Source organism: Oratosquilla oratoria, chromosome 41 (assembly GCF_046742065.1).
Source record: "Oratosquilla oratoria isolate Oo_2021 chromosome 41, ASM4674206v1, whole genome shotgun sequence".
Lineage (NCBI taxonomy): Eukaryota > Metazoa > Arthropoda > Malacostraca > Stomatopoda > Squillidae > Oratosquilla > Oratosquilla oratoria.
This window is the reverse complement of record NC_134817.1, coordinates 2405001-2465428: the sequence shown is the minus strand read 5'-3', so window position 1 is coordinate 2465428 and position 60428 is coordinate 2405001. Positions and strand designations below refer to the sequence as shown.

The following is a 60428-nucleotide window of genomic DNA, read 5'->3' as shown; positions in this document are numbered from 1 at the left end:
GAACTAAAACTACTACACTCCCATTAAACTCTCCAGCCTGTGGTCTTCTGAGAAACTTCTTACGTTGTAAATATAGATCTTCATTTTATCATGTTGTTTAATGTCCAAGACTTGGATCTGCTTGGACAGTGCTTACAATCGGTGGCACACTGCCCGTAAGCGGTTGGATCTTTAGGAGATCTTTAGGAGACGATGATCCAACAGGTTGTGCTGTTCATGGTTGCTATGACCTTTTTTCAGTAATCTCACCTCTGTACCAACTGGTTTCTGGTGATATATTTATCTGGTGTCACCTTATTCATTACATTCGGTGAAGCCCTATATCTACACTTCTACAGGGTGCCCAATGGTCCACGTCGTCATTATGACGATACCCCATATATCTATGAGGAATTTCCCTGTTTGCCATCAGGGACGTGCCAGTTAGCAGTGGGTCCTGCGACTGTGCGTGTGAGCTCCCCTTTGTCTGATCTTTCTTACAAAACCTGTTTGATATGGGTGACCCTGCAGATATTTTCTCTCTATTGTCATAGCTTTTGTAGTTATTAAGATTTTCAAGCCTATCAACCCCGTCAAGGTGTCAACTCTCTATTCATAGATAAACACTAACCGGCCGGACGGTACCGGTCGCAATCGGTCATTCCCGGACACTAACGGCCGAAAACTAGTAAGACCATCTGACAGGAATGTAAACAAATACAAAGATGTGTAGGGTATGTTGGTCAGATTTTCAAACGTGACGAAGTGAAATCTTTAGTTTGAATGGTCAGTACTGAAAAAATGACAGAAAGCGGTGAAATTGAAGGAACCGTGAATGTCAAAAGGTATGCGAGTAGTGGAATTATAGACTTGCAACTATGTTATATACCAATCCAGACTCTGACTATCATACGAGGCGAAGTTGGTGGCTACGTTTCAATAAAGCTAAACTGTGGAACCGAAATCATCTGCAGGGTTTTACCTGTGGCTAATTTATTTATTAAGGTTGGACATCAAATAATTTGTTTTGACTGTGTAGTCAGATATTCTAGATCTAATGAATGTACAAGAGAATTCATATCTAGTGATTTAGCTTTGAACATAACAGAAATTTCTTGTCTAGACACAATACATGTGAAAAGGATTTCTGTTAGTGTCACATTTGGTGGTGTTGATGATGTACTAGAGTACAAGAAAAATGTCTCAAACTTCTGTAATGACTTGAAAGGACTCCTTAGGTTGTATGGGATTAGTGATAATTGTGTAATTAGATGCAGAAAAAATCCACTGGCTCGTATGCTTGGGGTCGTTGAACTACATGCTGTATGTGATGAGATAACAAGGGCCTCAGTTGGAACAATCACTGAAGAAACAGAAGTTGTTGTTGAAAGGGTTTGTAGTGAAGATAAATTGAAAATGATGGTCAGAAGTAGTGTACCGCTTGGAGGTTTAGAAAAAATATTGTGTTATTTGAAGCAGCTGATTATGGATCCTTGGAAGAATGCAGAGATATTCCAAAGGAAAGGAATATGTTACCCAACAGGTACTATTGATTTTAAAGTTTGTGGTAAGCAATATAGCATTAGAAAATAAAGTATTAATTTTGTAAATTATAATACATGAATGTAATATATGTCTTACTTGGCAGAAATTGATAATAGGAAAGGTTGCTAGGTATTTTTTTGGAAGTGCACACCTGCACGATAGAGCAGAAAATTAAAGTGAAATTTAATATGCGATTTTCTTGGTGGAAATTAATAACAAAAAAGTTGCCAAAACGTATTTTCTAACAAACAAAGTCGCCCGCGGTTGAATGATACGCCATGTTTGTTTTGATAGGTGCCGAGGTCGAAGAAATGAAAAGATGATAAATTAATCTATTCTAACCTATCCTACCTAACCTAACAACCTAACCTAACCTACTTAACTAACCTATGTAACCTAACCAATATTTAGTAGTTCGGTACCTCAAATTCTAAAGATATCCAGGTTGTCGTCATGGATGCTGATGGCCTGATTATTATTATACCTCAGGCAATTAACAGACGACGGCAGAACCTCATGTTTTCTCATAGAGTCCAAGGAAGCTCTATTGTCTTTGTAACAGTGCTTATTAACGTCACCTGGAGTTAGAGAACATCCAGTCCACAATGTGAAAGCATCATCTGATAGTGACTGGACTGACATGGCATTTGTACCATATCCTAGCGGTTTCGTTTGTTAGTAAATTTGCTTGTAGCAAGGTTTTTTGTTTTTTATTTCTGCTAAGAAAATCACACATTACATTCAATTATTATAATTTACAAAATTAATATTTAATTTTATAATACTATATCACATAGGTGTGCACAACTAATATAATAACAAAGTTAATGTAAATTATAATACACCACTATAATATACATTTTTTGGTAAATTTTTAGCAGTGTACAGCTATGCAATATACATACATACATCATACATATACCAAAGGCTTTTTTCCCCTTTACACAGGGGTTAGCCAAAAAGAAAAAGGCATAGAAATCACTCCCACCCAATCCATCCCCTACACACTCCACTCCCCTCCACCCTCCTCCCTCCCTCCCATCTTGGCACCTCCTGGATAATGGGTCATCCCTGCATCCTGTCCACTGCCCTGGGTCAGAAGCAGTGTCGCAAGACACAGCACATCTACAGCAAGGCCTCTTCATTAATTCGGCAACCCCCCCCTCTCCGTCCCCTCATGAAGAAAAGGAGATGGGGAGTAATCCCTTCGGCCTGCATCAAATTATTTCTCATACATACTTCCTCACCCCCCATCCCCCACCCACTCCCCCTCATGCATCACAACATCATCCATACACAACCCTTCTCCATTCACCTCTATCTTCTGTCCTCTCCTGTTCTTCCTCAACAGACATTCCTCTCTTTCATAATATGTGATTTTCTTGGCAGAAATCATAACAAAAAGTTGCTAAAACCAATTTATTAATGAGCGAAGTCATGGCGGTTGAATTATACGCCATGTTTGTTTTGATAGATGCTGAGGTCAAAGAAATGAAAGGATAAATTTGTTTATTCTAACCTAACTTAACCCATATTTAATTCGGTACCTCAAATTCTAAAGATCATCTAGGTTGTTGTCATCAAGGATGCTGACAGCCTGATTATTATCGTACCTGGGGCAATTAACAGACCACGGCAGACACCGTGTTCTCTTAAAAAATCCAGGGAAACCCTATTGTCTTTGTAACAGTGCTTATTAATGTCACCTGGAGTTGGAGAACACCTGGTCCACAACACGAAAGTCATCGTCTAATTGACAGTGACTGGACTGGACAGACAACAACATGGCACCTGGACTGTATCCTAGCGGCTTTGTTTGTTAGTAGATTTTGTTGTAGCAAGGTTTTGTTATTAATTTCTGCCAAGAATATTGCATATTACATTCATGTATTATAATTTACAAAATTAACATTTAATTTTCTAATACTGTATCGCATAGGTGCACACACCTAAGGTAATAACCATTTTTCTTTGTGGAAATCAATAAAAAAAATTGCTAAAAGCAAATACACTACTGAACGAAGCTGTGACCATAGGATCTGGAATACACCCTCAGTACTTCCATCAGTATCTCACATGGTACATATTTTTAAAACAGTGCTACAGAAATGAGGTTCATGTGTTTCTTAAAGCTATGCAACTCATGTATACCCCACAGTCCAATTGGATACAATACCAAAATTGGCTGTGAAAGCTTGCTTCTCTTCTACAACCTTCTTTGTTTCCTCATCCCACCACTCACTACCCTTCCTTCTATTTCTTCCCGTCCTTCTTGTTCCACACACCATCTTTGCACACTTTGTGACTCCCTCCTTGAACCATCCCCATTCCTCCACTCCTAGTTCTACTCTATCCTTCACTCCCTCCCACTCCTCTCTCAGCTTCTTTTTGTACTCCCTCTCCTTTTCCTTCTCATTTAAGCAGTTCACTCTAAGCAACCTCCCAACCTTTTGTCCTTTTCCTTTTTCTCCATCTATCCTCCACTCTCAATGTACCTTCCACCAAAAAATGATCTGATATTCCCCAACTCTCACCCCCTTAGAACATGTACATCCTTAACTCTTCCTATTATACTCCTATCTACCACTACATAGTTCATTAATGCTCTATCTACCACCCTTCCACCCACCATCCTCTCCCATGTGTACTTATGGTTGACTTTCTTCTGAAACACTGTATTTGCTATCATCAACTCTCTAGACACATCTCCACCTTCAACTCTCCACTACGATTCTTTCCTGGAACTCCACATTTCCCAACCACTCCGTCAATTGGTTAATTTCCTACCCTAGCATTAAGGTCTCCCAATACTACTACATTGACATTCCTCCCTAATCCCTCTATGCACTCATTTAGTTCTATCCAAAAAGCTTCTCTTCTACACTCTTCTCACTACCAGGCCCATATGCACTTACAAAAACCCACATCTCCTTTCCCAGTTTCACCTTCATCCAGATTAACCTTGAAGAAACCTCCTTCCACTCCACTACATGTTTACCTATCTCTTCACTTACTAGTATAGCCACCCCTTCTCTCCCTCACCCTCTCTTCACTCCTGAGAACCTCCCACTTACACTCCCAAACTTACACTCACCCCTCCCTTTCAATTCAATTTCACTCAAAGCCAACCCATCCATCTTTCTTCTCACAAACATACTACCTATCTCTTCCCTTTTACTCTCATCTGTTCCACATCCACACACATGAAAAGACCCAAACCTTAGGGTGCTGGTTGGAAAACTCATAGACCCTCTTATGCCTTTACTTTTTTTTAGGAATGTCTCCTTTGGGGCTACAGGGAGAAGGATGCCTGGTCCCAATCCCCGTCCCGTTTTTCTTGCCTCTTACAATCCAAGTGGGAATACTTGGTGGCAGCATTCTATCCCCCACCACAGGGTAGGCGAAACAAGGAAATGACTATTCAGAGAAATGGTACATAACAGCAACAAGGGGTTGGGGGACAGCATAACGGAGGGACAGTAGCAGTATAATAAAAGTTTCATCATTTCTCTGTGAGCAGAGTCCTCCTCTATCATGGACAAAATGATGTGTGGCTCTGGTCCATAGGGGTGCCCCATGTAGACCCTAAAGTATCAACTGCATTGTACTTTGCCATAACAACATGTAGCCAATACCCCAGACTTTGTGAAAAGAAATGACAAACCTTGTATTTTCCATGGTGACAGTGTCCTCTAACTTCTTTATAACAATTTAGGTGTTCTCCTAGTTGGCCCTCCTGGATGTGGAAAAACTTCCATAGTTCGACAATTGTGTGCTGAAGAAGAGATATGTTTGGTTGCTGCATCAGGGGTTGACATTGTGGGTCCCCATCATGGTGAAACAGAATCCAATTTTCGGAAGGTATGTTTTTTATAGCCCGTACAAAAAATCTCGGGTAATACCCAAGCTATTAGTATAAAGTTAAATGCCAGACCCAGTCAAGATTTCCCTAAGGATTTTAAAAGAAACTAAAAGTTAGATTTGTAATCTATTAACCGTATTATTGTAATTATTGTTACATTAGTTTTATATCAGTTGTATGTAAAATGATGGAAACTATTCTTAGGGATAAGATTGTAGATTTCCTTGAAGCTATTTATCTATCTGTATATATTTATACACGAGAGTTCTTTCCCCCTTATAAGGGAGGTAGCCATGTCAGAGGCATGTACCTATTTCCACACATTTCACTCCCTTACACCACTCCCTCCACTCCTCCCATTTTAGCTCCTCATGGATGATGGGTCATCCCTGCACTGCAATGCAGCAAGACGCAATACATACACAGCAAGGCCGCTTCACTTAATCGGTGACTCCCTCTCCATCCTCTCATGCAGAAAAAGAGATGAAAGGGAGAAATCCCTTCAGCCTGTTGTGCTAATATCCACTTATAATTTAGTGGTAGATTGAGAGAAGCAAGTAAATGCCTTGAGGGATAAGAAGTGTCATGAAACATAGACATCTGGGAATATATGCAAAGAGATTATATGAAGGGATGATTGTGCCAATGACGCTGTATAGGGTGGAGACTTGGAATTTAAGAGAGGAAGAGGGATGAAGTTTAAATTTGAGAAGTGTGGTAAAGGTTACAAAATTGGATAGAGTGAGAAACGAGAAGGTGAGGAAGAGAGTGGGGATGGAAAAGGCGATGGCAGATAAGGCTGATGAAAGAGTATTGGGATGATTTGGACAGATGGAAAGGTTGAGTGAAGAAAGGTTAGTAAAAAAAAGGTGTGGCAGGCAGAGGTGGATGGAATGAACTTGAGGGGACAACCGAAGATGAGATGGATGGGATGAAAGGGACTTTGAGTAAGAGGGAAATGTCTGTTGAGCAAAGAAGGGAGAAGGCAGATGATAGGGATGAGTGGAAAATAGCTGCATATAGATGACATTTTGATGCAACGAAGGGAAAGGGTGAGGGATGGTGGGGAGTAGGTAAGGGTTGTGTGTGGATGATATTTTGATGTAGCCCAGAGGGATTTCTCCCCATCTTCCCTATTTTCCACATGAAGGGATGGAGAAAGGGAGTCACCAATTAAATGAAGCAGTCTTGCTGTGGATGTACTGTGTCTTGCTGCATTGCTTCTGACCCTGGGCAGTGGCCAGGAGACAGGGATGACCTTTCATCCATGAAGAGCTAAGATGAGAGGGAGGAAAGTGTGGTGGATGGGAGAGGAATAGGTGGGAGAGGGTGCATGCCTTTTGACTTTGCTACCTCTCATATAAGGGGTAAAAACCCTTGGCATATAGATAGATAATAAGACTGAATACTGTCTTCCAGTTTGGGGTCCTATGGGGTCCTGGAGCTTTGTCACATTCATTGATCCCAAAAGATTGAGCACTTCCCTCAGTTCTACATTTATATCTTTCAAACCTGAATTCTTGCTCCCCTTACTTATAAAAAAAAGAAAGAAAAAAAAAATCACCCTAGTTGAGGCCTCTTCAAAGACCTCACCATTCACTATTAGCTTGGTGATTTCTTCCATGTCTCAATTTACTGTTGATTAACCTGTGTGTGTACATTTCTATATCAGATGATGTGTAAATTTTAACGTGAATTATTATGGTTACACACAGATTGGTAATCAAGCTCAAAGCCTTAGCAGAGAAGGACCATGTATCTTGTTTTTGGATGAACTGGATTCACTCTGTTCAAAGAAGACTGCTGATTCGCAGGTGCATGAGCTTCAGCTAACAGCACAGGTAAGTTTTCATGTTGATTTGAGGACCATGTAATCTATTCATTCTCTCACTCTTTTTCTCACTCTCCCTCTTGTCTCATCTCCATCCATAACATTATCTAACCTTCTTTTAAAACAACCAACTGTTTCAGCCAGCAACGGGCAATACGTGTATGTGACGTATTCATGAATGTTCCATACATACAGCCCTGGTAATGAGAAAATAGAAGAGGAGAGGAGATTTTTAGGATTGATTTAGATGACCATACAGAAACCACCCTACTTATGAACATTGATAGATACAAACAGAAAGAGCCGCAAATTCAAATTGTGATTTAGGATGAAAACAATGTACTGACTTTGTATCATAATTATGTTGGCATATACTGTACAGTACAAACAGAAAGGGTTGCAAATTCAAATTGTACTTTATGAAGAAACCCAAGATTAAAATATTATTATTACAATTTATTCAGGTTGTATTTTAGTGCTGGATGACAGAAGTGCCTGTATAGTTCCGCTTTACAAGAGAAAAAGGGACAAGTGTGAGTGTAATAGTTTCAGAAGGATCAGTTTGTCGAGTGTAGTTGGGAAGGCTTATGGGAGAGTTTTGATTTAGAGGATTAGGAGAGAAAGAGAGGGAGTAATTGGTAAGGAACATTGTGGTAGGGGTTGTGTGGATCAGATTTTTGTGGTAAGGCATATATGTGAAAAAGCTTTACAAGTTTTTTGTGCCTTTTGGATTTGGAAAAGGCTTATGACAGGGTATACATGAAGGCATTTTGGGAGGTATTGCAAATATATGGGATAGGAAAAAAGCTGTTAAGAGCAATCCAGAGATTTTACAATAGTAAAACCTGTGCAGTGGGGGGATGGAGAGGGGGGGGTCGCCGATTTAATGAAGCGGCCTTGCTGTGGATGTGCTGTGTCTTGCGACACTGCTTCTGACCCAGGGCAGTGGACAAGGTGCAGGGATGACCCGTCATCCAGGAGGTGCTCAGATATGAGGGAGGGTGGAGGGGTGTGGAGTGTATTCAGGGATGGAATGGGTGGAAATGATTTTATGCCTTTCCCTTTTTGGCTACCTCCCTTGTAAGGGGGAAAAAGCCTTGGTATGTAAAACCTGTGCTAGAATGGGAAATGGAGAGAGTGAGTGGTTTGAAGTAAATGTGGGACTTTGCAAAGGATGTGTTATGTCGCCTTGGCTGTTCAATTTATAAGGGATGGGGTGGTGCAAGAGGTAAAAGCAAGGGTAATGGGTTGGGGAGTGGAGATGGTTAAAGGAAATGGAGAAAAGTGGATGATAAACCAGTTGTTGTTTGCTGATGACACAGTGCTTGTAGCAGGATCTGAGTAGAGGTTAAGGAAGTTAGTGACAGAGTTTGGGAAGGTGTGCTAAAGAAAGAAGTTGAAGATAAATGTGGGTAAAAGTAAGGAAAAATAAGGAAAGATGAAGTGAAAGCAGTTGTTAAGATGATGAGAGCAGGTAAGGCACCTGGGTTGGATGGATGTCATGCATAATGTCTGAAAAAAGGAGGTACAGTGATGGTGGATTGGCTGGTGAGGTTATTTAATGTTTGTTTAAGAGAGGATAGAGTGCTGGAAGACTGGAGGAGTGCCTGTATAGTTCCACTTTACAAGGGAAAAGGGGACAAGTGTGAGTGTAGTAGTTTCAGAGGGATTAGCTTGTTTAGTGTAGTTGGGAGGGTCTTGATTGAGAGGATTAGGAGAGGAAAAGTGTGGGTTTAGGGCAGGTAGGGGTTGTGTAGATCAGATTTTTGTGGTAAAACAGATATGTGAGAAAGCTATAGGAAAAGGTAAGGATGTTTTTTTGGCTTTTACTAATCTGGAAAAGGCTTATGACAGGGTAGACAGGAAGGCACTGTGGGAGGTATTGCAGATATATGGGATAGGAGGAATGCTGTTAAGAGCAGTCAAGAGTTTTTATGAGAGTAGTAGAGCTTGTGTTAGGATTAGAAGTGAAGAGAGTGAGTAGTTCTAGGTAAAGGTGGGACTTTGTCAAGGATGTGTTATGTCACCCTGGCTGTTCAAGTTATACATGGCTGGGGTGGTACAAGAGGTAAATGTAAGGATAGTGGGTCAGGGATTGGAGATGGTTAAAGAAAATAGTTTCTCTTGCAATGCCACACCACCTCCTGACCTTGGATGCACTCCAGTCCACATCTTGGGAGCTTTCAGAGTTCCCTATCCTGTTCTTCAGGGTCTTGAAGCATCTCATTTCTATGGCCTCCATATGACTTCTCAGTTTCTGAATGCATAAGTTGGCACAACAATAGCTTCATACACTCCTTTCCTTTTATTTCTTTACTCTGTTTTTGGAGTACTTCATATGTTCTCCTTCACTCAATAGCCAGTCTCTTTTTCCATGTTTCTACTTTCAAGTATATGAACTCCCATGCAGCAGTATCTCATCTATGTACCCTCCACAATATGTGAAGTATAAAAGTGACTGGTTTCTGATTTTTGTAGAAGCCATGTAGCTAACTGATTTGCTGTTTGTGAATATTCATAGATGGAAATATGATCATTGTTGTGGGGAATATTCAAGCTTTATTACTTTATATCTTTGACTAATTTGTTGTGATTTTTATAACAATGACAGGTTCTTCTGGTACTTGATGAATGCAGCAACTGCCCAAACCTATTTGTAATTGGTGCAACAAACCGGCCTTATGACTTGGATACAGGTGTACGAAGATCTGGTCGCTTTGAAATAGAAGTAAGTTTTAAGGATTGAAGGAATGTGTGATTATGTTAGCTGTGACAAATTAAATCAATCAAACAAGACATTTTTATAATGATGTGTCATTTCACATTTTGTTGTATTGTCTCTGACCTGAGTAGTGTGGTGGGGGGGAAAGGGATGACCTTTCTTAACACGGAGTTAAGATAGAAGGGACTATGAATAGGTTTTTTAGATGGGTGTAGAGTGGGCAAATGGTTTCATTTGGCTAACCCCTTATAAGGGGGAAAGGACCTTGAGGTATATGTATGTAATTTCACAATGCTTATCTTTCACTCACAGGATATACTATATATATATACATATACACTGCTATCTTCCATTACTAGGGTATTGACTACATATTATCATGCAGTAGTAATTGCATAGTAGTACGAGTATGTAGCTAATCCATTAGGGACTGTTTTGGGGTGCCCCCTACATATTAGAACCATACATCATTTGTCTATGTTAGAGTAAAACCTTCTATTCCCTCCCATCCACCTAGTTCCACATACCATCTTTTGCATACCTCGTTACTTCCTCCTTGAAACATACCCATTCCTGTCCCACTCCCACCTCAATCCTTCACCACCCCCCACACTTCTCTCAGCCTCTCCTGGTACTTCTACTTCTTTTACCTTCTCATTTAAAAAGTTCACTCAAAGCACCTCTTTATCTTCTGCCCTTTTCCTCTTTCTCCATCTATCCTCCACTCTCAATTTACCTTCCACCAAAAAAATTATCTGATATTCCCCCCACTGTCTCCCCTAAGAACATGAACAGTCACTCTTCCTATCTTCCTTTTGGGTACCACTACATAGTTCATTAATGCCTTATCAACCACCCTTCATCCCTTTCCCATGTGTACTATACTTGACTTTCTTCTTAAGCTATCATCAATTCTCTCTAAACAAACCTCCACCATTATCTCTTCTCTATGATTTTCACCTGGCACTTTAAGCATCCCTACCGCTCCATCTATTGGTTCATCCTGTACTCTAGCATTGAGATCTTCCAGTACTACTACACTGACATTTCTCCAAAGACTCTCTAAGCACTCATTTAAATCTGTCCAAGAAGCCTCCCTTTCCTCTACACACTCTTCTCACTACAAGGCCCATATGCATTTACAAATATCCAAATTTCCCATCCCAGTTTCACCTTTATCCACATTAACCTTGAAAATACTTCCTTCTACTCTGCCACACAGTTTCCTATCTCTTCTTGTATTAGCAGAGCTATCCTTTACCTCCCTTGTCCCCTCCTCGCTTCTGACACCTTCCCCACGACACTCCCAAACTCAAAATCTGTGATCCTAATTCCTTTTTCACCCAAGACCCGAGTCCACCCGCGGGAGGGGGTAAGGATCAGAAGAAATCCCTTTCAGGCTTCGCCATTGTAATTATTTGAAGCATGAAAGTGATCTTTCCTAATTTTGGGAATCAGGTAGATTTCAAGTTCCAAGACTTTTGTAGTCTCAGTGGTCAAGGGGTTAAAGACACCATCCAGTTGTCTCACTGGTGGCCAAGCAGCAGGTTTGAATCCTGTGCGCAACTGTTATAAGAATTATCTGATTGATGTCGCTGTCCACAAGTGAATTTCTCACATACTGTAGTTACAATGGCGAATCATGAAAGGGATTTGTTCCGATCCTTACCCCCTCCCACGGGTGGACTTGGGTCTTGGGTGAAAAAGGAATTAGGATCGCAGAGAGTGATCTTTCCTTATTTTGGGAATCAGGTAGATTTCAAGTTGCGAGACTTTTGAAGTGTCAGTGGTCTAAGGGTTAAAGACACCACCTAGTTGTCTCACTGGCAGCTGAGCAGCAGGTTCGAGTCCTGCATGTGACTGTCATAAAAATTATATATATATACTGTATATATAATGGATTTTTTTTTTTCTTCAGATATTGCTAAATGTTCCTACTGCAACAGAGCGTGCAAGCATTCTTAGTGTTCATTGTCAAGATCTGCTGAGAAAGGATCACCCTGGCTTAGCAAAGATTGCTGAAAGTACTCCAGGATTTGTAGGTGCTGACCTGGAAGCTCTTGTTCAGAACTGTAAAGATTCATTTCAGAAGCAGTATGGAAAGGTAAGTTATTTTTTTGTGTATTTACCTAACATAAGAGAGGAAGAGAGAAGGAGTTTGAATGTGTTTGAGATGAGGTGTCTGAGAAGTATGATGGGGGTTACTAGGCTGGATAGAGTGAGAAATGAGGAGGTGAGGAGGAGAACAGGGGTGGTAAGGGAGTTGGGAGATAGGGTGGATGAAAGAATATTGGGATGGTTTGGACACATGGAAAGAATGAGTGAAGAAAGACTAGTAAAAGAGGTATGGAAGGCAGATGTAGAGGGAGTGAACATGAGGGGACGTCCTAGGATGAGATGGCTGGATGGGGTGAAAGGGGCTTTGGGGAAGAGGGGAATGTCTGTTGAGGAAGGAAGGGAGAAGACAGGGGTGAATGGAGAATGGTTGTACATGGATAATGATGTGATGCATGAGGTGGAATGGGGGGGGATGGGGGGTGAGGTAGCATGTGTGAGAAAAATTTGATGCAGCCTGAAGGGATTTCTTCCTGTCTTCTCCTTTTCTGCATGAGGGGACGGAGAGGGTTGGTCAGTCGCCGATTTAATGAAGCGGCCTTGCTGTGGATGTGCTGTGTCTTGTGACACTGCTTCTGACGCAGGGCAGTGGACAAGTTGCAGGGATGACCCGTCATCCAGGAGATGCCAAGATAAGAGGTAGGGTAGAGGGCAGAGGGGAGTGGAGTGTATTTAGGGATGGAATGGGTGGGAATGGTTTTTATGCCATTTTCTTTTGGGCTACCTCCCTTGTAAGGGGGAAAAAACCCTTGTTATATGTATGTATGTATTTACCTAATTGTAGCATACAAGAAAGGAGCAACACTTGTTGGGTCCCATCTCCTATTCTCTAATATTTGATCATATCTAGCCACAAACTCATGTACAGTTCCAACTTTCCAATTAACATATTTAGATTTGAATTCGTGTATTGTTTGAGCTTGGGCTATATCACTTCATAAGCTATTCCAAGTATTTATTCATCAATGTGGAAAACTGTATTTTTTCACATCCTTTGGACACATGTTCTTTCTTGATTTGGTCCCATGACCTCTTAAAGCCCTGCTATCTTTAACCAGGAGATCTTTTCTGTCAATGGAATCTATCCCTTTTAGTGACCTGAATACTGCTATAATATTACTACTACTCAAACATCTGCAACAACCTACCTGCAAGATCAAGAGAATACAAAAGCTAGCACTCAAACTAGTTTGCAGCCTGGCAGATAAACCATATGAGGAAAAACTAAAAGCACTGGTTCTACCGACTTGAAAGATTGAAGAGATTGAAAGATTGAAGAGAAAGAGGTGATATGATTACAGTATTCAGGTCACTAAAGGGGATAGATTGTATTGACAGAAGAGATCTTTTGATTGAAGATTAGAGGGCTTTAAGAGATCCTGAGAACAAATTAAGAAAAACTGTGTGTCTAAAGTATGTGAAGAAATACATTTTTCCATATGTATGGATTAATACTTGAAATAGCTTAGAAGGTGATATAGCCCAAACTAAAATAATATATGAATTCAAATCTGATTATGATGATTGGAAATCAAGGATATAGATTAAGTTTAAACAGTAATTTGAGGCTAGGTATGACAAAGTAGAAAGTAGGAGATGGGAGCCAACAAGTGTTACTCCTTTTCCTGTATACTAAAATTAAGTAAATACATTCATATGGATGATGTTGTGATGCGTGAGGTGGAATGGGTGGGGGGATGGGGGGTGAGGTAGTATGTGTGAGCAAAATTTGACGCAGCCCGAAGGGATTTCTCCCCGTCTTCTCCTTTTATGCATGAGGGGACGGAGAGGGGGGGTCGCCGATTTAATGAAGCGGCCTTGCTTTGGATATGCTGTGACTTGCGACACTGCCTCAAACCCAGGGCAGTGGACAAGGTGCAGGGATGACCCGTCATCCAGGAGGTGCTAAGATAAGAGGGAGGGTGGAGGGGAGTGGAGTGTATTTAGGGATGGAATGGGCGGGAATGATTTTATGCATTTTTCTTTTTGGCTACCTCCCTTAAAAAGGGGAAAAAGCCTTGGTATATGTATGTATGTACATTCAGGTAAATATCTTCTATACCACACAAATTACCCCACAGGAACACATATACACTCAGACTACTAAAGAAGCCTATAAGAAATACCACATAACTCTACTTCACCATCAACCCCTAGACATAAGCCCCACAGAAAAAACCCTTCCACACCTGACAAGGACCACACTGGCATACCTGCACTAATGACATCATTTAGTATTAAGACAACACCAACAAAGAATAAGCCTGGCCCCAGATTCAAACTGCCCCAGATGTAACCACCACACAGAAGACACAGAACGCCACATTGTACTAAAATGCCTCACACTAACAATCCCCTGACAATATATCTTCACACACTATATGTCTTAATTCAGTATAACACACAATATATTGTAAACCAGCATACCTTCCTAGAGTGACTTATGGTCCTGAATGCTGAAGGTTTTCTGCAAGAGAGACCAAGGGTATTGGATTGATTGACTGATCTATTTGATTTTTGCTATCAAATCTTTGGTGTGTGTGCTGAAAGTCATACAAGTATCAGGTGTGATGCCTAGAATTTGAGATCATCACAAAATGAAGGATTTGGCCATTTAATTTTACTATAGGGTGGTCATTTGATGAGGGTGCATGGATCAGATTTTTGTGGTAAGGCAGATATGTGAAAAAGCTTTAGGAAAAGGTAAGGATATTTTTTGGGCCACTATGGATTTGGAATAGGCTTATGACAGGGTAGACAGGAAGGCACTGTAGGAGGTGTTGCAGATGTATGGAATAGGAGGAAAGCAGTTAAGAACACTAAAGATTTTTTACAAAAGTAGTAGAGCGTGTGTTAGAATTAGAAATGGAGAGAATAAGTGTTCCAATAATTTTCATGTAATATCCTACAGGAAGTACTTTGGTTTCTGTGTGCAGGTGTTTCATGGGGTTGCTTTTGGTGCATGGTGCTATTGCCATATTTTATATAGTAAAGTGCTTATGTTTTATTGATTGTTGGGAAGCAAGCTGTGGAAGCATAGTTGAGTGTGGTTCTTATGAATTGATTGTAGACTGTAATTAGTTGTCTGAGGCCCATGGCTGTGATTGATTTTAGAATATATGTTTAGTTGTCAAAAGTACTTTAAACAGTTCCATGAAATACTACTTTCACTTTTCCATAGTCTGAACTTCATTAATTAGCAATTTTCCATTCTTATCATCAAAAGAATGAAGTAACCCAAGGGATTAGAATATGAAGAAAAGTTCCCCAAAAGTTGATGATTGCCAGTACAGAAATTTTCAATATAAGTTTTTCTTTTCCGGAAAATTTACAAAGGATATAGACAGTTACTTCTTTTTCAGATTTGTGAAGAAAATAGAGATGACTTTGTGAATGAAATGTTGCACAGTCTGAAGACCATCACCCCAAGCATCAACAAAAGTCTTACTTTTCTCACAGCTAAGCCCCAGCTTGTTCCAATTGGTGGGCTAGATCAGGTCAAACAGCAGCTACATCATATCTTTAGTCTTCATACTAAGTTTTCTCATAGCTATCAACAGTTTAAAATCAAACCTCCCCGAGGTTAGTGTGATGATCCAGATAAGTTATAGATTTGCATTTTAGAATAATTAATTTTATTGCATGAATGGGATTTAAAAGACAATTACTGTAAGCTATCACCTTATAAGAGAGGCCTGATTATGTAAGTGCATCATATCATGTTTCCTTAGTGGACTTATGTTCAGTAATATTAACAAGCATTTTACAGTGCTAGTTATTTAACATGTTCTGCCCATTAGTGACATGGTGAGTTTGCTGTATTGCCCACAACATATAATGCAAGTTGATATTCCTCTATCCAGAATGCATGGGAGCAGAAGTAATTTAGATTTTAAATTTCATGATTTTGTGCCTTTCCCTTTTCATGATTTTGTGCCTTTCCCTTTTTGGCTACCTCCCTTGTAAAGGGGAAAAAGCCTTGGTATATGTATGTATGTATGTAAATTTCATGATTTTGGAATGATGGTAAATTTGTATCTATATAGTGGAAGAGGCTAGTGACAGATACCTGGAAGTGGTGGTCATATGTGATTGATGATAAAGAGAATCTATTCCCTGCTATTGTTCCTCAAAACCTGTCAACACTTTTTTTTTTTTAGACTAGTGACTCCCTGTGGGCCAGAGTCATGCAGCAAACTTACATGTCTAGAAATTAATCTATACTCAAAGAAAAATACTGGTCACTTTTAACTTCTACTATCCCTCCTTAAATTTCTCCATTACCACTTCAGTGACTCCACCTCTTTGGTGCAATATTGTCATAAATGATAGAAGTGCTGGTTATCGGCAGTGAAATACATTACAGATACCTGTCAACTCCTTCATGGTCACAGTTAAGCCAAAACGTTGCTGATTTAAACTTTTGAAGAGAGAAAAGGAAGGAAAATAGTGGCCTTCATCTCTGAAGTTGCTTATGATGGAAAACACAAGAAGATCAAATTTAATTTCTAGTTTTGTTTGCATTGCAAACCGTTGCCTTTCATTGCTATATTTACACTAATAATGAATGATTTTGAAGTACAGAAAATAAAATTGAAAAAGTAGATAAGTCTCAAGTTGGATGTTGCCATGGAAGTAAGTGAAATTCTTACAGAGTTGGAAGGATTTAGAGACTTAATTTTCTCGCATGAAGCTAGATTACATGATCTAGAGAATAAACTTGAGCAGGAAAAGAATACAAACCTGGCTTAAAAAATTGAGATTGATAAATTGAGAAGGGAGAATGAAACTTTGATAAATGAGAGAGAAAAAAATCTAAGCACCATGGAGGAAAAAGAGGATAGACCAACAACAAATGAGGATAGGATAAATAGAGCAACCTTTAAAGAGATCATGGAGCAACAGGAAAGAGAGCCTAGAAGAAGGAATAGTCAGGGTTTTATAAAAAAGAATCTCTTGTCAGAGATGTTGTAGACAAGTCTAGATGCATCTTACTCTTTGGATGCCAAGAAGAATACAACACCTCATGGAAGTTATGTCAAGAAAAAGAAATGCAAATGATTAGGGAAATTACATCAACAACTCTAGGGAAGGACTTGGATGTAACAGACCAGATTGATAGCGTGTATAGGTTAGGCAAGAAGTATATTAGAAATTGTGCATGTCAAAGGAAAATAAAGGTCAAGTTGCAAGCCACGGCAAAAGAAGTAATCAGCAAGTCTTGCAAGTTAGCATGAGAAGAAAGGTTAAAAAATATTTGGATTAGGAAAGATACTAATGAAAAGGAACAAGACAAGACACAAAAGCTCATAGTGGAACCCAAAACCAAAAATAATAAGAGGACCGAAGGTGAGGAAAAGGTTTCTAAGAAAACAAAAAGGCATTATTGCAAAGTAAGCACTACAAGGAAACTTAGAATAGCATATGCTAATGTTGATGGTTTACTGTCCACTAAGAGATAAATGACTACTTAAGGATAAATTAACCTGATATACTGTGTTTAGTAGAGACTAAACTACCAAAAAATTTTGATATTCTTCTCATTCAATTTGTTGAATTGTTGAATTGAATCAGCTTCTCTCTATCTTCCTCCCTTTTCCTCTTTCTCCACTTTTTCTTCACTCAATTTCCCTTCTACCAAAAAAATTATTTGACAATCCCCCACTCACATGAAAACATAAATGTCCAGAAATCTTCCAATCCTTCCTTTGGGGACTAGTACATAGTTATATCTTATCAACCCTTCTTCCCTCTACCACCCTTGCCACATATGCATGACTTTCCTTCTAAAGAATGTGTTTACCATCATAAGTTTCCATATCTAATCACACCAACACCATCTTTCCACTATAATTCTTACCTGGCACGCCAAACCTCCCCACAGCTCTATTGATTCATCTTCTACTCTAGCATTGAGATCCCACAACACCACAATATTTACATTCCTTCCAAAACTCTATACATTCATTTAACTTGACCAAAAATGCTGCCCTGTCCTTTTTATTTTTCTCACTACAAGGACTATGTGCACTTACAGAAACCTGTAAGCGCACATGGTCCTTGTTTCATCTTTGCTCACATTATCTGTGAAAACACTTCTCTCTAATCCAGTATGCACTTTCCTATCTTATCACTTATCAGCAGAGATACTTCAGTACTCCCTTGCCCACTCATCACTTCTGACACCCTCCCCACCACTTTCTTAAACTCAATCTTGCTCCTCCCTTCAATTTAGTTTCACTTAACACTGATACATCCATCTTCCTTCTCACAAACTCCCAGTCTCTTCCCTTTTACTCTTAACTATACTGCAATCATACATACATATACCAAAGGCTTTTTTCCCCATATAAAGGAGGTAGCAAAAAAACAAAGGCATAAAAACCACTCCCACCCATTCCATCCCTAACATTCTCCACTCCCCTCTACTCTCTTCCCTTCCTCTTATCTTGACACCTCCTGGATGACAGGTCATCCCTACATCTCGCCCACTCCATTTACACACATTTAATTGCTAGAGTTCTGGTTGGAGTCCTCTTTGTAGACCCTCTAATATCTTGACTTTTTTAGGAGGAGCATAAAGAGTGCAGGATCCCTAGTCCCACCACTTCATCCCACTTAGTCATCTTATATTACATGCATGGAAAAAATATTGGCAGAATTCATTTTCCCCCCATCACAGGGGATCCAGAATACAGAAGAGGTAGAGTCATATAAGTGGTAAAGGACAGGTTCAAGGGAACAGTTTAAAGGAGGGACAGCTGCAGTACAAAATTATCATCATTCCTATATGGATAATGGTTTCTTTAACATAGATGACTTATGTCTGGCTCAGGCATTCTAAAACATTTCCTAAAGTATTGGCTGTATAATACCATGCAGTCCCCAATATGATATATATTAGATTTTTGCACAACACCCGTTTTGTGATCTTGAGTATTTTTGAGAGATCATAGAACTGTGGCTATCATTTTTAGGTGCTACTCCATAGAAAGCATTTTGTTTTTTAAGTACAGATGTTCATTTAGTTTTGTTTTAACTTGAGCAGTTATTATTCTTAATGCTTTATTATGTATTGTTTTTAGGATGTCTGTTTGTTTCCTTAATTGTTGGATAGTATGCCCTGGATCAAGCCATGCCTATCTATATAGTGGTGAAATATATATTTTTGTAAGAAGTTTTTTGAATTATTATTTTTTATTTTTATGATATTATTCCTCCTTGTCATTGACACCAGGAATTCTACTGTATGGACCAAGAGGATGTGGCAAAACTCGCTTAATTGGCTCACTTGCATCCCAGCATTCCTGCACGTTCCTTAGTGCCAATGCTTCCCAACTCCTTTCACCCTATGTTGGAGAGACAGAAAAGCGCATAGCAGCACTGTTTCATGCTGCTCGTCTAGCACAGCCTTCAGTCATATTTCTAGATGAAATTGGTAGGTAATTTTGTGTAATTTGATGCAAATGCCTTTTGACTTACCTGTCTTCCTGGTAAGGGGGAAAAAGCCATTGGTTTATAATGTATGTATGTATATATATATATATATATATATATATTTATATATAAGTCTAGTACTGTAGCCTCATTGCTATTCATGATCAACTCACATACATCAAATGGAATGTCTGGTCTTGTTTGGGTAGCAGTCCAGTTGACCTGTCCAATATTTCTTCTCTTTTTCTGACAACTCTCCTATCTTCACTGCTGCATGATGACTACTGAGCACCACTAGTTTTAAAGATAATATTGTACCTGGTTGAGCATCATGCTGTCATCAGCAGCATTGGAAATAACATTTAAACCAACATACTTTAAGGCTTTTGACTCCATGCTACCAACAAGAAATACTTGACTCAGCTTATCATATGAAGCTCAGACTCATGGGTACCTGCCCAAAGAAAAGTGTCAACATACATACATGCAGAGCCTTCTCCTACTCTCTGTAGCCCCAAAGGGGACATTCCTTGAAAAAAAAAAAAGATAAAATAAAATAAAATAGGGTCTTTTAATGTGTATGCATGTGGTACAGATGAGAGTAAAAGGGAAGAGATAGGCAGTATGTTTGTGAGAAGATGGATGTGTTGAGTAAAATTAAGTTCAAGGGGAGGGGCAAGTTTGAATTTGGTAATGTAGCTGGGAGGGTGTCAGGAGTGAAGAGAGGAAAAGGGACACATGGAGTGGCTATACTAGTAAGTGAAGTGATAGGTAAGCGTGTAGTGGAGTGGAAGGAGGTTTCTTCAAGGTTAGTGTGGATAAAGGTGAAACTGGGAAAGGAGATGTGGGTCTTTGTAAGAGCATATGGGCCCGGTGGTGAGAAGAGTGTAGAGGAAAGGGAGGCTTGTTAGATGGATTTAAATGAGTGCACAAAGGGTTTGGGGAAATTTGTCAATTTAGAGGTATTGGAAGATCTTAATGCTAGAGTAGGGGATGAACCAATATATGGAGTGGTTAGGAAATGCCTGATAGTGATGAGAGGCAGCCCAATGTTTCAGAAAAGGAGGAGTACAAGAAGCTGAGAGAGGAGTGGGAGGGAGTGAAGGATAGAGTAGAACTAGGAGTGGAGGAGGAATGGGGATGGTTCAAGGAGGGAGTCACAAAGTGTGCAAAGATGGTGTGTGGAACAAGAAGGGCGGGAGGAAATAGAAGGAAGGGTAGTGAATGGTGGGATGAGGAAACAAAGAAGGTTGTAGAAGAGAAGAAGCAAGCTTTCACAGATTGGTTACAAAATAGGATGAGGGAGTCGTATGAGAGGTACAAAGAAAAGAGAAGTAAAGCACAAGGTAAAGGAGGCAAAGAGGAGAGCAGATGCAAAATGGGGTAAGAGTATGATAGAAAATTTTGAAAGTAATAAAAAGATGTTTTGGAAAGAAATTAAGAGAGGAAGAGGAGGCGAATCAAATAGAGAAGAATAGGTAAAAGGTGCAGATGGAGAGATGATAATGGAAGAGAAGGCAGTAAGGGGAAGATGGGCAGGGTATTTTAGGGAGTTGCTAAATGTGAAGAAGGATAGGGAGGGAAAGATAGTTGCAGTGGGAAGTGCTAAGAAAATGACCGTGATGAGTAAGGAAAATGAAGGAGAAATAAGGAAAGATGAAGTGAAGGCAGTTGTTAAGATGATGAAAGCAGGTAAGGCACCTAGTCTGGATGGATTTCATGCAGAATGTCTAAAAAAAAAGGAGGTACAGTGATGATGGACTGGCTGGTGAGGTTATTTAATGTTTGCTGGAGAGAGGGTGGAGTGCCGGAGGACTGTAGGAGTGCCTGTATAGTTCCACTTTACAAGGGAAAAGGGGAAAAGTGGGAGTAGTAGTTTCTGAGGGATTAGCTTGTTAAGTGTAGTTGGGAAGGCTTATGGGAGGATCTTGATTGAGAGGATTAGGAGAGGAACAGAGGGAATAATTGATGAGGAACAGTGTGGATTTAGGACAGGTAGAGGTTGCGTAGATCAGATTTTTGTGGTAAGACAGATGTGTGAGAAAGCTATAGGAAAAGGTAAGGATGTTTTTTGGGCTTTTATGGATCTGGAAAAGGTTTATGACAGGGTAGACAGGAAGGCACTGTGGGAGGTTTTGCAGATATATGGTATAGGAGGAAAGCTTCTAGGAGCTGTCAAGAGTTTTTACGAGAGTAGTAGAGCATGTGTCAGGAATAGAAATGGAGAGACTGGAAGTGAGCATTAAGGGAGAGTGACTGGAGGAAGTGGATAGTTTTAGATACTTGGGTGCGAATATGACAGGAAAAGAAGGACTGGAGGTGGAGGTAGAATGTAGATTGAGAGAAGCGAGTAAAAGCCTTGGTGGATTAAAAAGTGTAATGAGGAATAGACATTTGGGAATGGAGACTAAGAGGAGATTGTATGAAGGCGTGATTGTGCCAACAGCATTGTATGGGGCAGAAACATAGAATATAAGAGAGGAAGAGAGAAGTAGTTTGATTGTGTTTGAGATAAGGTGTCTGAGAAGTATGATGGGGGTTATTAGGCTGGATAGAGTGAGAAATGAGGAGGTGAGGAGGAGAACAGGGGTGGTAAGGGAGTTGGGAGATGGGGTGGATGAAAGAGTATTAGGATGGTTTGGACACATGGAAAGAATGAATGAAGAAAGACTAGTAAAAGAGGTATGGAAGGCAGATGTGGAGGGAGTAAACATGAGGGGGCGACCTAGGATGAGATGAATGGATGGGGTGAAAGGGGCTTTAGGGAAGAGGGGAATGTCTGTTGAGGAAGGATGGGAGAGGACAGAAGACGGGTGAATGGAGAATGGTTGTACATGGATGATGTTGTGATGCATGAGGTGGAATGGGTGGGGGGATGTGGGGTGAGGGAGTATGTATGAGAAAAATTTGATGCAGCTCAAAGGGATTTCTCTCCATCTTCTCCTTTTCTGCATGAGGGGATGGAGAGGGAGGGGTTGCCGATTTAATGAAGCCGCTTTTAACCCCACAATATCATGCATCCAATACCGCAGACAGGGAATAGATACATAATGGACTTAAACCCACTTATAAGGAGATGGTTGAGTTAAAGCATACTTATTTTGCAGAAATTTTATGTGAAAGAAAAAAAAAAGAGGGCTTACCTGGTCCCATGCTACACCCCATTTAATTCCCTTTTATAACATGCAGTCAGAGTGGGAAGTATTCTTGTCTACCTCAGGGTGCTAAGGATGAGGTAGTCATAGAAATGATAGAGATTTAACCCCTTCACTCCGGGCCAAAATCTCACGGGCAGCATTAGCTGCCAGACGTGCGATGTTGCGTCATAATACTCGCATTATAAAAAATAAAGTCACCGCTGTATTGCTTGTTCTCTCTTTCACCCGTGAATTTTGATAACCATAGAAAATATGATGAAGCCAGTTTACAGAGTATGGGAGTCACGCAGGTACAACTACAATAAATATAATCAAGATGCCGACATCGGCATCCTTGCATACCCACTTGCTCCTCATGACTCCTATGTAGGCGTCATGGTATCGAAGGGGTTAAGGACAGAAGCAGAAAGGTGGTACATTGGAAGATTAAAGTGAAAGGTAGTCTTCAGTCATAAAAGAATGCTCTATAGCTGGTTCATATAGGTGTCACTAGAGTCTGATATGTATTACATACATACATATACCAAAGGCTTTTTCCCCCTACACGGGGGGGGGGGGTAGCCAAAAAGAAAAAGGCATAGAAACCACTCCCACCCATTCCATTTCCTATATATTCCACTCCCCTCCACCCTCCTCCCTCCCACTTACCTTGGCACCTTCTCATTAACCCCTTTGATATGATGACGCCTACGTAGGCGTCATGAGAAGCAAGTGGGTACGCGAGGATGCCAATGTCGGCGTCTTGATTATATATATTGTAGTTGTACCTGCATGACCCCCATACTCTGTAAACTGGCTTCATCATATTTTCTATGGTTATCAAAATTCATGGGTGAAAGAGAACGAGCAATACAGTAGTAACTTTTTTTTTACAATGCGAGTATTATGACACAACATCGCACGTCTGGCAGCTAATGCTGCCTGCGAGATTTTGGCCCGTAATGAAGGGGTTAGATTTATGCAGTCATCCCACAAGGGGATAACTTTGTGTACAATGCCCTGTTCCTTTTATGGGTTATTGACTGTGCATGTTTCATTCTGTCAATATTTTAGGGACTGAAAGAAATCCCTACAGATCAGTCCTGCAACATTCTTTTAGATTGGAAACAAATATTCAGTCGAAAAAGAATGCTGATAATTTTTAACTTGTACAATTCTTCTCATTTAGGAAGCTCACTGGCTGAGCAGGTTAGGGTGTCATTACTTGCAGCAAAGGTCGAGGTGAGGGCGGTTCGAATCCTGTCACCGGCGAAGTTGAACCAAGGGCATGGTTCATTAAATTCCACACTACAAAGCCCTCTGTGAGGGGTACCATCCTAGCCTCCTGATAGGGGGCGAGTGTGTGACATTAAACCATATCATATCACAATCCTTCTGATTTGATACATACCAAGGGCTTTTTCCCCTTTACAAGGGAGGTAGCCAAAGTCAAAAACATAAATCCACTCCCACCCATATCCCCACATACTTCACTCCCATTCACCACCCCTCCTTCCCTCACTCTCTTCTTGGCTCCTCCTGGATGACAGGTCATTCCTGCATCTTGCCCACTGCCCTGGGTCAGAAGCATTGCAGCAAGACACAACACATCCACAGCCAAGGCGGCTTCATTTGATTGGCGACCCCCCCCCCTCTCTCTGTCCCCTCCTGCAGAAAAAGAGAAGATGTTGAGAAATACCTCTGATTTGATACCTTCCTTAGATATTTTCTTTACCAGATCATTCTCCTCTTTGGTGCAAAATTGTTCCCAAGGATAAAAGCACCAGTTGTTGGCGACAAAGTACTAAGATACTTCCTTTTCCTTGCAGATGGTTTGTTCGGTGTTCGTGATAGTACCAGTGGTGGGGTACATGTCAGTCTACTCAATGAGTTACTACAGGCCATGGATGGGGCAGATGTGAATTCAGTCAGCTTGCAAGGAGCTGCATTGTTTAAAAACCAGTACAGTGATTACAGGCATGTAAGTATACCAGCACATATTTCTCTCTCTCTCTCTTTTTTTTTTTTTTTTTTCATATCCATGTTGAGATACTAACTGGATGGCATCATGCAGTTGTGTTTGAATGGTAACATGAAGCTAATGCTTTAGGGAGAGTTTTGGGGCGCCTCTATTGACTGGAGCTACACATCATTTGTCTATGTGAGAGTAAAATCACCACTCATAGAGGAATGTTACTATTTTTCTACAACAACTGTCCCTCTTTGATGCTATTCTCTTGAAACTTGGTACCACTTTTGTGACTGTACCTCTTCTTATCCCCTGTGGTAGGGTGAGAAAAGAGTTCTGTCGCCTTGATTTCCATGCAAGTCATAAAAGGTGACAAAGTAGAATGGAGTGATGGGACTAGGGATCTTAGGAGAATCCAATCAGAACATTAAAATTTGGGTCATTAAATATGCATGATTGTGGCACAGATTAGAGTAAAAAAGAAGAGATTGACAGTTTATGAAAAAGTAGAGGGATGTGTTAGCATTAAGTGAAAATAAGTTGAAAAGAACTAGTGGGGAGTGCTGGGAGTGATTAGGAGGAAAGGGAGGGAAGGAGTGGCTCTGGTGGTTAGTGATGAGATGAGAAAGTACATAGAGTAGAGGAAAGTGTCTTCAAGGTTAATGTGGGTGAAGGGGTAACTGGGATGGGAGATGTGGGCTTTGTGAGTGCACATGGACCTGGTAATGAGAAAAGTGAAGAGGAAAGGGAAGCTTTTTGGATAGTGTCAAATTGGTGTTTAGAGAGTTTTGGGAGCAATGTAAATGTATTGGTGCTGTGGATCTTGATGCTAAAGTGGGAGATGAGCCAGTAGATGGAGTAGTAAGGAGATTTGGAGTGCCAGGTAAGAATCTTAATGGAGAGATGATGTTGGAGATGTGTTTAGAAAGGGAGCTGGTGATAGCAGACAGTGTTTAAGAAGAGAGCCAATTATAAGTATACATGGGAAAAGGTAGTGGATGGAAGGGTCATTGATTGGGCATTAATGGACCATCTAGTGGTGTCCAAATAAAGGGTAGGAAGAGTTCTATATATTCATATTTTCAGAGGAGAGAGTGGGAGAGTCAAATCATTCTTTTTGTAGAAAGGAAAATGAGAGTGGAAGAAAAGTGGAAGAGGAGGAAAAAAGTGGGAGGTGGAGAGATGCTGAGTTAACATATTGAATGAATTGGAAAAGGAGAAAGAATATCTGGAGAAATTGAGAGCAATGTGGGAGGAGATGAAAAGTAGAGGGGAGGTAGGAGTAGAAAAAGAGTAGTTATGTTTTAAGTAGGAAATGTGCAAAGGTTACCGATAGATCCAAGTCTTCAGATGGTATGGGTTATGCTGTGGTCTCAGACTCTACCATTATTAAGAAGAGGTTGCGTTTAGTTGCTTCAAGTTTTACAGCAGAATTACATGTAAATTTAAATGCCTTACTATTTATTTTTTGTCATAAATCTTATAACAATAGTTATGTAATTTTGACGGACTCCATGAGTGTTCTCTCATCTTTAAAGCAAATTTATCCTTTCTGTCAATTGGTCCAAGAAATCAAAGACTGGTTGATTTTTATTTATTCCTGTAAGAAATTACAAAAGAGGGGAATGTCTGTTGAGGAAGGACGGGAGAGGACAGAAGATGGGGTGAGTGGAGAAGGGTTGTGTGTGGATGATGTGATGTGTGACGGGGAGTGGGTGGGGGGATGAGGAAGTATGTATGAGAAATAATTTGATGCAGCCTGAAGGGATTTCTCCCTGTCTTCTCCTTTTCTGCATGAGAGGATGGAGGGGGGGTCACCAAATTAATGAAGTGGCCTTGCTGTGGATGTGCTGTGTCTTGCGACACTGCTTCTGACCCAGGGCAGTGGACAGGATGCAGGGATGACCCGTCATCCAGGAGGTGCCAAGATGAGAGGGAGGGTGGAGGGGAGTGGAATATGTAGGGGATGGAATGGGTGGGAGTGGTTTCTATGCCTTTGTTTTTTTTTTTTGGCTACCCCCCATGTAAGGGGGAAAAAGTCTTTGGTATATGTATGTAAGAAATCCACTATTCAGTTTTGCTGGATTCCATGATCTCTGATTCTATTTACTTATTGATTCAAGTATTTTACCTATGAGTAATGTCAAACTCATTGGCCGTTGCACATAGACTATTTATCTCCCTTTTTGAAAACAGGAACATTTGCCTGCCCCCAAGCAATAGGCACAAAACCAATATGTATTGACTTATTAAATATTTCTGTTAATTGGTCACAGATTTCAAATTTACATCCTTTAAGCACTTGAAAAAATTTCGTCTGGAAACCGGAATTTTGTAGCTTTAAGTCTTTCAATCTGTTTGACTACTTCTGTCTTACTAATGCTGATATTAGATAGTCTACTTTCTTCATCCCCACTAAAAATTGGATCACAGTCAGGTACCTTATCTAACCTCTCCTTAGTAAAAACTGAGAGAAAATATTTGTTAAACACATCACTAGTTTTTTTCCTCTGATTCTATCATGATATCTTCATAATTTTTAATTGGGCCTATCCTTTCCTTATTTTTTGATCTGTAGAGATGAAAGAAGCCCTTTGGATTGGATCTTCCTTGTCTGGCAATATTAATTTTGTAGTTACATTTCTCTGTGTGGGTGTTCTTTTTAACCAGTCTTGCCATATCACTATATTTGGATCTAAGGTGTGTTTCCCCATTTTTTATTCTGGCAGAAAGTCTCTCTTTTCATTCTAATTTTTTTTTTTTTTTTTTTTTTTTTTTTTTTCTCTTTCTTCTCCAGCCTGTCCATTATCCATTTGGGAGTATTACTGTTCTTCCATTTTGACTTCAGGGGAATAAATTTGTGATGAAATATAGTTTTCCATATAGATACATAAATACTTGGAATAGTGTAGAAGGTGATATAGCCCAAGCTCAAACAATACATGAAGTCAAATCTAAATATGATAATTAGAAATCAAGGATATAAATTAATTTGGAACTATACACAAATTCGAGAGTAGGTATGACAAAATTAGAGAGTAGGAGATGGGACACAATGAGCATTGCTCCTTTCCTGTATACTACAATTAGGTAAATACAATGGTATACCTACACTCAGGACACCATCTGTCATTAAGACAATACCAACACAGATTCAGACTACCATAGATGCAACTACCACACAGAAGACACAGGACACTTCACACTACAATGCTCCACAGTAACCAGCCATTGATAACAACACATGTATCCTAAGTGACTCATCATCCCACTCAGAGGCTGTTGTTGATTTCCTGAAGGCCACAGGTCTTCTGCAAGAGAGACCAGGTGTAACAATTGATTAATATTAGCTCCTTGGGGATGAAGAGCTATCACTGTCCCCTCCTGCTGCCCAGGGCAGGAACACTGCAACAAGACACATTACCATAGCAGGGTCTGACAGTCAAAGCTGGCTTACCCTCACTGATTCATTACATGATGACCCTCCCTCCTTGTCCACTCTCGAGTAAATTGAGAAAGACAAGAAGAAATCCCTTTGGGCTGCATCATCTTATCGTGCATTTACAACCACCCTCCACTCACACCTTTCTCTTGCCCTCCTTTCCTGCTCCATAGACATTACCCTTGCATCCCTTGCACATTGTAACACTATTAGACATTGCTAAATTGATCTACTTTTGAAAATTTGCAGGATGCTGTTTTGGTATGCGCAGCTACAAATGCACCAGATCGTATTGATGCTGCATTGTTACGTCCAGGTCGTTTTGACTATCATATCTATGTTCCACCACCAGACTTCACTGCACGCCATCACATTTTACAGGTTTGTGATTTAAGAATTTACCTAACTGTTTGCATAATTGCAGTAAATGGTAGTGTTAATGTATTTTTATATGGATGTATAACTCCAACTCCTGAGTTATGCAAGGTTTATATATGCATTATTAATCTAAAGCAAGCAAAAATTAAAGGATATTTATTTGAGATTTGAGATACACACATATATATATATATATATATATATATATATATATATATATATTATATATATATATATGTATATATATATATATATATTTTTTTTTTATCAATAAAATTTAGGACACCAACTTGTAGCAGTGATTTTAAGACATCCTGCCACACATCAGTTCATGTGCTAACCATTCCAGACAGTGTTTGAAGATGAAAAATGCAGACAGTTTTAACAGAATAAACAATATTTAAGGACTAAGCCTTTGTGCAATATACAGCATTTTCCTCACTATAGATTTTTCAAATACAGAAATAAAGAATGCAAACTCTAAGTATATAAAAGCTGTAGAGGGGGCAGAACAGAATTAGTACATAGGAGAATGACCAAAATGATACATAGGTTCAGAAATTTACCTAACAAGGACAGGCTTAGGCACTTTAGTTTACACACACTGGAAAGATGCAGAATGCTGGATGATCTAATAGAGGTGTTGAAGTGGATCAAGGGCTTTAACAAGGGTGATGCAAAGTCATCTTATTAAGACAAAAGGGGCAGGACCTTCAATAATGGATTTAAATTGAGCAAATTTAGATATAGGAAGGAAATAGGCAAGAACTAGTTTACCAATAGAGTGGTCAATAAAATTAAATAGACTTAGTAACCATGTAGTAAGCATTAAATATATATATATATATATATATATATATATATATATATATATATATATATATATTTAGAAGTGTTTTTTGACAATTTCATGGATGGGAATGATAGGTGGTAATGGACATGGAACTGCTTAGTGTAGGCTTTATGGTCTCTTGCATTCTCCTTCAATCTTACATTCTTATGACCTAACCTAAATGTAACATGTTACAATCCATCTATGTTTCAGTTATATTTTACTCATGTATAATATTATAATGTTCACAGTTAAAGACCAAGAAAATGAATCTTCCAAATGATAGTATCCTGGACACACTGGCTCAGCATACAGATGGGTACACTGGGGCTGAGCTTGAGAATTTAGTGTTGCAGGTGAGTCGTGATGTTATTCATAGTTGTGTGGAATTTTCTCTATATAGCTTTTGTTTGGTATTAAATGTTGCCTGAATTTCTTTGATTGAAAATCCATGGCCCCACGGCAGCTGGCAAAACTTCTCAGGCATTCCCATAGATCTGAAAAGAAACTTTGGACTTATGCCTACATTGCATTCATGCAGTTGTAGAATTACTATTATCATTGTCAATGTTATCATTGTCATTATTATTATTATTATTATTATTATTATTATTATTATTATTATTATCATCATTGTGCCGGCAGCACTGTATGGGGTAGAAACATGGAACATAAGAGGGGAAGAGAGGGATAGTTTAAATGTGTTTGAGGTGAAATGCCTGAGAAGTATGGTAAGGGTTACTAGGCTGGATAGAGTGAGAAATGAGGAGGTGAGGAGGAGAGCGGATGTAGAAAAGGAGTGGGAGATAGGGTTGATGAAAGAGTATTGGGATGGTTTGGACACATGGAAAGAGTGAGTGGAAAAAGATTAGTAAAAGAGGTGTGGAAGGCAGTGGTGGATGGGGTGAACAGGAGGGGGCAACCAAGGATGAGATGAGATGGATGGGGTAAAAGGGGCATTGAGAAAGAGGGGAATGTCTGTTGAGGAAGGAAGGGAGAAGACAGAAAATAGGGTTGAGTGGAGAACAGTTGTGTGTGGATGATGCTGTGATGCATGGAAGGGAGTGGGTGAAGGATGGGGGTGTAAGGGAGCATGTATGAATGATATTTTGACACAGCCCAAAGGGTTTCTCCCTATCTTATCTTTTTCTGCATGAGGCAATGGAGAGTGGGGGTGTGGTCACTGATTAAATGAAGTGGCCTTGTTGTGGATGTGTTGTGTCATGCTACGTTGCTTCTGACCCAGGGCAGTGGGTGATGTGCAGGGATGACTTGTCATCCAGGAAGAGCCAAGAAAAGAGGAAGGGAGGGGTGGTGAATGGGAGTGGGGTATGTGGGGATGGAAATGGGGTGTAAGTGTGCCTTTGACTTTGGCTACCTACCTCCTTTGGAAGAGGAAAAAAGCCATTGGTATATGTATGTATTAATATTATTGTTATTACTGATCCATCCACAGCAAGGCCGCTTCATAAATTTGGGGGGGTTGCCGAATTTATGAAGCGACCTTGCTGTGAATGTACTGTGTTTTGGGACATTGCTTCTGACCCAGGGCAGTGGACAGAATGCAGGGATGACCTGTCATCCAGGAGGTGCCAAGATGAGAGGGAGGGAGGAGGGGAGTGATATATAGGAAATGGAATGGGTGGGAGTGGTTTCTATGCCTTTTTCTTTTTGACTACCCACCATGTAGGGGGAAAAAGCCTTTGGTATATGTATGTATGTATGTTATTATTGATGGGGTAGAGTTTTGGACATAATCAAAGGCTTAGATAGCAGTTGGTGACCAATTTGCTTTTCTGCATGCAGTTTGTAGTAGGTTCCAATACTTTTGTAACTGCCCTTTTTTTTTTTTAATTGTGTATAATGTGACTGCTCAATCATCATTTACCATATATTGCAGGGCATCTTATCAAATATTTTAAATTTATATAATAGAGAATTTTAAGATAAAATAATTCTAGCAAATATAAAGAATATTAAAAAAAAATAATAATAAACAGAGGAAGGAGCCATGTAAATGATACATCCCCTAGAGAAATGAAGAAAACCAGTATGAAAAAAGGCAAGGTCCCAAAGAGAGGGGTTACCTGTAAATGATCTTCATACAGTGGTGTAGGAATAATTGGCTGGGTTCTCCCTCATGTCCCACTCTGTTAGCCCAGCAATAAAACAGGGGATTACCAGATAATTTCACCTCATAATTTCACCTCAGAAAATTGCCTTCCTATTTTTGTCATCAATATGCAGCCACAAGGGGTAGACACTGCATACTTTTGACAAGTACTGTACACTCCTGAATGAATTTTCTGTGCCTTTGTCTTAGGACCAAACTTGTGCAACACTACATTCATCAAATGACTTAATGCATATTCACATTTGTTCATCCATTGACTCAGTTGTGTCTTTTAGTAGATGTAGAACTGTGTGCAAGACTCCTGGCCCAACACTGATTTTTAATGACCATCAATAATGTAGTAACTGATGGAGGTAGAAAGTTATATTTTTTATATAAGTAGCAATAGGCTTTTGGACTTAAATTATGCAAAGTTAGTGTTCAGCTAATATCTTCAGACCACCATTTCACGGTGATTCTACTGATTATGTAATCCACCTGAAATGAGAAAAAAATGGATAAGAGTTTTCCTTTTAACTGCATTAACATCATCATGAACATGTTTTATCTTGTTAAGTAGGATGTTTTTCTCCTTGTTCCACTGCTCTTTCTTGAAGGAGTGTCTCTCCTTTGTAAAAGCATCCAATTAGGTATTCTCTATATTGACATTACTCCCCCACTAGAAAGTTACATTACATATTGAAAACCAAATACATACATACATATACCAAGGCTTTTTCCCCCTTACCAGGGAGGTAGCCAAAAAGGACAAGGCATAAAATCATTCCCACCCATTCCATCCCCGAAAACACTCCACACCCCTCCACCCTCCCTCCCATCTTAGCACCTCCTAGATGACGGGGCATCCCTGCACCCTGTCCACTGAAAACCAAATTACTGTATATATTGATTGCTGACGGAACTGTGACTGTTACCCATGCCCTTCATGTGATGTCACCAGTTAGGAATTTCCCATGATCTGTCAAAATCAGGTAGACCCTCCTTTTTCTCAAGTGCACTTGGATCATTGACATTCATGCACAAACTATTTCCAAAATAGCATCGTAAGAGAATCCTGACCAAGTGTAAAGTGCTGAATGCAATGAGGGTTTCTGATTGAGTTTTTTGGGTTTTGCATGAAGTGTTTGTGACTGAGCACTGTGTGGGTTGAAATTTGGTGCCTTATTTTTCTTCTTCTTCTTTGTTATTTATTGGACCAAAAAATCAGAGAGCATTCAGAGTGCACTCGGAAAATTAACGATCAAGTACGAACTATGTCAATGGTTGTGAAGGCCCTGCATTTGATCTATTTCTAGTTTAATGCAAGGATTACCTGCCTATGCAGTATGAGATCAGGTCCCACAAGTACAGCAGCAACATTAAGAGCCACTTCAAGAAAAAATATTCTGTCAGTTACATAGAGGTGGAGTAGCCTTGTAAGGCAACATCAAAATGTGGCAAGAGGAAGTAGGTCTCTGTCCCAAGTCTATCTAGTGATGGATCCAGTCCATGTACTTCCAGGAAGTGAGTCAAACAAATTTATCAGGTGTCTTTTTGCAACTTTGGTATAATTGCTATTAGTGTTGGGCTCTCCTAGGTCTGTATGAACAAGGCACTCACCAGCTTGGTCATCTACCTTTGTACCTCTTGCAGATGGTGAGGTGCCCCTTGAAGGGGAATGAGTAACTACCTTTAAGGAAGGACTCAATGAAGTAGAGGAGGAATAGTGATAGCTTAATTGAGTTGTGTCTCTTGTAGTTCATTTAATTTTTAATTTAACTATATTTTTTAATTGGTAGAGTAATGGTTAACATCCATTATTTTAATAACATAATTAGTGGATTAACCTTAACTAAGCTACTTAATAGATTAACAGATTGATGGATAATGAAGCTATTGTTTGTCATGAACTTGTTTTTCCAGCATTGTAATGTAGATCTCATAATGGTTGTTGCCAGACAGTTTTATTCAGCTGAAGAGATATTGTCATAGTGAAAAGGCTGATTAATGTAGATATGTTTGTCCTTGATTCATCATAGTAATCTCTTATTTTCTAGGCAAGTATTCTGGCTGTCCAAATGGGAAACATAGACAGGGAGACCATAACACTCTCAGAGGAGTGCCTGCTGGAAGCCTTACAGAACACAACACCCTCAGTCTCAAAGAAAGAAATTAAAATGTATGAGATGTTTTCTTAACACAGACAATAAAGAAAAAAATGAATTTGGTACTTTTCATAACCATTTGAGAGAAGAATAGGACATACTTTTGTAATGGGTATTTTAACTTTTAATATCATACTTCTGATGGACCATGTCATCAAGAGTGTGGAGAATATGGAACCCACCAAGGGACTGGGGGAGGCAGATAAGTTCGCCTACATGGACGATGATGGAATCATAGAGGCTGCTTCGGAGTCGCTTGTGGTAACAGTTAAACTATGGAACAAAGTTCTGCAAGACCATGGACTTAAACTCAATCTACAGAAGACGGAAGTAATGGTAGTCTCCCGACAAAAAAAAACCCTTCAGGTGGAAGTTGACGGAATCACCTTGAAGCAGACCACAGCATACAAATAATTGGGAGTTATGTACGATGACAAAGGAACCCATGAAGGAGCAATACTAGACAGAATTCAGAAGTACATGGCAAATGTCATCTTCTTGTACCCTCTGTTGAAGGACAAGTACATACTGGCATGGACATTGATGACGAAAATGACATCCTGAGTGCAGGCAGTGGAGATGCAAGTCCTGTGTATGATACATGGAGTCACAAGAAGGGACAGACTAAGAAACGAGACCATCAGGAGAGAGCTGGATGGGGAAAGCATAATCAATTACATTGAAAGGACCCAGTTGTAGTGGTATGGACATATGAAAAGGATGGAGGAACATAGGACACTAAGTAGGTGGTATCACTGGGTGCCCAACACAAGATGTCCCCAGGGAAGATTGAGGAAGAGATGGGACCAAAATGTTGACGAAGCCCTCAGAAAGCGGGGAATATCACTCGACGACTTCCGTGCATGGGAGATGTTCCTTGGCTGAGAGAACTTGAGGAGGCTGGTCACCAACAGGCCTAACGGCCTACCAGGAGATAGGTGAGAAGGTGAGAACTTTCATCACAAAGATTCTTAATAGGATTCTCATTCTCTCTCTCACACCTTTTTTTCCAGGCCTCCCTTTTCCCATGATGTTTGCTAAATTAAACCACATTTTATTACAGTAAATGTAGGGAGGCCAGGGGGCCAGGATTTCCCCAGACTTTCCTATTACAAATTCAGTCCTCAAATGATGGTGTATGATAATTGAACAGGAGATGGTCATCTCAGGCAGCTCATTGTCATACTTCACATGTCAGGCATTGGAGACCCAATGGTCACCATGTACTTGTGGCACAATACTGATTGGTAGTACCCTGCACAACTGAGCAGTCTTTTTTAAGATCTACTCTGCTCATCCAACATGGGGAGGAGGCTGGAAAAGGTCTCTACTCTCACCAGGCTGGGGAGCTGCATCAAGCAATGTCACCTTCAACCATGGCAAAAACTACTATAAGAGAATAGAACAAGGAGGGAACAGCATCCTTTCCAAATCCAAAGTTTCTCTGTTGTATCCCACCTCACTCCATGAGATCTCCCCATGAACAGAAATATGAAGCCTCCCACCCCCATGTGGGAAATGGTCACTGCCACAAACAAAACCAAATAACAGAGCCAGAGCCATTTACTATCACTGTAATCCCATTAAGTGAAATTGGATTTCCAGACTTGCCTTGGTATACCAGGTCCAATTTTGCCTAATATCAAGATGAAGTGGACCCTGACTGATTACACAAAATTCTTGGTTCTAAATACCACCAGTGGACTGTCTCTAACAGCACAATACCCCTTTAAAGTTAACAGAAACTCATTTCTTTCGGAAAACTCCACCAACTGTAACTCCAAGGAAGTAGATCCCTAATAGTAAAACTGGAATCAAGATCTAGTCCAAACACAACCAAATGCAACATTCAACAACAGTGTGGGAGTAGTTATCTTTATACAATTGTAGGAGTACTCCAAAATAAAAAAAATTAAAAGCTCCCAAACCAAAAAGTAATAAAAGTATACTGAACTAAAAATAAGCTGTGTAAAGATAACCCTCACAATGACTAACCCCAATGCCTAATTCACCTATGTGTAGGAATGATGTAATAAGATACTACTGATGCCTACATCACCATCTTAACTGCCAGTACCTTGGACATACCAAGTTACAATGTCATGGTCCATAATGCATATTTATGCACTGTTCACCATCTGTTACATGGTTCCCCAAACCTAAACCCAACCAAATTCACAAACTGCAGTCAAAATCATGTAACATCCTCTTCACAATGCACTATATATCACTTTGAATAAGAAATCTTCAGCCTTTGCAAGTTGGAACATAACAGTTTATGAAAAGCCTGAGTGAGATCCATGATGGCCAGACCTGGAATCAAACACATAGATGCACTGTGGTCTGCCACTCCAGCATGACACCCCCACCCCAGCTCCCACAACATTTTTGCCACAACAATTTTGCCAAGGAGTCACAAACATGAAAGGAACCTCCAACATGACCTACACCCTGCAGCCCATCACACTTTCCTACTGTATACCCACCCCATCACTCCATCACCCTAATTTCCCTCTGTCCTATCCTCAACTCTTTCATTTCTGTTTTTCACAGGAGGAGGTCAGGATTCTGGTGCTTGACCCACCCACCTACACCTCTTTCTATCTGGAGACATTGAAATTTACCCATGTCTATACACATGTAATAAATGTACAAAACCCCTTAAATTACTCACATCTATCAAGTGCAGCTTGTGCTACACATGGGTTTCCCTCACATGCATCACACTCACAAATGTAAACCAATACAATGGAGTTGCAACCATTACATATCTACTTACACTCTGAAAAACATTCCAACACAAAAAGATACTGTAACCATACTACAAATAAACAGTATCACAAACACATAAAGAAACAGAAGCATATAGGTTAGGGAGCTGGCAGATAGGGCTGATGAAAGATGGTTTGGGCATATGGAAAGAATGAGTGAGGAAAGAGTTTGGGAAGTGGAGGGGGATGGAGTAAACTTAAGGGGAATATTATGAATGAGATGGATGGAAGGGATGAAGAGGACCGTGAGTAAAAGGGAAACATTTGCTGCATAGGGAAGGGAACAACATGCATATAATCTTTAAAAAATATACCAGTGATCAAACACACATAACACTGGCATCTTCTACGTGGAGAGAGATACTTGCATCCTGAAGGAAGGCAGGAGACCACTGAATGTAATATGGCTCTCGTCCATACAGGGCTTAGCTGCAGATCAGCTACGCACGTGCTCCTGGCACACACATCTAGAAAAGCATGGAAATTAAGTATTTACATAAAAAGAACACTTATTTAACCACTTCCATACGGTGACGCTTACGTAGGCGTCATGAGGAGCAAGTGGGTACGCGATGATGCCGACATCAGCGACTTGATTATATTTATTGTAGTTGTACCTACATAACCTCCATTCTCTCTAAACTGGCTTCATCATATTTTCTATGGTTATCAAAATTCACGGGTGAAAGAGAACGAACGATTGAGCACTGACTTTATTTTTTATAATACGATTATGACGCAACATCGCACGTCGGGCAGCTAATGCTGCCAGACATGCAATGTGCCCCGGAGTGAAGAGGAAGTAAAATTAGTCTCATAGCATACGAAGACTAAGAGAAAATGTAGGAAAATAAAGGGTGACCATAAGATACAGGCAGACAATATGGCGGTCTCACAATACGCCATTTAAAGAATCTCACGTGGACTCAGGACTCGATACTCATCTGACAACGTCCGCGTGCACAATGCAGTTAGATGAAGAAAGACTGCTGCAAGACGTTGTAAAATCTCGTAGCATTTGATGATAACAATCTGGGCCGACGTAGAGATAGCTAGCAGCATGGGGACGAGCTAAAAAATAATAATAATAATAATAAATAAATCAAAATAAAAATCCTAGGAATCGATGTCCATAAAACATATTAAGAGCCCACAATTTCACTTTTTCACTTTCGCAATAGTCAATCATTTTAAATCGCATGCAATGCAGTGTTTGTACAAACCTAGCTGTATGAATGAGAGAGAAAAATACGCGCCGAAATACCCGCGAAAACCAATAGTTCATTAATACTAGTTTTTTATAGTCAAGTCACTGAGAATGTTACTAGAATATTGCACAGTGACGTTTCTAACCGTCGTCACCATATTATGTTGGGTTAAATGAAGGTTGCAGCAATTGCAAAAATGATGTATAAATTGAAATATTTCACAACACCGAAAAAAAGTGTGCTCTTTAGCTCACGGCTGACAATTTGGCGGGGAATACAAATGTATTAACAGGAACCCGCCAGGTGACTTAATACATTGGTAAATAATTATACAACACTACAACTTTAATACACGCTCCCATTACAAACGGCAGTAAGAGAGAGATGGACAGAGTATTTTAGGGAGTTGCTAATTGTTAAGGAGGATAGGTAGTTACAGTGGGATGCACTAAAAAAAATTACTGATGAATGAGGAGAAATAAGGAAAGATGAAGTGAAAGCAGTTATTAAAATTATGAGAGATAAGGCACCTGGGTTAGATGGGTGTCATGCGAAGTGTCTAAAAAAGGGAGGTACAGTGATGATGGACTGGCTGGTAAGGTTGTTTAAATGTTAATCTAAAAGAGGGTAGAGTGCCGAAGGACTGGAGAAGTGCCTGTATAGTTGCACTTTACAAGGGAAGTGGGGACAAGTGTGAGTATATTAGTTTCAGAGGGATCGTTTTGTTGAGTGTAGTTGGAGAGGCTTGTGGGCGGGTTTTGTCTGAGAGGATTAGGAGAGGAACAGAGGGAGTAATTGGTGACATATCACTTTACTTTGATATGTACCCAATATAGATTATTTTTGCCTGGGTACTTTTTGAATGATCCTCGTATATGTTAACTCATCTAATTTGTTATCTTTGGTGTTTAAAGGTTTTATCAACCTAAACATTCTTAAAATAAAATATTCAAGTATTATCCTGTTTAGTGAGCTTTCCTAGTGAAGGCCAAAGCCTGGCTCAAAAGGCTTGAATTTTTTTTCCATTCGCCCACAAGTCTTCAAAAACGGAAACAGAAATTCTTAGTAAACGCGGAAGTAAGAAGTTTTACCACGATAGCTTTATATACGTTTTTGATAAGTTATCCAAGAGTGATTCAAGTATCAAATTTTGGCGCTGTGAACAAAGGACCCGATGTAATGGACGGTTCCAAACTAAGAGTGACGCTGTGATAAGAAAATTAAATGAACACACCTATTCCACTTCTGCAGCAAGTGTCCAAGTTGCCAAAGTGAAAACAAGTTTAAAACGCCGTGCAGAAGAATCACAAGAAGTACCTAGTGTTCTTATAAATGAATGTATAGCTGATGTACCATCGTCAGTATTAGCATCTTTACCGAGACTAAGCAGCATGAAGAAAATCATTCGACGAAAAAGAAAGTTTAGCGCCACCAAACCCTACTGATCTTCAGCATTTGGTGATTCCAATTCAATATAAAATGTATAAACCTGATAACGTAGCAGAAGAAAAAATTCTGTTGGTTGATAGTGGTCAAGGAAATAATCGCATAATCATATTTGGAAGGGAATCTTGGATTCATTATTTAGTAGAATCGACGTGGTTTATGGATGGTACATTCAACATAGCCCCTATTTTATTCTCTCAGGTCTATTGTATTCCGGCAAAAAGACTTGGTGGGGTTCATCCACTGATCTATATAACACCTGGATAGCGTATACGGGCCGTGGGCTGCCCCAGGAGTGAGGCCAGCGGGCGGGACATGGCCGCCATAATGGAAGTACCAAAACAGCTAGTGTGAATCGCTCCGCCGGTCATTATAACACCATTTTTAGATCAGTGTCATGGGAGCTGTCGTGTTACTCTCGTGGCCTGTGATCCAAGGATGATTGGGTATATAATGGCCACACAATTCGTCGCTGCTGGGCCCTCCATGTACATACATACATACATACGTACGTACATACATATACAAGGTGTATATCAAAATAGCATCATCACAATAAAACAATATATTGATATTTATTACCTCTGGCAGAAATAACCATTTATATACATAAACTTGTGCATGTACAGTATATGGATGAGTTGGCATTGACAAATTATAATTCCAGTATATATTATAACTTCAAGGGAATGTTACACAGACAACAAATGGGATAATGATATATAGTCAAAATATTATAGGGATAATAATAGATCTATACTAGCATTTAACGGAATAAATATCCCTATAACATTTGATTACTGTACTGCTTATCATTATTGGTGCTTGAATAATTTTTTTTTTTTTTTTTTGATACCTCACTTTGACACCGGTTACTTTTTGAGAATACAATTTGGAGATATGATGGAGCCTGATTTTGCAGAAGCACGTGACGATACACTTGATCAAATTGACGATGAGGTTAGAATCCGGGGTTGTGTCGATCATGTGGAAAGATAGAGAAATTGCCATATCTATGATCTAAATTGTTTCAAATAGTAAAATATCGCATTAAAGTGGTGAACATGTAAGGGGCCATTCAAAGAGTATGTAACGCTGGGGGGGGGTGCATGGTAGATGCGATGCGTTACGAGGATGTGGGGGTGTTTTCAACAGCGCTACGCAACGCTAATAATGGTTATTTATATTCATTTATTCATTTATGTCATAAATTATGCACTGAAATAGCATATCCTTAACAGATCGAGCAATAAATATCGAGCAAAAAAAATCCAAAAACATCATACCATGTTTCATTCTTTGATGCAATCGTAAACAATTTCACACAGGACAAATAAAAATGAGTATGTTTTGGTGAGAAGTCAAGGGGGAGGGGTGTTTGGCGGATCTGGCCTACACTTGATGGGGGTGCCGAGTTGTAATTAGTTGTAATCAGTGTTATGTAATACAGGGAGATGTAACACCCAGTGTTACGCAATGAGGAGGGTGGTGTCGAATTTCACCAGAAAAAACGTTACATAATTTTTGAACGGGCCCCCAATAGTAATTCAGCCCATCTAATATGAATTCCCCACACTTCACAATATAGAAAAAGCCTACACATATAATCGGGAAGAACAACTGGTTCTATACAGCTACACATCTCTGGACAGCGTTTGAGCCATATAAGATATTTTTAAATGATAAATATTTATCCTGCTATTGCCACGATTACATTCGTGACAAATGGGTTGCTGCTAGATCTCTATTTCTTACGATAATAAATACAAAGCATTAACATGACAACACCTAACAAAACAGTTGGTGGGCAACATTTTATGGCTCCTGATGGCCGCATCATTTGTTGATGGGTATCGGGATGTTTTGGGTAATAAAACCTTAATTTACTTACGAGTGGAAGGACTGCTCACATCCACATTTTCTCCGGTTGGTGCAGTTGAATGCAGCACAAGTTGGCATTGTAAAATGATCGTTGAATATGTATATGGGAGCGAAAGCTGCCGAGAACTGTAACTGTATCAGATCAGTGATCGCGTGGCGCGACTTTGTTTTGGTACTAACATCATGGCTGCCGCCGACCTCATAATCTCGACAGCGATCCGTGATCCAGTTATATCTAGATCAGTGGGTTCATCCAATCCTGTACATAATTCTACCAAATAAGCAACGTTCGACTTATGTGTGTGTGATTGAAATGGTTAAAACCTTAGTACCTAATCTAAGACCAGTGTATCCATTGTGACTGAACAAGCAGCTATTGGTGCTATTGCAGAATGTTTTCCTGGAGTCAAAATAAGCGGTTGTTTCTTTCATTTGGCACAAAGTATGCAAAGACATATAGCTGTAGTAGGAGCAACTCACCAATACAACACCGACCCTGATTTTGCATTAAAAGCCAAAATGATACTTGCTTTGGCTTTTGTCCACCTTCTAACCTTGATACCTACGCAGATACCTACGCGGAAGCACTAGTTGAATTTTTGCCTCAAGAACTGCATCCAATACTAGATTGGTTTGAATTTAATGATATTGGTATCTACAATAGTCGTGGTAGTTGTCGAAGGGCACCTATGTTTCCCCATGATTTGTGGTCGCAATATGAGACAACTTTGAATGATGAAGATCTCACAAACAATCATGCTGAAGCTGCTCATCGAAGGATTGCTTTGAAACTAGGAGCTCATCACCCAATCATATAGAAATTCATTAGTACGTTAATGAAAACACAAAAAACAAGAGATTTATATATAGAACTGCTGATAGTGGGTTGCCCACCAACAACATAGCTAAAAAAAAATATCGAGACGCGGACGAAAGAATAAAAACAATTGTTATCGGCTGAAAGAAACATGCACAGCGAAGCTATAGCGATAATACCATACCACACTCCTGGTCATATGGCCATTTCCCAAAGGTTGAGTGTGGTTTGAATTTTCCGCCAAAATCATCGGAAATTTAAAATTCCCGGCTCTGTGCAGGCATGCGCATTGTCGACCCCACCTCCCCCTCCCTATCCCCTCCCTTCTTACCCGGCTAGCTCGAGCCGGGCGTCGCGTCACTTAGATCGCGGAAACGGAACGGAGTGGTTAACTCGCTGCCCACATGGGAGCAGGCGGTCCCGTTTCCTGCTGGTTAATCGTCTGTTAGTTTTATCGCTTTCCGCTTGGCTGCTGGTTTGTCCCATTCTTCGACTTTGATTTTATACGAGCACAATCCGTCCCCGTCTTCGAGCCGTCCCTGGTAAACAACCCGGGTCCTCTCGGAGGACAGGGGACGTGTCTTATGGTACGGAGTGTGGCGCCCCCCCAGGGTCATCAGGCCTCTCGGCAGCGCCATACCTCTGACCATCATCGGTCCTCTATTGCCTCACGGTTTGTATCAGGCCCTAGGCGTAGACTTTGACCATATACGATCGCAATCCGTCCCCGTCTTCAGGCCGTCCGTGGTAAGAACCCGGGCCTCTCGGAAGACAGGGGACGTGTCTTATGGTACGGAGTGTGGCGCCCCCCAGGGTCATCGGGCCTCTCGGCAGCGCCATACCTCCGACCATCATCGGTCCTCTATTGCCTCACGGGTTGTATCAGGCCCTAGGCGTAGACTTTGACCATATACGATCGCAATACGTCCCCGTCTCCAGGCCGTCCGTGGTAAGAACCCGGGCCTCTTTGAAGACAGGGGGACGTGTCTTATGGTACGGAGTGTGGCGCCCCCCAGGGACATCAGGCCTCTCGGCAGCGCCATACCTCCGACCATCATCGGTCCTCTATTGCCTCACGGTTTGTATCAGGCCCTAGGCGTAGACTTTGACCATATACGATCGCAATACGTCCCCGTCTCCAGGCCGTCCGTGGTAAGAACCCGGGCCTCTTTGAAGACAGGGGGACGTGTCTTATGGTACGGGGTGTGGCGCCTCCCAGGGTCATCAGGCCTCTCGGCAGCCCCAAACCTCCGGTCATCAATGGTCCTCTAACAGCCTCATAGCTTGCTTCGTCAGGCCCTAGGCGTAGACTTTGACCTTATACGATCGTAATCCGTTCCCCATACGTCGTCGGGTCGTCCGCGGTAAGAACCCGGGCCTCTCGGAAGACAGGGGGACGTGTCCTATGGTACGGAGGGGGTGCCCCCGAGGGTCATCAGGCCTCTCGGCAGCCCCATACATCCGACCAATAATGGTCCTCTAACGCCTTAATGGCTCCCTTTGTGAGGCCCTAGGCGTAGACTTTGACCTTTTCCACTTGTAATCCGTTCCCCATACGTCTTCGAGTCGTCCGTGGTAAGAATCCGGGCCTCACGGAGGACAAGGGGACGTGTCCTATGATACGGAGGGTGACGCCCCGAGGGTCATCAGGCCTCGGCAGCCCCATACCTTCGACCAATAATGGTCCTTTAACGCCTTATAACTTTCTTTGTCAGGCCCTAGGCGTAGACTTTGACCTTTTCCACTCGTACTCCGTTTCCCATACGTCCTCAAGTCGTCCGTGGTAAGAACCCGGGCCTCTTGGAGGACAAGGGGACGTGTCTTATGATACGGAGGGTGGCTCCCCGAGGATCATCAGGCCTCGGCAGCCCCATACCTCCGAGCTTCAATGGTGTCTTCTAACGCCTCACGGCACCACCCTCCTTCCAGGTTTCTTAAGAAAAAAAAAAAAAAAAAAAAAAAAAAAAAAAAAAAATCACCACCCAGCCCTTCTCATGAGCCACAGCCAACCTCTTATCAACTTCACTTGGCTTGAGTTTAAAGATGACTTACCTGATGTTCCACCCCCAAGTAAAACACAAAAGAACTTTAGACTTAGGGAGTCTAGTGTTAGTTAAAATGAGTATAAATTAGTTCAAAGAAACTACAATCATTTAGTGTAATGAGAAGAGGAAAATCAGTTTTAAATAGTACAGTTTAAGTTGGCGCAAAGTGCTAGGTATTACATAAATAAAATGCCTTGACCTTGGGGAAAAAAAAAAAAAAAAACACCACAGGTCGAAATGGACATGACTTTTCCTATTCAACTTGAGCTAATCTACAGTCATGATGGTCGAGAATTTTACAATGTTAAAATTAATTTCGACGCTCACTGTGACTCGGGTGGAAATGGACATGACTTTTCCTATTCAACTTGAGCTAATCTACAGTCATGATGGTCGAGAATTTTACCATGTTAAAATTGATTTCGACGCTCACTGTGACTTAGGTCGAAATGACCATGACTTTTCCTATTCAACTTAAGCTAATCTGTAGTCATGATGGTCAAGAATTTTACCATGTTAAACTAATTCAACGCCCACTGTGACTCGGGTCTACATGAACATGACTTTTCCTATTCAACTTAATTTAATCTACAGTCATGATGGTCGAGAATTTTACCATGTTAAAATTAATTTCGACGCTCACTGTGACTTAGGTCGAAATGACCATGACTTTTCCTATTCAACTTAAGCTAATCTGTAGTCATGATGGTCAAGAATTTTACCATGTTAAACTAATTCAACGCCCACTGTGACTCAGGTCAACATGAACATGACTTTTCCTATTCAACTTAATTTAATCTACAGTCATGATGGTCGAGAATTTTACCATGTTAAAATTAATTTCGACGCTCACTGTGACTTAGGTCGAAATGAACATGACTTTTCCTATTCAACTTAAGCTAATCTGTAGTCATGATGGTCAAGAATTTTACCATGTTAAACTAATTCAACGCCCACTGTGACTCAGGTCAACATGAACATGACTTTTCCTATTCAACTTAATTTAATCTACAGTCATGATGGTCGAGAATTTTACCATGTTAAAATAAATTTCGACGCTCACTGTGACTTAGGTCGAAATGAACATGACTTTTCCTATTCAACTTAAGCTAATCTGTAGTCATGATGGTCAAGAATTTTACCATGTTAAACTAATTCAACGCCCACTGTGACTCAGGTCAACATGAACATGACTTTTCCTATTCAACTTAATTTAATCTACAGTCATGATGGTCGAGAATTTTACCATGTTAAAATTAATTTCGACGCTCACTGTGACTTAGGTCGAAATGAACATGACTTTTCCTATTCAACTTAATTTAATCTACAGTCATGATGGTCCAGAATTTTACCATGTCAAAATTTATTTCAACGCTCACTGTGACTCAGTGATGTCACGGTATGATAAGATGACGTCATTATGTGATAAATTGACGTCACCATGTAGTCCTATGACGTCAATTTGTGTCCCTGTGACGTCACGAGACGATCCTATGGCGCCATGATCAATCCGGTGACGTCACAGTATAATCACATGATGTCACTAGGTATTAAACATAAAGAAGTCCGCTTGTGGGTGATGAGACGTCACAAATTGCCATAGCACACTATTGGATGAAGACGCTCGCCACGGGCTTCGAGGACTTCCCGCGGGAAGACTTGGGGTGAGTTGGATACATACCGAGGGTCCAGGCCCGTCTTCGTGGGAGACGCTCAGGGAACGTCTTCACCCAGGACGAAGCCTCTTGACTAACGCCCACGGACGAGGTCGCTCGGAAACGAACTTGGCCTCGCATACTCCCTTTCGGTTTCTCGCTTACCCCGAGGATCTTCACGAAACTAGTGAGATTGGTAGGCGTACGTTGGACGGAAGCAAGCGTCTCCACACTCATGTTCCTAGACGGCTAGTTGATGCATTTGCCCACCGGGGAGGGCGCATCGGCCGACATCTCAGTGGCTCTGAGTGTGTTGGCGGACGTGGAGTTCGGGGTGGACTGGGACGGGTCTGCCCTTGCTCCCACACAGAGACTTTATTGGCTCGGGATTGAGTGGGACATAGCCAGCGTCCTTCGGGTGCTCCCCTGCGCCAAAAGAGCGTGCTTCTCTCACACGTCCTCCCTCCTTCGGTGGCGGGGGGGGGGGGGTTGCCTCAACTTCGCGACCCCGGCCCTTCCACTGAGCCGCTTGGGGCGCCGACGGCTGGTACGGGAGGTCGACAGGAGCAAACTGCTTCTCCCGCGTGACCTGCCCGGGCCGATACCCTCAGCACTCCACAGGTTGTTGCGTCCCTGGCTTCGGTCGGGGGCCCTACGCCGGTCGCTCTATCCAGGTTTCAAGAGATCTACGTAGTGTAGCAACTACGCCCACAAGTGTTCGAGTCGTTCTCCCTCCGCTACGGCACCCCAGAGGTGGACCTGTTTGCCTCCCCAAACACGACCCAGCCCCCCCCCCCTTTACCTCACCTGCATCTAAAGGACACGCACAGGAGGCCCAGACGCCTTCACGGAGGACTGGAACAGCTGGAGGTACGTATTCATTTTCCTCCTCCAGCGACACTAGTCTTCCTGAAGGTGATGCAGACCCTCAGATCCTTCAAGGGTCAGGTCCTCCTGATAGCTCCCTACTGGCCAACCCAGCCGTGGTTCGGGGAGCTAATGAGATGGGGCCCTTCTCCCCTTCTACTGGGGTCAGCCTGCCTAGCCAACAGCCTTACCGCGCCTCTCCAAGCGTCACTCCAACTTGATAATTGGAGTTTCTACGGGGAGCTCTCAGCCAACTCTTCTCTACAGAGGCAGCAGACAAGATGCTCAGAGCTCACCTTCCGTCCTCAGTGCGGCAGTGTGGGTCCTGCTGACGGAGATTCCGGAACTGCCTTCGGAGACGCGCGATGGTGACCATCTCCGCCAGCATGGTCCCGGACTTCCTGACTTGGCTGGCTACCTCCACCAACAGGGCACCGGCGACTATCTTGCCTCACTATACAGCCCTCACTGATCCGCTACGCTTTGGCATGAACATCCGAGTGCCACAGAGGGCGTGAACCCTCCTAATGAAGGGGATCAGCGCCTCGAGAGAGCCGAGACATCAACCGGTCCTGGCCTGGTCCTTGCATCGTGCTCTGCAGTACCTGGCGTTCGAAAGGGCCATTATGGAGGAAGAACACTTCCCTCGACGCGTCGCCTTTCTGCTCGCCTTGACTACGGACTACAGGGCTTCACAGCTGGCGGCAATCACCCGCCACCCGTCCGTCTCCAAATTGGAGGAGGACAGCTCGGCCCTAACCCTCTCTCCATCACCAACATCCCTGGCCAGGAACGGCCGAGCGGACGACATGATCGGCCCTCTCAGAACACAATCCTTCCGGGAGGGAGGACGCCCACATCCACTGCGCCCGGTCCGTGCGTTCGAAGACTACGTGGACCACACGGAAGAGATTTCTGAGGATCATCTCTTCTACAACTCGAAATTTAGGATTCCCCTAACCCCGAGGTCCCGGGCGCACCTGCCCTTCCGCTTTTTGGGAGAGAGCCGACCCGGGCCATGCCCCGCACGCCCACAGCATCAGGGACTTTGTGGCATCGCTGGAGTTTCTCCGCACCCACTCTGTGGAGCGGGTGCGGGACCTAGGGACTGGACATCGACGACTCCCTTGGGGACACGGTGTCTCTACCACTCGGTCGCCCCTGTCCCATGTGTCGCCATGGAAACGGCTCCACCCCTCTCATCTAAAAAAAGTGGAGGGGGCAAAGGGCGACCGAGGAGTGGGGAGGGGCCAGGAACCGTTAAACAGGATACAAATTTCGTATAATTTACGCATTGTGTGAACAGTGCAATGTTGTGCATGTCACATTCTTCGGCGTGGGTACTTGACGTTTCTTTCTCCCCTCTACTGAGTGATAAAATGAATAAGTCTCCCATAGGAAAGACACACGTAATAACGGTTTGATTCAGGCTTCACCTCTCCTCCCACCTGTCCTCGTCTCATGCATAGCTTCGCTGTGCAGGTTTCTTTCAGCCGATAATATTTCTTTGTCGCGGCTCGTGCCGCTTAAATTCTTCTTATCGGCTTAAGAAACCTGCACAGATTTAGGGTCCCTCCCTCCTCCCACAGGCGAAGCCTTCATTTCTCATTGAAGTGACGCGACGCCCGGCTCGAGCTAGCCGGGTAAGAAGGGAGGGGGAGGTGGGGTCGACAATGCGCATGCCTGCACAGAGCCGGGAATTTTAAATTTCCGATGATTTTGGCGGAAAATTCAAACCACACTCAACCTTTGGGAAATGGCCATATGACCAGGAGTGTGGTATGGGATTATCGCTATAGCTTCGCTGTGCAGGTTTCTTAAGTCGATAAGAAGAATTTAAGCGGCACGAGCCGCGACAAAGAAATATTCTTGAATACGACGGCGAAAGAAACACTTTGGAATATCTGAGGAATAGCGCATAGCCTATCAAATGAACTAAGTTTTCATTTTTTTATTTCTTTACTTTATTTCTTTATTTCTACCTTTCATAAGAATAGAATTATTGTGTAAACAAAAAATATATATATTCTTATCTATTTTATATATTTTTAATTATAGTGTAAACCAATAAAATGTTCATTTTACATATTTTTTCTCATAATGATATGCCGCATGTAATAGCATAGATAAAAAAGACTAAAAGCTATAAAGAACAGGTAAGGTGGAATATAATCATGCATATATAATGTATTTATATTTCCGGCCGGCGAATAGTGCCCTGCGGCAAGCGACCAAAGTGGTGAAACGCTGGTGAAACGTCGGCGGCGATCTGTACCTGTCGGCGAAAAGCTGGTGGCGAATCGTCAGCGGGGAATCGGCCGCGTCGAATCGTCACCAACGCGTCGGGACAAAACATACTTTCTCCACCACCACGCTTACTTTTCACTGGAAATCCCGGATTATCTGTTGTAAGATAAGAAATAGAAAAAACAACAAATAAAAAAGGGAAGACGAGCAATCTCGTTTTTGCCGGAAATTGTATCTTCAAAACAAAATTGCAAGTAAAACATTGGTAATAGATCAAAATGAAAATTATTTCCTTAATCAGCATGGAATTAGTATAAACACAATAAAAATCGTATTAAAATGAAACGTTTCCTCCAAAAAAAGTTGCCGGGTAAAGGGTTAAGGACAATGCGCGAAACACTAGCAGTAAGGAAGAAACACCAGATATACTTCTGAAAGTGCGTTTCTACTGTTAATAAGTTCTCTAAGAAGGAACTGACAGAGAAACCAAGGGGCACTTGTGTGTGTGTGTATATATATATATATATATATGTGTGTGTGTGTGTGTGTCACACGAAAGACTACTTACTAAATTAGCTTTGCATGGAATAAGTGGTAGCCTATTAGGTTGGACTAGTAATTGGTTGAAAGGTCGAAAACAGAGAGTTGTTTTAAATGGAAAAACTTCTGGATGGAAAAGTGTTGCAAGTGGAGTTCCTCAGGGTTCCGTTCTTGGGCCACTTCTATTCATAGTATATATAAATGATATAGACCATGGACTAAAATCTACTGTTTCCAAATTTGCTGATGATACAAAACTGTGCGGAGTGGCAAATGATCACTCAAACCAATTAGATATTCAAGAAGATTTAGATCAATTACAGCAATGGTCTGAAAAGTGGCTAATGAAATTTAACACAAGTAAATGCAAGGTAATGCACATAGGTAAAAATAACAGTAAGTACGATTACATGTTATTTGGAAATTCGTTAACAAAAGTGGATAGTGAAAAAGATCTCGGCGTAATTATCAGTAACGACCTCAAATCATCCAAGCAGTGTATTTCAGCCTCTGAGAAAGCAAATAAGATTCTGGGATTGATTGCGCGATCTTTTGATTTCAAAAGTCCATCACTCATTAACAAGCTATATAAATCGTTAGTTCGTCCACATTTGGAATATGCTGTTTCCGTATGGTCACCGAATCTCATTAAAGACATTGACAGACTGGAAAAAGTACAACGGCGAGCCACAAAACTGATTCCAAATATCAAAAATAAATCATAAGAAAATCGACTTAAGCACATGAATCTGTTTTCCCTAAAAAAGCGTAGACTCAGAGGTGACTTGATACAGGTCTTTAAGATTTTAAAGGGAATTGACAACATCAAAAGTGACCAAATTTTCACATTGAATGAGAATCAGACAAGAAACAATGGTCTCAAACTGTCCGGAAATAGATTCAATTTGGAAGTAGGTAGAAACAACTTTGCCAACCGTGTAGTTAATGAATGGAATAAACTTCCTGCACAGGTAGTGCAATGTAGTTCAGTTCAAAGCTTTAAGAATCATTTAGATAAATACCTAAGATGCTGTAATGATTATAATTTATGTTATATTATTTGTTTTTTGTTTTGTTATAATTTGTCTGTCTGATTTTTATTTATTATTAGTTATATGTCAATTTATAATCATTTACTATTTACCTGTTTGTTTGTTATTCAACTATACCTATGCATTTATTTATGTATTTTATTTGTTATTTTTACATTATTATAGTTTTAATTTATTATTAATATGATATATATATGTATATGTATATATATATGTATTTTTTTTTTTTTTTTTTTTGCATCCGACCTAGATATGGATCAAAAGGTCTCCTGTCGGCATGCTCCGCCTTTGTAATCCTTTGTAGTGTACAGGAAAGGAGCAATGCGCGTTGGGTCCTGTTTCCTATTCTCTAATTTTCTAACATATATATATATATAAATATATATATATATATTTCCAAATATCATATTTAGACTTGAACTCTTGTATTTGTAAGGCCAGGGATTTAATTGGATGTTATTTTCCTTTTTTTTTTTTTCTCTCTCTCGAAGGTCTACGTGACTAATCGCAGGCAGGAATTGAGGAAATTGCATCTCTTATTCCACCCCTTCGTTACGTCATGAGGACGTGTTCGTATGTAAGAACCGATTAGGAACCTTAAATTTAGGTGAAGGAGAAAAATGACCACCCTCCAGCTTAGGATTCCAGCAGAGGATTTTTTTTTTTTTTTTTTTTTTTTTTAGAATTTTTGAACACATAAATGTTCCACCACGAAACGAGGTAGCGGAACCTTAACTCATATTACAAAATGTTAGACGGGACCTCCATCAGGGGATGCGAACACAATCCCGGGCACCCAGGTGGGTATAATGAGGGACGTAGTCATTCAAAGGCAGATTCCCCTATCGACGGGTAAGTTCAAGTGCTTTAGTGAAATATTGGAAATTATAGAAAAACAGTGATAGAATAATTAGCAATTTTATATGTAGTCATTCAAAGGTAGATTCCCCTCTCGACAGGTATAAATGTGATAGGGAAGTTAAACAGACATATAATTACACCAGATTCGAGAGGCATAGTGATCGTAAGAATCCTATGTATTCAGAACAAAGGTGGCCTGACGTATTGTAGAGGGATCCCAACGGGACTCTCTGGGTGTAGATCACAAGACCAAGTAGCAGAATGAAGAGATAAAAATCAACCTCATTTAATTCACCCCTCAAGCTTTGAGAGAAGAATAGGCATGGGGCCTTAAGAACTATTTTATTGTAAGAACAACTCTAGAGAATTACTGCAACTGGTGGTTATTATATTAGATTGTTATGTGGATATTAAGATAGATTATAATGTGAAGAATGATACTTAAAAAGGTGGCCGGAGGGTTATAGACGTAATGGGACCTTTCGCAGTGAGCGATTTGATACCAGACACTTTTTTGGGGAAGTATTATAAGCTTGCAGAGGTGTATCGTTGTACATTATTGTGTCTGAAATTCAAGTCAATTAATTTCATGATTGCAAACGGCATATAGCATTGTTTGAGCCTCTATTTATAATTACAGATGATATTCGTAAAACAGCCTATAATTGTATCAAGCCAAGCAATTTGTCATTTTCTACCGACTTCAATGGACGTATACTGATATATACTTTCATTTGAATGCACCAAGCAATAGGCAAATCCATGTAATGTATCGAAAATATAATTTTGCATCGAAGACTTTATTTTTCTGGTACGATTACTAACCCTCGGCTTCTTGAATCTGACCTACAGTCTGCGACGGCACACGTAAAATTAATCATATTTGTTTGAAAATAGCTCTCGGCAGATCTAAGAGGCAATTGTTTACATAAAAGTCGCTCACTTCAGTATACTCGTACGTCCGCCACCACTGTTGTTATCTTTTTATCTCACTGATTATCTTCATATACAGGACGTGACAGTGATATCCATTATTGTTCAACACTATCAGATATAATGCACAAACCGAAATAAATATCTTATTTTTACTGCTCATACTTACCTCAGTAAAAATAATTACCTAATTTTAGTTTTATCTTATAATTAAATTAACAAAGCCTTATCGCACACCAGTAAGTAAAAATTATAACATTAAGAGTCATGTTTTGAATTCTAAATATACTTATGCAGCAATTTATGTCGTATTTTTTTTAATATCGGTTTCCAAATTAGCTAAATCACCCCTTTTCCTCGTGAAATCCGAGACAATTGAAAATTCTAGCGCTAATAGGAATCTGCGAGCCTGACTGCGAAAGGTCCCATTCCCACACATTCCACTCACGCCATTGAGGGTATGAAATCATTATCCCCTGCACTACTACTGTCGTGAATTATTGATAAATGGTAACCCAGGGTAAGGATTTTTATTAACTTTGAGCAGTATAAATCATTATGTAATTGGATAGAAGAATCAAATAAATTGGAACAAACATTCTTGTACGGTGAGGAAGCTCTATATACCTACTCCCCACGCTATGGGTTAATTACGTATTATTCATATAATTTTTATATTGTATTGAGTATAAGTTAAAGAGGAATTACGTGTTATAAGTGTGGATAAGGATCAAAATAGTATCTCATGGATCAGTAAAACAAACTTGATGTAGACTCGAAATTTCTTTAATTCCCTTTACTCTTGATCTCGCAAATATAACGTGAAAGACGATCTAAATAGGGAAATTGAATAAAACCGTGTGTTGGTCATGAATTACCACGTATTCTAATACATATTTAACCTTTTGATTGGTATGGTGACAGCGAAACACGACTTAAACGTCTTGCGATTACTAATAAAAAAAATCTAATTAACTTAGAATTTTCCAATTAGCATTGTATAGATATATTTTAATAACTACCATCTTGTTCGTAGTATTCGGGATTGGACATGGTTTTGTTCCAATGAAGGGGTAATCTACATCTCGCCCATTCATTCATTTAATTAATAATCAGTTGTAGTTGCCGAATGTGGCACTACATATTTGGCGTCAACGGTGGGATTTACGTCATTTGCTAACCTGAAACCCACCTGCCCGTGCATTAATGGGGACGTGGAAAGTGTCACTAGTAGGACACAGGCAAGTACCGAGAGTTTTGTGCATACCGGGCGTTGATGTCCAAGTGTATAGATTACCGGGAGCGAGAACCATATGCTTACTAGTGTATAATTATGGAGACACAACTCATCCTGTTGACTGGAAGTAATGACATCAGAGTCGGAATAGATCTTGGGCAATTAGCAAATAAAATGATAGAAATAGCGGATGAGATCGAAGGGGAATGTGACACGTCAGTTCAACACCTATAGGTTTTTATAAACGTTAGCAGAAGATTGAGTACATTGGACGGCGACAGGAAAGGCGATGGTGAGACATAAGTTAATTACGATTATTGAGGAACGCAAAGAATCCGAAGACGCATAATTAGAAGAAATTAATCAGTAATGGAAAGTAAAACTGAATAGGAAATTAAACAGGAAGAAGGAGAAAGGGCATGTGATACAAGCGAACAGAAGGTAGTTGGAGAAATAGGAGACACTAACTGCACTGAAAAACCTATTACAAGCTTACACACCGAATCCAATAACTCGAACAAGGGAGGATAGACCAAGGGGACTCACGAAACCAAGAGGCATCCCCATATTGACATAGAAACAATTGTAGGGACTTGAAGCCACAGATAGGTTACAATTATTCGTTGAGTTAGTGGAACAGTATAGTGAACGCATGATGAAACAAATTATCAAAAGAAACATCAAACCAGTCAATCCAGAGAACATACTCAACCTGGTAATTTATTATAAAACCAAGAAAACTAGCCACCTCCTTATTAGAAACAGCCCCCAACAAGAGAAAAGGGAACTTCAGAAATCCCATGTCATCTATAGGTTCACATGTACACGAGGGAACTGTGAAGCCCTCCCATCCACCTATATTGGCATGACGACAATGAGGTTGTTCCGTCGCCTCTCATATCACCTGACATCTGGAGCCCCTAAAAACCACTTAAGAGAAGCACATGGCATGACACTATCAAGAGAGAACCTAGAGGAAAACACTGAAATTTTGGATTTATGTAGAAGCATTATATATTAAGGAGTTAAGCCCAGATCTAAATAAACAAGCAGACGACCTTAGAGCCCTCCCAAGCATGAGACAAACCGGTGCAAATCCAAACATGAGACATAACACCACAAACGCCAATATGAGACAAAACGCCACCAGTGCAAATACGAAACAAAACCCCATAACCACAAGCATGCCACATGCCGTTACAACACGCGCCCGGAGGCTTTCGTAGTACACGTGACATTTCGTCACTGCCCGAAATACCGGGTGACCTCCCCTAGAGTGTTTAGCCAGTAAGAAGGCTTAGTATAAAACTTAGAACTTTCATAAGACTCATCGGATTAATTCTTATCCTATAAGATAGTACATCCCAATAGCTACTGAAGAAGGGTCTAGAACCCGAAATCACGATCTAGCTAATATGACTACATACAGCAAAACTAGCCATCACTTTTAATGATATATATATATATATATATATATATATATATATATATATATATATATATATATATAAACTATAGAAATGAATATGCAAAAGTGCGCAGAGAGGAAAAAAGAAACTATGAAAAAGACATTATAGAAAAATGCAAGGATCAAACCAAACTATTATAGATATGTGGACGGTAAACTTAAAAACAAAGAGAAAATGGTGAAACTACGCTAAAGATATATAGAGTACACAGAAGATCTAGAAATGGTCGAAGTCATGAACAATCACTTCAAGTCAGTTTTCACTAGAGAAAAAGTACAGCATTGGGACGAAGGAAGCGAAGTGCGATCTCCCCCCCCATAAGGTAAATGATAACAAAAATAAATAAATAAGATAATGAGCAATTAACAAACTTTGACGTTAAGAAATCACAAGGCCCGACGGAATTGCAAACTGGATACTAAAAGAATGCAAAGACGAAGGAAAAATACCAAGGACTGGAAAAATGCCAATTTTGTACCAGGACATAAAGGAAACAAGGAAGAACCAACTAATTACAGACCAGTCTTCCTGACAAGCACAATGCCAAAAATTTGTAAGAAGATTATCAAGAATAGATGGGTAAAACACCTGGAAGAAAATATAATAAACCCAAGACAATTTGGATTCAGACAGGGAAAATGATATACCACAAATTTAATCTGTTCTTTTACTCGAGACTAATAGATATAATACGGGAAAGGGATGGATGGGCTGACTGTGCTTTCCGAGACTTATAGAAAGCCTTCGACAAAGTACCACGCAATGAATTATTAAAAACAAATGGGAAACGTAGGAGAGATACAAGGCAACCTACTAAACTGGATGGAAGATTTCTTGAATGGTAGAACATTGAGAGTAATACTCAGAAAAAAGTATTTAGGTTGGAAGGAGGTGATTAGTGGAGTCCTACAAGGATCTGTATTGGCTCCAATAATGTTCGCTATTTATGTGAATTATATGGATGGTGATGTGGAATATTACATGAGCTTCTTTGCAGACGATGCTAAATTGTCAAGGAAAGTGAAAACCGAAACGGACTGCGAATCACTACAGAGAGACCTGAAAAAGGTTTGGAAATGGAGTCAGAAGTGGGAAGTGTACTTCAACATTAAGAGATGTAGCTTAATGAAGTTCAGAAAAAGTATAAAAAAAATCAGGACAATATACAATTGGAACTAATGAGGTAGAGAAAGTGGGATCTGATAAAGACCTAGGAGTAATTACCTCAAACGACATGTCCTCTGATAAACAAATAAATAAAAGTGTCGGAGAATCCTGTAACTTACTAAGATAAATAAAATTGACGTTTACCTATTTGGATGAAGAAATTATTAGAAAAATATTAGTCACATTAATAATGCCTAGACTGGAGTATGCTGCGACATTATGGTCACTCAGTACCAAAAAGAATATAAAGAAAATTGAAAGAATACAGAGAGCAACCACGAAAATGGCCCGAGCACTTTTAAACTTGTCATATGAAGAGAGACTGGCTAAATTGAAATTACCGACTTTGGAACAAATAAGAGAGAGAGGCGACCTACTGATCATCTATAGAATCATGAAAGGCACGGAGAAACACAAGAGGACACGAAAAACTCAAAAATGATAGTTATAGAAGAGATCTGAAGAAAAACAGTTTTCCACACGGAGTGGTGGACACTTGAAACAAACTGGACGAAACAATAGTGTGTGTAAAAACCGTATACGCGCGCCCTTTGACCCCCCCACCCCCCACCGGGGGATGCCAACCGCTCGTCCCCGTCCATGCCACATTCACTACATTCACACTACACACACCCTTGATCTCGAGATCAACCTATTCTTCGTCTCCTTGGAGGACGTGTGTCGCGGCGAGGTCTCCGCGACACCGCCCCCTCATTCACCGTCACTCCGTGACTCTCTTCCTCGTCTTCTTCATTCACCACACGCCGAAGATCCAAGATATGCCGCGGCACTCCTTCGACAGAGACGTCGTTCCGTGAATTCACCTCCGTTACTATCCTTCTCGTCCACTGTGACGTGCACTTCCTATCCTTTGACTTCACGCATACCTCCTCCCCCACCTGAACTGAGGCGGGGCCTTCTTCAGCATTGGCCGGTAGCCCCGGCCACCTCTGGGGATGTCGCCAATCGTATTCAAACACGACTCTTTGCGGAACCGAGCCTTTGTCTTGGCCTGACCTGGGGGACATGTTATACCAGAAAACTGCCTCCGTGGGTGGTACCAGCCGCCTCTCGGCAATGGAATTAATCGTGCGATGGTGTCGTTCTACTATTCCATTTCCGCTTGGTCGGTAAGCAGCCCGGAAGAAGCGTCTCGTGTTCCACTAGTCAAACATGCCTTTCAGCGCCTCCGACCGAAATGCTGTGGTATTGTCCATCATGACTTCATCCACTGGGCCCCGTTCCAGAAATATCTCATTCATAACCCGTGCAATATCCTCTCCGGTCTCCGCCTTCAGCTCCCACCAGACGGCGAAGTGTTCTGGGCCGCAATCGACTATTGATAGGTACCTGCCTCGCCGATGGTGGGTTACATCAACCGCCAGCCTCCTCCAGTTTTCTCCCACACTAAGTTCCCCCGCCGAGTGCGGTCTGGGGGCGGGGTCTATTGACTGACATCGGACGCACGCTCTCACCGCCCGCTGGACTTCTTCCCTCGATATATTCGGGTCAACCTTCCTTGCCAGGAACAATGACCTATCGACACCTAGGTGGTGAGTTCCGTGCAACTCTTTCGTGCGAAGGGACCCTGCAGCGCACAATTCAAGCTTCTCCTCATGTTCTTCCTTCACTTTCAGCCAGCTTTTCTTCACTCTGGTTAGCGCATCTGCTTTGTTCATTCCCGATGGCATCTCTGTCACCCTCATCCTCAAACCGATCTCGTCTATTAACTCCCCCAGTATCCTAAGATGATGCTTCACGAGGACCTCTGCAGCCCCTTTTGTGAGTACTATCTTCTCAGCCGTCAGCACTGAGTTACTTTCAGCCAGCTTTTCTTCACTCTGGTTAGCGCATCTGCTTTGTTCATTCCCGATGGCATCTCTGTCACCCTCATCCTCAAACCGATCTCGTCTATTAACTCCCCCAGTATCCTAAGATGATGCTTCACGAGGACCTCTGCAGCCCCTTTTGTGAGTACTATCTTCTCAGCCGTCAGCACTGAGTTCATCCACCCTGCTACTGTGGCTGAGTCAGTCCTGATTTCGATCTCACGCAGCCCCCATTTCAGTGCCAGCTTTTCTTCACTCTGGTTAGCGCATCTGCTTTGTTCATTCCCGATGGCATCTCGATGTCACCCTCATCCTCAAACCGATCTCGTCTATTAACTCCCGGCAGCGCACAATTCAAGCTTCTCCTCATGTTCTTCCTCCACTTTCAGCCAGCTTTTCTTCACTCTGGTTAGCGCATCTGCTTTGTTCATTCCCGATGGCATCTCTGTCACCCTCATCCTCAAACCGATCTCGTCTATTAACTCCCCCAGTATCCTAAGATGATGCTTCACGAGGACCTCTGCAGCCCCTTTTGTGAGTACTATCTTCTCAGCCGTCAGCACTGAGTTCATCCACCCTGCTACTGTGGCTGAGTCAGTCCTGATTTCGATCTCACGCAGCCCCCATTTCAGTGCCAAATTGACTCATTTTATGGCCGCGTCCAACTCCGATACGTTGATGTGATGGTAGTCATCCTTTTTTTCGCTGCCACGGCCCATCTTCGACTACCACGCCCTTCATCTCCAAGACGGTGCCGGTTGTTATGTTGCTCGCGTCGTACCACACTACGTCTCGGCCCTATTGTAGTGCGTTCCACTGTCCCCTCACCGGATCATCATGTCTCGTCCGTTGTACGACGTCACGTATCATCGTTAGCGTGCCCTCATCAATCTTTTCTCCCCAATCCTTCGACACCGACCGCCTCTTAATGTAGCTGCACGCTATATGGAGCCAACCGGGGATCGGGTAGTAACCCACCAATTTGCCACACAGGGAGAAGAGCTCTCGTTTGCTCATTTCGTCTATAACCTTCGGGATCTCGTTGCCTCTCCTGAACACCAGGTCTCCAGTCCCGTCCCTTTCCAGTTGCAGCCCCAACACTGCTCCTCCTTCCACCGGTTCCGGCCCCTTCACTCTTAATCCGTACAGAGCCAAATGTTCCACTACGTCCAACGCTGATACCACGCTATCACCCACCAATATGTTATCGAGGTACGAGTCAGTGCCCTTCTTCATCGTCTCAGTCTTCTCCAGCACTGTCTTCAGGATGCTCGTCATGATCCTCGGGGCCGAGCACAGGCCAAACGCCAGTCTGGTTAAGCAATAAATTCTACCTTTGTATTTCACTAGTTGGTATTTCCATAGCTTCTTCGTCACGTGAATTTGTAGGTAAGCCGCCCGCAGGTCTACAATCGTGGACGCCCGCCTCATTCGGCGCCATCTGCGTAGGGTCTCGCTACATACGTCTACAAAATCATCGCCAGTATGACACCTCACGAACTGGTTCAGTTCTCGGAAATCCAACACCGGTCGTACTTTGTTCTTGGCTGGCTGTATCACTGTTATCAAGGGAAAAATTCCACCCTCCACCAGTTCCTCCCGAGGACTCATAATTCCCTTATCAATCCACCGCTCCACTTCAAGGTCAAAGTTGTCCCTCACCCCCTCTCCGAGGGTATGCTAATCTTCTTATTTCGTTGGCGAACACATCAACCTGTTCACCTGCCCACCGCATTCTTTGCAGATGAGAAAACGCATGAAACGGGCTCTCACCGAAAGCCTCCTTTAACCTTTTCTTCACCTTCCCTTCATCCGGTTGATCATGAGTCGTCATTTCCAGACAAATGGCTAACGCGTCGTTCTCCAAATTAAGGGCAATATAACTCGCCACGCCCGTCACTCCCGTTAGCTTCGCGACCAACTCCACATTTGTAAGCCACCCGGCGACGTCTCCATTGCCGTCAAACGGCCTTAGGGTGATATTGTTTATCTTCAATGGCTCCTCGGAGCTCGTGGGTGCGGCCATCTCGGCGCCTAGATAACTTGTAGTTGGGAAAGGTGATTTACTTACTCATTTTCCGTCGAAATCCCGTTCTTGTGGTTGCTTCTGGGTCAGTCCTTAACACTACTTGGATACACACAGCTCGGTCCCTAGGCTAATTTCCCTACCGACTTCTAATACGACCCCCTTCGTGGGTTTCCCGCCTTCATCCACACACACACACCCGTGGCCCTTGCTATATACTACCACCCATACCAACGCGCGGGCATTCCCCCTTCTGGGGTCACCGACCCGCGCACCCTTTGACACTCCCCCCCCCACCCTCCCTGGCGGTACCAACCGCTCGTCCCCGTCCGTGCCACATTCAATCAATCAATCAAATCAGCCATCTTGAGTCCACTGCTGAACAAATGCCTTCCTCATAACATTCCACGATTCACACGACCGCGCCATCCTCCGCCACGTCACTCCTGCAAACCTCTCGATCTCGTCTCTCCACCTTCTGTCTGGTCTCCCTCTTCTACATTCACACCACAATAAATAACTAGGGAGAGATAATTGTAGTTTTCCACGTTGTTTTCGCATGTGACACCACTAAATCATCTAGTTAGCCATTTTATTATGTTGTAATTCTTCTCTTTATTTATAGTATAGTTAGTATAATTATTCCCTATATAGTAATTGTTTTATGTATGTAGTCTGCGTAGTCATTACGTAATGGTGCGTCGTTAGACATTTAGTGTATGTAGTTCAGTCATTATATAATTGTTCTGCGTAGTAGTAGACCCATATACGCACTCCACCATGCGCTGATTTCTGTAGTCTGTTGTCATGTATTTTGTATAGCGCTACCTCTAATCATATTGCATGCAGG

At 41.3% G+C, this 60428-nt stretch overlaps 2 protein-coding genes across 4 annotated transcripts in view; both read left to right on the top strand.

Annotated features, from left to right (window-relative positions):
• The first annotated feature begins 659 nt into the window (after positions 1-659).
• Positions 660-33574, top strand: LOC143020897 (ATPase family gene 2 protein homolog B-like). 3 transcript variants are annotated; one of them, XR_012965953.1, is made up of 12 exons: positions 660-1522; positions 5240-5385; positions 7102-7227; positions 9829-9945; positions 11858-12043; positions 15417-15636; positions 19292-19492; positions 24458-24609; positions 28289-28420; positions 29501-29605; positions 32679-32886; positions 33420-33555. XR_012965953.1 is itself a non-coding variant. In XM_076177783.1 (11 exons), the coding sequence occupies exons 1-11, from the start codon at positions 763-765 to the stop codon at positions 33558-33560; spliced, it is 2286 nt and encodes a 761-aa protein (XP_076033898.1). In that variant the 5' UTR covers positions 660-762; the 3' UTR covers positions 33561-33574. The 3 variants fall into 3 exon arrangements, 2 of the variants coding, with proteins under 2 accessions (XP_076033898.1, XP_076033899.1); XM_076177783.1 differs by lacking the exon at positions 32679-32886 and having other exon boundaries at positions 33420-33574; XM_076177784.1 differs by lacking the exon at positions 32679-32886 and having other exon boundaries at positions 674-824; positions 33420-33574.
• Positions 33575-50830: 17256 nt separating this feature from the next.
• The window catches only part of LOC143020895 (organic cation transporter protein-like), a 72774-nt gene continuing 63176 nt past the window's right edge, over positions 50831-60428 (top strand). Inside the window, exon 1 of the mRNA XM_076177780.1 lies at positions 50831-50908. Coding sequence (XP_076033895.1) covers positions 50866-50908 — 43 coding nt within the window. The 5' untranslated portion in view covers positions 50831-50865. The remainder of the gene's footprint in view (positions 50909-60428) is intronic.

Excerpts from the sequence above, each read along its gene's own strand:
- LOC143020897 (XM_076177783.1), top strand. The coding sequence starts at position 763 with ATGGTCAGTACTGAAAAAATGACAGAAAGCGGTGAAATTGAAGGAACC. Across the intron at positions 12,044-15,416 it reads TTCAGAAGCAGTATGGAAAG|ATTTGTGAAGAAAATAGAGA; the intron begins GTAAGTTATTTT and ends CTTCTTTTTCAG. Across the intron at positions 24,610-28,288 it reads AGTACAGTGATTACAGGCAT|GATGCTGTTTTGGTATGCGC; the intron begins GTAAGTATACCA and ends GAAAATTTGCAG.